Source organism: Eptesicus fuscus, chromosome 18 (assembly GCF_027574615.1).
Source record: "Eptesicus fuscus isolate TK198812 chromosome 18, DD_ASM_mEF_20220401, whole genome shotgun sequence".
Lineage (NCBI taxonomy): Eukaryota > Metazoa > Chordata > Mammalia > Chiroptera > Vespertilionidae > Eptesicus > Eptesicus fuscus.
The window spans coordinates 32372067-32434560 of record NC_072490.1 but is presented as its reverse complement, the minus strand read 5'-3'; the positions used below and the strand labels follow the sequence as shown (position 1 = coordinate 32434560).

General features: G+C 46.2%; 2 pseudogenes; both read right to left on the bottom strand.

Annotated features, from left to right (window-relative positions):
* Positions 1–4259: 4259 nt before the first annotated feature.
* LOC114228395 (60S ribosomal protein L31-like) lies at positions 4260–4628 on the bottom strand (annotated as a pseudogene).
* Positions 4629–21563: 16935 nt separating this feature from the next.
* On the bottom strand, positions 21564–22102 carry LOC103299634 (glutathione peroxidase 1-like; annotated as a pseudogene).
* Positions 22103–62494: the final 40392 nt, after the last annotated feature.

The window sequence follows — 62494 nt, the reverse complement described above, 5'->3', positions numbered from 1 at the left end:
TGTTTTTTCAGTTTTGCCCATGCTAGGCACCCAGGGCTTTCTGCCCTGGTGACCTTTCGTACCTGGCCGATCATCCTTCTCTGCCCATGTCTGTCTCACTGCCTACCACACAACCACTCCCAAGGATGGATGAAGTTAAGGGAATAAATCTCATTTTAGGTCGTCAGCATAAAGCTGATGAATATTCTACTGAGATCTTCCCATAAGACCTTCCCTAAACTCCCAGCCTGTAAAAACCCTCAAAATGAAGGAGCATTCCTGTGCCTTTTCCTTCCTCCTCTTCTTCACTCTCAGGTGTGCATCTCCTAAACGCTAAGGGAACCCATGAGACTGGCAACAGGGGAGCAATGGGCAGATGCAGCTCGTCCAGGGCTGACCCCCTGAACTTTTCTTTGACTTCTCAGTGAGCCCAAACAGCTCCATCTAGTCTCTCTCCCATTGCTTCTTCTATCCTAAGCCCTTCCTTGTTTCACTGTCCCCAGCTTTAATAAATATACTCTCAAAATCTCCTGGACTCAAGGTGTGAAATCTTTCCAACACCAAATCAAGAACCCACACACTGCAGGCTGGCCAGAGGCAGACCCACTCCAGGCCGGGTCCCCTTTCTGGTGACAAGACAACGACGCTATCAATGTGCTCAAGCCTGGGCCCAAGGGATGGCCAAGGGACCGTTGTTTGCATAGGATGTGATGGAGCTTGGAAGCATGGGCTAGGGCTTATGTGTGTGGGGATGAGAAGAGAAGGGGTGGCCAGGGATAGATGGCCAGGGATGGCTTCTTCTATCTGGCCATATTAGGCATAGGATTCTAAATTTAAACCTGGCTAGACAGGTAGTTATGAAGGTATATTTGTCATGTCATGTCAGCATGACACAGACAACCAGTGGGCCTGTGCTGCCGGTCACTACGGAGCCAATTCAGCAGAGACAGGGTTGAATCATATATGAGCATTTATTCCAATACAGCTGGCAGTATGGGAGAGCAGCAGGTCATCCACAAAAATCTACTCTGCAGCCCCCCCCATAAACCAGCTGCTTATGTAGGGTAAGACAAACATTACATGGGAAGGAGGGATTACAGGCGTGGGGAAGGAGGCTATGCAAGCTGGGGTGGGACTCTGTTGTTTTGGCAACAAGGTTGTTAATCTTTCCATGATAATAGGCAATTCTTGAATGAACATGGACCGCATTCGAAGGTTGACTCCCAGCCAGGTTAGAATGTCCCAGGGAGAGGGGGGTGGAACTCCTAGCCAGGTTAGAATGTCCTTTCTTTAACCAGCACAAGGCAATCACGGTTGATAGGGCATGATGAATTTTGATCAGCTCTAGCAAGATACGAACACTGCCATCCTCATACCATATGTTCGCAGAATACTTCTAAATTCAGATAAACAAGTAAAATGATTTTCATGGTTAATCCCTGGATTCCTTTCCTGGAAAGCACCCGTGGTAGCAGAAGCTGTGGTTTTCTCCTCTTCTTTTCCATGCCTGCCCTCTGATGGTCAATCAAGAGAAATACAGTCAGATTCTTTGTCAGATTCTGACAGAGGGGGGTCACAAACTCAGCCACCTGCTGGGCCCAACAGGAAATGTAGAAGAATGAAGCCAGCAGGATGTGAGAATGGGGAGTAGTGGGGTGTGTTGGCCTCTTCTGAAAGGGAATGACCACTCACTCAGGGTCGAAGGCTGCTTCTATAGGACTGTGAGTCTAGAACAGAGGTCATAACCTGGCAGCCTATGTAGCTAGATGTCCTTTGTGTGGCCTTCACAGTGTTGGTGCATACAGTGTCTCAAAATAGTTTCATTCATTAAAATGTTGTTATTTCCAGCTCTTTGACAAATATCTGAATATTTGGCAACTCCATGTTTACACTGCCACATGGCAACAATCTGGCAATATAATGGCTGTTAGAGGACTTTTGAAAATGACGGATGACATTCAAGAGCAAGTTATGGTTTTTTCAGTCAGAGAAAGAATTATCTCCATGACATCCCCAACAGATGTGGCCATATGTTTTATACTTTAGAAATTCCAGAAATAGGAAGTACATTAATTTTACTTGCTTTTATTTTTTTATTAATTTTATTTGCTTTTAATTATTTATTATGTAATATTTCATACGAACAAAATCACACAAATACACACATATTATAAGGTATGTGAAATAATAAATGATCTTTTCTCCACCACCCATCATAAAAAATTGGACATTGCCAGAGCTTTCGAAAGCTACCTGTGTCCTTTTCCCATTGAATCCTCTCTCTACTCTTTGAGGCTAAATACCATTTTGTTTTCTTTATCATTCATTTGCTAAACTCTTAGTTATTCTGAGAATTATTCTAATTATTTATTGTCCCTTTGAGATTTCTATGTACACAATCATTTCATTTGAGAAAATTAACTTTTTTTTCTTTCCAATCATTATAGCTCTTATTTCTTTTTCTTGTTATACTGATTAGGTTCTCGAACTAATGTTGTTGAGAAGTGATAACAGTAGGGAAATCCTTATTGTTATTATTATTTATGTTAATCCTCACCTGAGGATATTTTTCCATTGATTTTTAGAGAGAGTGGAAAGGAGGGAGAGAGACACACAGAGAGAAACATTGATGTGAGAGCAACACATAGACTGGTTGCCTTCTACAAGCAGTCAGGGATTGAGCCTACAACCCAGATACGTGCCTTTGAACAGAAATCAAACCTGAGACCCTTTGGTTCTCGGGCCAACGCTGTAACCACTGAGCCAAACCAACCAGGGCTGTTGTCTTGTTTTTAACACCATAAGACAAGGTACATTTAGAGAAGTCTAGCTTCTGTACTATTCCAGACCATCTTTTTTTCTTCCTTCCCCCTACCCCCCTTTTTTCCTTTTATTTTATTATATGACCATTTACTGTTAGGTTTTGGTTTATCTGTTCATTGCTGCAATGACTTCTGACACTAGCTACCCAGAGTTAGGCCAGACTTCATAGGTTAAGAGTACTGTGCTCCAAAAAAAAAAGAAAAAAAAAAAAAAAGAGTACAGTGCTCCACAGACTGACCCCCACTCCAAACACGAGCCATAGGCTAGGGTGTTTCCAGGGCTACCCTCACTTCTGAATAACTGGCTACAGATTTGAGGGTTTTAACATTAAATACTAGGGGCCCAGTGCACGCATTCGTGCACCTTGAAAGGAACTGTGGGCAGCGAGGCTGTGGTGCGCACAGGGGCGGGTCTCAGCCCATCATCTGCCCCCTGGCAAGCCCCTCCTGTCGTGGTCCCCCGGTCCCCTGTCTGCAGGCAGCCCTGCTTCCGCCACTGCTGCTTCCATGCGCTGACGGTGCTGGCCCCGCTCACACCTGCTGCTGGCAGTGGGTGCGAGTAGCGGCTGCTGCCCCGATTGCCCCTCAGGAGCAGGAGGAAGTGGAGAAGTCCTGAGGGGCGATTGAGGCCAGCAGCCGCCGCTTGCACCCGCTGACGGCGCCGAGAGATTGGGGCCGGCGCCAGGTGCCGGCAGTAGGTGCGAGTAGGGCTGGCACTGGCAGCAGGTGTGAGCACCCAGGGGGACCGTGGTGCACAGGAGCAAAGAATTTTCAATAAACACCAGAGGCTCGCCCTGATGACAGCTACTGGTGCCCTGCCTTGGTCTGGTGCCCCCACTCACCTGCTCCACCATCCCGCCGCGGCCGATGCTCACTATGTGCTGCACTCTGCTGCCTGCTGTGGGTGCCTGCCATGTTCCACGCACACCCCCTGGTGGTCAGCACACGTCAGTGACCAGTTGTTCGGTTGTTCGGTTGTTCAGTTGTTTAGTTGTTCTGCCGTTTGGTCTATTTGCATATTAGGGTTTTATATACATAGATACTTTGAATTCCTAGGATAAACTCAATTTAGTAATGAATATATTATCTTTTTCATAAATTGCTAGATTCAGGTTGCCAATATTTAGTTTATGATTTTTGTATGTATGTGAGTGAGTGTGATAGGTCCTTGATTATCTTATCTATCTATGCTTTTGATACCAATTACAATGATTTCAAAGAATTAAAGTGGGGAGTTTAAAATCTCTTTTCTTGAAAGTTTGGTAGAACTCACCTTTACTTTAAAAATTTTTAAGATATAATTTTATTGATTTCAGAGAGGAAAGGAGAGGGAGAGAGCGATAAAAACATTAATGATGAGAGGGAATCATTGATGGGCTGCCTCCTACACATTCCAACCAACTGAGCCACACTGGCCAGGACTCTTTCTTGCAGTTTTATAACTTTGACAATCAGCAGTTAGTTCTCATCCACATTAACTGTCGATTTTTGGAAGTGGTGAAAGGTACATAGGTGACAACACATAGAGCTTGTTTAGTGAATCTTCATCCTCATTACGTTTTCTGGACAACTGCACCCAGATACACTATGGACATTCCTATTCCTTTGGCCCAGACAGCTTTGTTCAACCTGGTGTCTATGCGCACATCTGGAGTTCCCATCTCCTTCCTGGCAAATTTCTGGATCTCTTTGAGTGCCTGAGGGGCCACGTTTCTTGAAACCCGCTTCATGAATGTGCTTGTGAACGTCGGTGGTGTATTCTCTGGTCACTACCTCGTTGATGGCAGAACGGCCCCTCTTCTCGCCACCCTTCTTTGCAGGAGCCATTACTCTGGGCCCAAGTTGGAAAAGGTCTTTCTCTCTTTTTAAATCTTTCCCCCTTTGAATCATTTGAGAGTAAGTTTCAGATATCATGCCCCTTCCAACCTCAGTACTTAGTATTTGTTTCTAAAGAATAAGGGCCCTCTCTTACATAACCAGAGGGAATTTAATAATTCAAGAAATTTAATATTTATCTGTTAGACTGTTTGGCACAGTTCACATTCCACTTTTGCTAGTTGTCCCAATAATGTCTTCTATAGCATGATTTTTTCTGGCCCATAACTGAATTCAGGCTGTATTTAGTTGTTATTGCTCTTAGATTTCCTTTAATCTGAAATAGTCCCTTAGAGATTCCTTGGTCTTTCATGACATTTATATTTTGGAGATTATAGGATAGTTATTTTGTAGATGTCTCTCATGTTGAATTTGTCCTATGTTTCCTTATGGCTAGGCTTGAGTTAGGCACTTTAAAAAAATATATATTTTTATTGACTTCAGAGAGGAAGGGAGAGGGAGAGAGAGAGACAGACACATCAATGATGAGAGAGAATCATTGCTCAGCTGCCTCCTGCATAACCCCCCACTGGGGATTGAACCTGAAACCCAGGCATGTGCCCTGACCAGGTATTGAAACATGACCTCCTGGTTCATAGGTCGATGCTCAAGCACTGAGCCATGCCAGCCAGGCCTGTTTCAAGTTATGCACTTTTCTTGTAGGAGTACTACAAAGTATTGTTTGCATCTCAGTGTGTAACGTCATGCATCAACAGATGATGATTTGTGATGTTAATTATTAGATTAAGGTGATATCCAACAGTTTTCTCCACTGTAAAGTTACTATTTTACCTTTTTTTACTTTAAAAATTTTTTCTTTTATTTTATTACTAGAGGCCTGGTGCATGAAAATTCATGCACTGGATGGGGGAGTCCCTCAGCCTGGCCTGTCCTCTCTCACAGTACGGGAGCCCTCAGGGGTGGGAGGCGACCGGGTGATCAGGGGAATGCGAGGCCCCATCACACCTCTGCTGCTGCCACTGCTGGCAGCGCAAGCCTCAGCCGGCCCTGGTTACCTGAGCCTCGGGTGGTGCTTGGCGGCTGGGAAGTCATCATCCAATGCTTGCCTGTGCCTCAGGATGGGTCTGGGTGGCTGGGCAGTCGCCATCTGAGGCTTGCCTGCACCTCGAGTGTCAGCTGGGCAGCCGCCATCCGAGGCTTGCATGCACCCCAGGCTGGCCCTGGGTGGCTGGGGGGCTGAGGAGACTGGGGGACTCTGGAGGCAGGCGCACGGAGTGGCTGGGTCCACTCCGGCGGGCCTGGCCTTGCTGCGTGCCTGATACCCTGACGGGGCTGAGGGGACTGGATGCCGCCATCTTGTGGTTGTGGGTACTGCCATATTTGAGGGCGTGGCAGTCAATTAGCATAGTCCCTCCTTATTGGCTGTGGGCACCACCATATTTGAGGGCGGGGCAGTCAATTACCATATTCCCTCCTTATTGGCTGTGGGTGCTGCCGTCTTTGCGATGGTGTGAGGGTCAATTAGCATATTCCCTCTTTACTAGATAGGATTTTAAGAAGGAATCCTGAGCCCTGTGTGGGAGTTGATGAGACGTGCACAGAAGCCAGAGTCAGGCACCTTTACCTGGGCCTTTTGGGGATCACAGCCTGATGTCCTTCCTGAGTGTTTCTGAAGAGGCCTCCTGTCACCTGAGCCACTCTGCCAGGAAGTCCCAGGGCCCCCAGATCATCCCTTCAGCCTTCCCTCTGGTGGGAACAGAACTGCCTTCCCTTCCTTCTGCTCCCCTTTCTGCCTTATCTGGCCTGTATCACATGGACTTCCTGTCTGTGCGGGCAGATGCCACGGCAGCAGCTTCTAACCTGGACTCCACAGGTCCCCAGAGGCTCCCAGGATGGGCTTTGGGGACCCTGGAGCCATACCCTGCACCAGTCCCTTTGCCCTGAGTGCCACTGATGCACAGCTCCTACATAGTACCTGCCCGAAGGAATGCCCCTGCTCTTTGATGCTCCATGACATGAACTCTGTTAAAATTCCTCCAACTGTCTTCCCCACACAATGGCAGGCTTGCTCCGACCAGCCAAGCAACCCCAGGGAGAGGTATCTGAGGAGAGATGTGCAATGGGTGGGTCTGGACATGCTGGTGAAAGCCACATATGCATCCCGCTGTTGTCTACTTCCCGAAAAGTTTTGGCCTCCTGTGAGAGTTCCTGCTTCCTCCATTCTAATGTGAGCCAGACTTGGTCAGTACAGTGGACTATGGAGCCTGGATAATTGCTACTGACTGATGAGACCTTAGGAACAGTGGAGTGATGTAGCCTCACCCAGGATGAGGGCAAAACCTCTGAATCCAGTGGGTTGTTTGTTGTTTTTACATTCAATATTATCCAATATTTTCTTTATTTTACAATACTCTTCTTTGGATGTTCTTAGCTAGTCTGAAGAAAAGTCAGTACAGGGAGGAAAACCTTAGAATCAGAGCTGAGATTTCCCCAACCCTCCAGCCCCATGGATAAACTCTGAAAATTTCAACTGGGGAAATTTCAGTGTTTGGGCCCACACTCCCTCCGCTATAAAGGACTCACTGTATCAAGAAGGAAGTTAAAGGAATTTTAACACTAAATGTTTATTGAACTGACTTACATGTGAAAAGCGCACCACTTAATTCTGTAGCTTCTTTGAACTCTGGTTTATTCTAAGAAGGAAAATATTAGAGCCAACAGTACTTGCCCTATTTATTTTGTAGACCTTGGAACCACAGTTCTGGTTTTTAACACATTTGTTAGGCAAGTGGGACTGATAAACTTGTTAAAGCATTCAGCTATTAACAGTGTAAAACCAATACAGAGTGGTATCTTATCAACATCACCAATTCCTTTCACCACTGTTCTGAAGCTGGAACGAAGACTGGAGACCTGGGTTTCTGTTGCAGGGACAGAAGCAGTTCACTGTAGAGAGAGATAATCCACAGCCTAACACTTGGGAACCCATGTGTAGTGACGGTATCAACAGTAAATCCTGAAAAAATATTTTGACTGAAAATCTGTGAATTTATGCGAGCATAAAATTCCCTGGTCCCATGACAATATTTTAAACTGTTGTGCATGTCTAAGAAAACGGTTCTAGCCTGGCATTTCTGGCAATAATGCTTTTGTTCTCCACTCAGCCTTACCAGTCAAACATGCTCCTGTGTACAAAACCTTGCATAGTTATCAGGAAATATAGAGGTGACAAATATTGATGGATTAGACTTGACTTAGGGTGGTGAACACAATGTACAGATGCTGTGTTATAGAATTGTGCACTTGACATCCATATAATTTTGTTAACCAGTGTCACCCCAATAAATTCAATAAAAAGAAAAATGAGTAAATGAACTATCTTCTGTATTGTCTTGATTACCTAATCTAATCAAGACAATACAGAGGATAGTGAATCCATCTCTGCTCATTTTTAAAAGCTAAAATAAACAGTATTCTAAAAACAAAGACACCAAAATTAATTCAAAATGAAGCAGGTGTATACAGAGCAATGGCAATAAGACACTGGAAGAGTTGTCAAGAAATAAATCCATTAAAAGACATTGTACCCAGAGTGATTCATGGGCAATTTCTTTCATATTTATAAAGAAGATATAGTTTTAATGGTATTTAAATTGATCAAGAGGGTAAAAAAAGAGATGAAAATCTAATATTTTCAATACTTTTTTAATATTTTATTTTCCTTTTGTATTGGATTTTTTAAATATATAAGAATCCATGCTTTTTTTTTTTTAACGACATTGCTAAATTTAACATTTCCATTTAATTTTTTTTGTGTGAATATAAGGTATTTTTTTCTTTATTGATTAACATATTACATATGTGTCTTCATACCTTCCTTGTCCCCCATCCCCCGCTCATGGCCTCACCCCCCTGGTGTCTGTGTCCATTGGTAATGCTTGTATGCATGCATACAAGTCCTTTGGTTGATCTCTCCCCCTTACCCCCACCCTCTCCTACCTTCCCTCTGAGGTTTGACGGTCTGATTGATGCTTCTCTGTCTCTGGATCTGGTTCTGGTTTTGTTCATCAGTTTATGTTGTTCATTATATTCCACAAATGAGTGAGATCATGTGATATTTATCTTTCTCTGACTGACTTATTTCGCTTAGCATAATGCTCTCCAGGTCCATCCAGGCTGCTGCAAATGGTAGGTGTTCCTTCCTTTTTACAGCAGCATAGTATTCCATTGTGTAGATGTACTGTACATTTAATTTTTAATGTACAGGAATCGTCTTTTTCTGGATCTTTTCTCTTCCATGCAAAAAAAAACTTTAATTGAGGGCTAACTTACTTAAAGTAACATGAACAAATAAAATTTTGATGCATTTTTGCATATGTAATCGCACATAACCACTACCTATCTCAAAATATAAAATATATCCACTATTTCAAAGGATTCCCTTGTGCTTCCCCCCAAGCTTCTTACCCCAAAAGGAAAGCACTGTTCTAACCTCTATCACCATAGATCAGGTTTGCTTGTTTTAAACTTCATATGAATGTCAATACAGCCATGCATTTCTTCACAGGAATACTTGTGAGAAATGTGTTGTTAGGCAATTTCGTCTTTGGGTGAACATTATGGAGTATTCTTTCACAAACTGAGATAGCATAGGCTACTATTTGCGCACGAGGCTATAGACTATTGATCATAAGCTACAAACATGTACAGCATGTTACTATACAAAACATGAGATTAAATCAGACACAAGGTAAAGTGATATAATCAATAGAGTTGGTAAAGTTGTATGAGGCTGCTCCTGGTGAAACACTCCATACTGTTTTACAGCAAACGTTTTTTTCTTATATAGGTAGAAGGAGCACACTCTAAAACAATGATAAAAAGTATAGTATGGTAAATACATAAACCAGTAATGTAGTAATTTATTATCATTATCCAATACTATGTACTGTTCATAATTTTATGTGTTATACTTTTATATATGTGCTGTATTTCTATAATAGGCAGCACATATATACTTTTTTAAAAGGATAGTTTATTGATTTTTAGAGAGAGAGAAAAGGAGAGGAAGAGAGAGAAACATGCATGTGAGAGAGAAACATCCATCAGCTGCCTCCTGCATGCCCCCTATTGGGAATTGAGCCCTCTCGGGGAATTGAACCCGTGACCTTTTGGTACATGGGAGGACACTCAACCAACTGAGCCACACCAGCCAGGGTTGTAATTTTGTTTGCTATAGTTTTATATGACTGGCAGTACAGTAGGTTTGTTTATACCAGCATTTCCACAAACACAGGAATAATGTGTTTTCCAATGACATTGTAACAGCTATGACATCATTACATGATAGGAAATTTTTAACTCCTTTATAATCTTACTAGAGACCTGGTGCACGGATTTGTACACTGGTGGGGTCCCTTGGCCTGGCCTGCACCCTCTCACAATCTGGGACCCCTTGGGGGATGTCGGATTGCCAGTTTCGGCCTGATTCCCGCAGGCCAGACCGAGGGACCCCGCCGGTACACGAATCCATACACTGGGCCTCTAGTATGCATATAAAACCTTTGGTTAATCTCTTCCCACCCTCTCCCCTCTCCGTCCCTCTGAGATTCATTAGTCTGTTCCATGATTCCATGCCTGTGGTTTCCGCTCCTGCATTGAGCGTCTGCCCCCTGGTGGTCAGTGTGCTTCATAGCTACTGGTTGAATGGTCGAATGGTAGAATGGTTGCTTAGGCTTTTATATATATAGATGGGAGCATATTCATATATGTGGTCTCTCATTGACCAAAATGTTGTTATGCAGGGCCTGACTGTATATATGATGTACTCCTTTGTGTCTGCCTTTTTTCACTTAACATAATGTCTGTGAGATTCAACCATGAATCCGTAATGTAGATAGATATAGCCATAGTATGCTGTTTCTTATTGCTGTGTAGTATTCCATTGTGTGAACATACCTTAGTTTATTTATTTTTTAATTGAATGACATTTGGATTGTTTCTAATTTGGAACTATTATGAATAAAGCCACCATGCACATTCTTGTAAAATCTTTTGGTGGATATGGCACTTGTTTCCCTTGGTTTATGCCAGTCAAAATTAAGTAAACAGCTCCATGAATTGTTGCCAAGTGCACACACCTATTCGGCTCCCCAGCAGCCTCTGTCCTGTACTCTTCTGCCAGTACCCGCCCCAAAGGTAGCTACTGTTCTCACTTCTGTTACCACAGAGTGGTTTTCTCTGTGCTTCAATTTTATATACGTGGAATCACATATTATGTATGAGGAGGAGGTGGAAGAGGTGGAGAGGAGAAGGTGGAAGTAGAGGATGGTGATGATGAGGTGGAAGTGGAGGAGTAAGAATTGAACGAGGTGGGTGGAGAAAGAGGAGGAGGAGGAGGAGGTTGAGGAGGATGAGGATGAGGAGGAGCAGCAGGTGGAGGAGGTGGCCATACGTCACATGCTAGTTTTCCACCACCCTAACATAATACCTGTTGATTTCTCTTTACACAGTTGGTATCTTTTATTCCTGTCAACAACGGTGAGTTAGATATTTACTTTACGGATGTTAAAAACAAAGCTAAGAGAAGTAAAGTGATTTTCCACATAATAAGTGGCAGAGCTGGGATTTGAACCCACGGCTCTCATATGATGTTCTTTTCTTTGAATTTTGAATGAAACTCTAATAATGTTCTTTCTATAATAAGTGTTACACTAATTTGGTCAAGGAAGTTCCCTGTGCCTGTTACTGTTTTTAAAAGATACCGTATTCATTCCCTCTTTTGAACATTGATAGAACCGGCTGCATTGAAGAAATCTTGCCAGCAGATGGCGACCCAAAACCAGTAACTCAGGATACCCATCAAGGCTTTCTGCAGGAGGTCGTGGACTCACTGCTGTGTCCTTGCCTGGGTCTGCCTTCATCTTGTGATTTCTGGGTTTCTGTATTCTCAGCCTCTGCTACCTGGAGGCTCACCTTAATTTCCTAAGGCTCTCAGGACAAAGTCCTCCCTTTTTAGACCCTTCTGGTCTGGTGAGTTTGAGTCCCTGCTTCTGTTGTCCTTTGTCTCACTCCCTGTCTGCTAATCTTCTCAAAGAGCACTGTGCACTCCCACACTCCATGCCCTTGTCCTTGCTGTTCACGCTGACGACCCACCCTAGAGGACCCCTTCTCCCTCCCCCAGTCTGGTTAATGCCTTCTCATTCTTGGGGACTCAGCTCAAGGATCACCTACAGGAGGCCCATTCTGCCCAGCACCGCCGCGCCCCCCCCCACCCCCGCAACATGCCCAGGTTGGTGGAGCCCCTTCTCTGTGCACCCATCTGGCACAGCACTGGTGGCCCTGGGTCCTACTCCTTTTGGCATGGCTGCCTTCCTCCCGGACAGTCCCCTTGAAGGTGAGCACTATGTCTTATTCATATTCCTAGTGCCAGGCATGGAGGAGGTGCAGGAAAAAAACACACATCAAAACTGTTGAGTGAATGAATGAACAAATGAGTGTTTACAGAGAGGGCAGTGATCAGATCTGGGGAAATTCTGCCCAAGGGCCTCTGTGGATCCCTGGAGGGCCGAGCCTTTTGTAGACATGGACAGGAATCACAGGGAGGGTGGCTCTTCCTGGCCTGCAGGGAAGGGTATTTGATGCATTTCTTGCATCATCTCAACAGCCTCTTTGAATCTCCTTAAATACCTCTGAGGAAGGATGCATTTTCTCAAGATGTAAAAAAGAGTAATTTAAATAAGTGGAAGGAAAATGCATTTTAATTGCATTATTATACTAATTTATGTCTCCAGCTCCCCTTGAAAAAGTGCTTTTTCACAGTGTGGAAGCACATTAGGGTTGGAAGTTGAGACTAATTGTTTCAGATGGCTGCTGAGAGGAAATGGGCTTTGTTTCTACAGCTCTCAAAGCAGGTGGATAAACAGGTCTGTTTTATTCTCTCTTCAAGGCCAGACAGGGTTTCATGAGCCTCAGGGACCACAGCTGCAGTGTCTGTGCTCCAAGCACAGCATCTGGCATATAGTAGGCGCACAGGAAGAATTTGCTCCGTGGATACATGAATGGATAATAGAAAGAGGTGGGACTGAGTAAGATTTAAGATGGTTGGGTCACTTCTGCAATGACATGCTGTGCCATCTGTTGTAGGGAGAGGAGGAAATGACTGAACATCTGCTGGACTCCTCTGGGCTGCTAGGTATGAGATGACACGTTTTCTTGCTTAATCTTCACAACCACCTAGTGAGGTAAGGCCAGTTTTCAGAAGAGCAAGTTGAGCTGCCCAAGGTTTCAATGTGCAGAAGGCCAGAGTCAGTATGAAGAATGGCTTCCAACACTTGGGCTCTTTCCTCCTCCCCAGCGAGGCTCTTTTAAGCAATAACTGCCACACATTGCAGACCTACTATGTGCAGGCAATAAACTAGGCACTCTCTATATTATCTCAGTATCTGGCACAGAGAGGGTGTCAGGTAAATGGAAGTATTTACTGTTAATAAGAATCCTCACAAAATCCTCTTGAAGAAGGTGTTGTTAACTTCCACGGTGTAAGCCAGTGCTTGCTAGACTTGAACAGAACACAGATTCTGGTTCAGTAGTTCCGGGGCATGACCTGAGATTCTGCATGTCTGACAAGCTTCATCATGCTGGTTGCACATTGAGAGGGGAATGTAGGGAATAGAGCTGAGGCTCAGAGCGGGCAGCTAACTTGCTGAGGAAACCCAGTGGGATGCAGGAGAAAGCTCTCATCTTCTCCTGCATCTTAGTTTCCGAGACAGGTGTCCACAGCCCTGAGGGTACACCTCCAGGGCCGTGCTGTCCACACGGTCAGGGCACTCTGCGTGGGAGGCAGGCACAGTTCTAGGCCAGAGCTGTCTATCTGCAGAACTGCTTCTGTTTTTGTCTAGTTGTCTTCTATTATGTCACCATTTTTTGGTTTGCTTTCTGGTAACAGCTTTATTGAGACATAATTGACACACCACATCATTTACCTATTTATAGTGTAGGAGCCAATAGTTCTTACAGAGTTCTTCAACCACCACCTCTATCATTTTTAGAACATTTCACCACCCTGAAAAGAAACCCTGCATCCTGAAGCTGTTACCTTCCAACTCCTCTAGCTCTAGGGCAGTGGTCGGCAAACTCATTAGTCAACAGAGACAAATATCAATAGTACAACGATTGAAATTTCTTTTGAGAGCCAAATTTTTTAAACTTAAACTTCTTCTAACGCCACTTCTTCAAAATAGACTCGCCCAGGCCTTGGTATTTTGTGGAAGAGCCACACTCAAAGGGCCAAAGAGCTGCATGTGGCTCGTGAGCCGCAGTTTGCCGACCACGGCTCTAGGGAACCAGTAGTGTACTTTCAATCTCTACTGATGTACACATTCTGGACATTTTCTATAAATAGAATGATATAATATGTGATCTATTGTGACTGGCTTCTTGCACTTAGCATAAAGTTTTCAAGTTTCACCCATGTTGTAGCACCAGTACGTCATTCCTTTTAATGACTGAGTAATATTCCATTATATGGATCTATCAAATTTATCCATTCACCTGTTAATGGACATTTGGGTTGTTTTCACTTTTTAGCTATTATGAGTAATTATACTATGAATATTTGCATTCAAGTTTTTTTGTGTGGACATGTTTTCATTCTTTTGGGCATAATATACCTAGGAGTGAAGTTTGTGTGTGAAATGATAACTGTATGTTTAACTTTTTGACGAACTTCCACACTGTTTTCCAAAGTGGCTATCCCATTTACATTCCCACCAATAATGAATGAGGGTTCTGATTTGTCCACACCCTTGTCAACACTTACTATGATTTTGTTAATTGTAATCATCCTAGTGGGTGTGAAGTGGACATCACAGTATCTCAACTATTGAAATGTAAAAATTGCTTTTTATAATAGCTGTCATCAGGCTGTACTATCTTGACCTCCCCTTCTTTGCAGGTGTCATTAGCTGTCCCCTCATCAACATCTGAACTAGATTATACAACTTTTCAGCTACTTCTACATATTAGAAGTATCTCACTTCAGTATTAAAGACTCAATCCTGTTCACTTAAAAAATGCAAATTCATGTCTGATTCTAAACTCCCCTTCCCTCTCAGAGCTGTGTCATCAGCCATCATACTGAGGGAAGGATAGTAAGAAGCTAGGAAAAATCCTTGGCAAATGGAATGGGGAAACTGAGACAATAGCTGATTCAAACTGGCCTCATCCAGCACCCTGACTCACCTGCCTCCTTTTCCCTTGCACAGCCACTTCCTTAAGCATTAAGCCCTCAGGACAATGAGGTTCTGATCAGCATCAAATAATCTTAGGATCAAAGCCTCAGGTCTGTTGACCACAGAGACAAAGTTTTGGTCAAACTAGAGATAACATCTAGGCCTCACTTGTGTTTCAGATCCAGCCCCAGAAAAGCAGCAAAACCAGATAAGTGACACCATGGCTGACATCTGGACCAGTGTAATGACCAATGACCCACTACCCTAGCACCAACCAATCAGTAGAGACCTCGACCCTGAGCCTATATGTTCATTTTGATGCATCAGCCTGTGAAAGGACACACTTGGAAAACTGATGAATATTCTATTGAGATCCTCTCCTGAGACCTCCCCTAAAATTCCCACCTTTAGAAAACAGATAAAAACCCTTAAGACAAAGGACCCAGTGCTCACTCTCCCTGGAGCATGCCCCTGCCTTCTTTCTTCAGGCATGTATCTGCTTGCTTTCTCCTAATCTCTAAGGGTTCAGATGAAATTTGCAACCAGGGAGCAGTAGGCAGTGGCAACTCATCCTGGGCTAACTTCTTTTCAAGGGCCCTTCTTTTGCCTCTATAACTTATTTTCTGAGTCTATGCAGCATAGCTGGCTCACTTCTTCTGACTGTGACTTTCTAAAAGGCCAAGGCAGCTCTCTGAACAACCTGCTTGAATCTTATCTTCAAGTGTACTTAAGCTTTGTGTGCTAAATAAACTTTCCCTTGCACTAGAGTTCTTGGCTCTGAATTATTTTTTGGCAGATCTCAAGAACCAAGGTCCAACGTTGCCTCTAACAATAACCCCCTCTTCTTTTCTGTTCTAATCTGGCTTCTCTGGTGGGGCATGAGAGGGCACCTGTCTCCTCACTTGGCAGGAAGACTGCAGGCCTCTCTGTTGGTCAATGCTGGTTTGTCCATCAACACAACTGCTGTTAGGACTTCTGCAGTGAACACCCAAATGCAGGCTTTCTTGGGGGTGCATCACTGAGACCTTTTGAGGGCCTGATGGGTCTCTTCACTGTACAACTCCCTGGTGTTGGAGACCTGGCTCCACCTGATGGTTTCTGCCACCAACCCTGAGACCCTGCCCAGGCAGCCCACCTCATAGCCCCTTCCTGTAGAGGTCTGCAGCTTTGGTCACTCCTAATGGAGTCTCCTCCCTTGGTCTTGAAGGGGTTCAGAGCAGGCCTCCCCAAAATGTGCTACTTTGGCATGTGGATTATTTTGAGCTGAAAGCAATTGAGACCCTGCATGCCCAGATTAAATTTATTTATTTATTTTTTTAGTTTGTTAATCTTCACCTGAGGGCATTTTTTCCATTGATTTCTAGAGAAAGTGGAAGGGAGAGAGGGAGGGAGGTAGGGAGAGAAGAGAGAGAGAGAGAGAGAGAGAGAGAGAGAGAGAGATTGGTTGCCTCCTGCTTGAGCCCTGAGCCCTGACCGGGGACTGGGATCAAACCTGAAATCTAGGTTTGTGCCCTTGACCAGGATTCGAACCCGAGACCCTTTGGTCCACAGGCTGACGCTCTAATCACTTAACGACACCGGCCAGGCCAGATTAAACTTTTACCTCTCCCTTAAAGATTTTAAATTAGAGGCCTTGCCCATAATAAGAGTAATTACAAGAAATAACTTTTTATGACCTACCTATAGGGCAGGGAAAACTTCTAATTACTGAACATCTGCTCTTCTTATCATCCTGTGAATAACCTTCCTCCCTTCTGAAACCTCAGGTGCCTTCCCTCACATTTAGCTCAGCATGTCATGCACAGTGGTGGGCAGAAGTAGGTTTACAGTTGTTTGAATGGAAAATAATACAGTAATTAATAAATAATAATAAAAGAACATGCTGTGTTTCATGTACATGCAGCTGTAAACCTACTTTTGCCAACCCCTATATAACTCATTTTACCTTTCTGTCTCTGAACCTCTCATGTATATGGTCTCCATCCATGTATGTGGGGTTCCCATAAGCATGTATATAATTAAACTTGGTTGTTTTCTCTTGTTAATTTGTCCCACGTAGATTTAACAATTAGACCAGCTGAAAGAAGTTAGCAAGGTAGAGTGAAATCCTTTCTCTTCCCCTGTCTCAGCGCAGGAGATAAACTCAAAAGCTGGGGACGGACTGGCCTCTCTCTGTAATCACTGTGTATGTCCCAAAGCTGAGGACCCCACACGTTGCATTCATTTCTCTTCTTCCACTGACTGGGGGTGGGTGGGAGTGGCAAGGGTGAGGTGAGTAGTGGAACTCTGGAACTGAAGGCCCGGTGAGGAATGCTGCCCCCACTGCTGAGACTTCCTGAACTGAGAACATGGGGAAATTTATTGTCTTTCCCATCTCAGTTTTGGGTTTCAATGGTGAAACCAAGAGAAAAGAAAGAATCCCACCTTACCTCATTACTTCCCCTTTCGTGGGTCAGGGAGGAGGCCTTCCAGTGCACCTGGGTGGGTGAGGAAGCTCTGTTTTCAGGAGACTCAGGCTAGGCCAGTGGTTGGCAAACCACAGCTCACGAGCCACATGCGGCTCTTTGGCCCCTTGAATGTGGCTCTTCCACAAAATACCACGGCCTGGGCGAGTCTATTTTGAAGAAGTTGCGTTAGAAGAAATTTAAGTTTAAGAAATTTGGCTCTCAAAAGAAATTTCAATCATTGTACTGTTGCTATTTGGCTCTGTTGACTAATGAGTTTGCTGACCACTGGTCTAGGCAAACAAAAGTAATCAGTGACCTCCATGGTTGCAACTTTGAATGACATTCAAATGGAAATGCATGAAAAGCATTTCTTAATAGGGCGTCATGAGTATGGAAGCAGACACAGAATGTTGGTACCGGTGATTGAGAGAGCCCTCCCCATCAGCCCCACAACGACTCATCTGGTACCTTCTCAGAACTTGCACACCCCGCCTGGACAGGATCAGTTTGCATTTGCTGCTTCCTATACCATTTCTTAGGGCCTGAGCATGGTGGTTAAGAGCAAATCCCTACCCTTCCTTTATTTGCCCTGGGACCTGGAGAGAGTTGCTGAATATTTCTAAGCTGTGGGGTCCTTGTCTGTAAAAGGAGAATATGAATAGTGCTGACCTCATAGGCTTGTGGGGACTAGAAAAAGACCATGCATGTATGTTGTACCAAAACGCCATATAAACAACAGACATTTATTTCTCACAGGTTTTGGAGCTGAAAGCCCAAGATCAGGGTGTTGGCAGATTTGGTGTCTGGTGAGGGCCTGCTTGCTGGTTTATAAATGGCTGCCTTCTCACGTGCCCTCCCGTTGTCGAGTGGGGGAAGGAGCTCTCTGGGATCCTTTTCACAAAGGCACTGATCCCATTCCTGAGGGCTCCCTTCTCACGATCTGATAACCCCCGAAGGCCCCAACTCCCAATAACTTCGCGTTGTGGGTTAAGGTTTAACATTTGAATTTTGGAAGGATACAACATTCAGTAGCAATCTACCTTATGTGGAATTTATACAAATGAAGTGTTGAATTCTTTCTCACCTAACTTCATCACAATTTTCAATTAATGAATAATTTAAATCACTGCCTTCTCTAATTGCAGAATAAACACTTACTTCCTGGTGTAGAGGAAGCCAGTCAGCAGTTGGGGAGAGAGGCTGTGTGGAGAGGTGTGATGGGTACCCTCAGAAGCTTCTTGCCCTGGCAACCTGTCTTCCTCTCCCACCATCACACAGAGTCAGCCTTCCACCCACGACCTCCGCCCGACCACACAGACCACACCAGAAGGGGTGGAGATGCAGGAAGAGATCTCATGTTTAAAGCTGCCTGGTTTAGCGCTACGTTAAAACATTCAAATACAGCTCGAATCAGGCGGTATAATAGTAACAGGAAGGAACGCTTTAACAAGCTCTGCATTGTGTTTAGATCTAAAAAGTAGTGGAAGCACTTTTAATTTTGTTTAAATGTACTATAAACTTCTTCAGAAGGAAAGCCACAAATTATAATTGCCCGTTGCAGAAACGAAGACTGCTGGGATTTTATGGTTTGGAAAACCCAGAGAGTCAGGAAAAGAATTTTTAAATGTTCATTTTGAGTTAACATCTCAATTTATGATAAGTCATAAATGCAATTAATGAACTATGAGTATCTCCTACTCTTATCAAATTTTATGGCATTCCACAACTTTCTTAAACAAGTTTCACACTTAGACATCTATGCAAATAACTGGCTGCCATTTAGGTCAGTAAAGATAAGCTCTGAAACATTCAAAAGGGAATCTGGCAGCTAAGTACAGAGCAGGGTGTGGTTATGTCTCCTCTTCCTGAGGACCTTCACCTCTGTTAATCAACCCGCTAAACAAAAGCTCTTTGCTTAGTTAAAAAAACAAACTTGAATATCCAGTTTTCTTATCATTTTACAGAAAGCATCTTAATTTAAAAAGTGCTTTTGGGTCCTAGGAAATGGTTGCATAGTTTCCTCCTCATTAGACATGATTTTCTTATTAGAGGGAGAGAGACGTTCTCATCATTGAATCAGCCTGAGTTTCATCCCAGCAGGCTCTCAACAACCAGCATGTGGCCTGTCGTCTTTTCTGGAATCCAGGAGAGGGCATGAGGTCCAGTTATCAAGGATTCTGGCTGCTTTTCAACTTAGGACTGGAGTTTCAGATGCCTCAGTGACAACATAGACAGTGCCTCCTCCAGCCCCATTGCTGTGTGGTATATTCAGCTGCCCACCTGCCTGTATCACTCAGGATAGCAGGCTTCTTTGTCAATCTTCATTCTATGAGAGGGGAGGGAGTTGATGAATTATGCTCCATTCTGTTGACTGTTCTCCCACCATGGCTTGTGGAGGGAACTGGCATGATAACAGCATCACCTCTGAAGAGCACCAGGGTCAATTGATTGTGTGGGACCAGTTGTTAACAGCAACCCTGCAAGGCAGCCTCACAGCGACAAATGAAAATTTGGGGTTTCTTGTCGACAGGTCAGACATTTCAGTTCTCACCCCACCTGGCCTTCAGAAGTGGGAAGGAAGCCCTCGAGTTGAATAAACTCCAGTGATGTAGTAGACTTGGGGTCTTGCATACCTAAAAACCACTCACAACTTGCTTCTCTCTACTTTAGAGAGTAAAACGTGAACTTTCCAGCTTCCCTTGCAGCTAGGGGTGGTCATGTGATCTAGTGCTAGCCATTAGGATATAGGTAGAATTCCCATTTCAAGTGACAAGACAAAACCCTTTACTCTTTGCTCTTCCTCCTTCTTGCCTGGAGAGGAAGCAGATTTTCTGTGACCACAAGAATGAATCACAAACCCAGGTTGCTGAGCCAGGAACCTGGATCCTTGAGGATATCTCTGAGCAGCATTCTAGCCCTGGACTGCTTAACTTTGGATTTCTTATGGGAGGAAAATACACCTCACTTGTGTAAGGCACTGTTGGTTGGATTTCCTGTTGCTTGCAGTGGAACCCATTCATTTAAAAAATATATATTTTAATTATAGTTGACATACAATGTTATGTTAGTTTCTGGTATACAACATAGTGATTAGACTTTATAGATCTTATACAGTGATCACCATAAGTCTGATAGCCATCTGTGACCATATATAGTTACTATGATATCATTGACTGTTTCCTATGCTGTTCATCATATCCCTGTGACTTATTTGGATTATTCTATAACCAGCAGTTTATGCCTCTTATTCCCCTTTATCTTTTTTGTCTATCCTCCTACCCACTTTGACATGGCAACCATCAGTTTGTTCTCTGCATCTATGAGTTTGTTTCTATTTGTTCATTTGCTTTGTTTCTTAGATGCAGTGAAGCCCATTCTTAGCCACCAAGGAGAGGCCTGAGAGGGCAGGCACTGTGTTGCTTAACAACAAGGGCTTGCAGCTGCTCAAGTGATTGATTGGAAAAAACGAAGGAAACGTGCTGGTGTTTGTAACCTCAGCTGGTGAGGTGGATCAGGCAGTTTCGGGCATTATCTCATCATTCCAAAAGTAGCACTATGACAGAGCATGGCAGGTGCGATCCACTCTGATACCCTTGGAGACTGCAGCCCAGAAATATTCAGGGAGGGATTTTCTAATTATAAAAGTAAAGCAGGCTCTTTGTACAAACAGTGGACAGCACAGCAAAGTCTAAAGAAGAAGTTACTGGAATTCCCCCCTATGCAACATTGTGATGCATTTAAACATGGCCTTTATCCTTTGTGCAAGCACACGTCCACACGCACACTTCTTGACTTTTATTTTTCCTTTCCTCTTTCTTTCTTTCTTTCTTTCTTTCTTTCTTTCTTTCTTTCTTTCTTTCTTTCTTTCTTTCTTTCTTTCTTTCTTTCTTTCTCCTTCCTCCCTCCTTCCTTCCCTCTCTTTCTTTCTTCCTTTCTCTCTTTCTTTCTTTCTTTCTTTCTTTCTTTCTCCCTTCCTTCCTTCCTTCCTTCCTTCCTTCCTTCCTTCCTTCCTTCCTTCCTTCCTTCTTTCTTTCTTTCTTTCTTTCTTCCTTCCTTCCTTCTGCCAGCACTGGACAGTTTATTGTGAAAAGCCATGGTGTGGGAGGGGGAGGCTGGGATGGACAGGACCAGGGCCCATCTGGGGGGATTTAGCTGGATATCAGGCATTCCTCTGTGTAGGTTTAAAGGCAACACCTTCATAGATACCCCCCCCCCCCAGAGGGCCCGGTGGGTTGGGTGGGGGTGCCCTAGGTATTGCTGGGCCCCTTGGTCAGCAGGGCTTCTATGTTGGGCTTGATGTCAATGGTGGGAAAGCAGCGGCTATACCTGCGCACAGGCACACCGTTCGGGCCCACCAGGAACTTCTCGAAGTTCCAGGCCACGTCATTGTGGCACACACACGGGAGACCAGGTGATGAACGTGGGCTCTGTCATGAGCGCAGTGGTGGTGTCACTGGGTGCGGGCAGAGCTTCCCCCAGGAAGACAAAGAGGGGGTGCATCTGCGTGCCATTCAGCTCGCACGTCTCAAAGAGCGTGAAGTTGGTCTCCAACCCGCCACCAGGCCAGACATACTAGTACTTGAGGGAATTCAGGATCTCTTCGTTCGTGGCGTTCTCCTGATGCCCGAACGGTTGCAGGGGAAGCCGAGCACGACCAGGCCCCGCAGCCCGAGGCGCTGCTGCAGCACATTCATCTGGGTGTAGTTGGGACCGTTGTGCCTCAGAGCCAGGCCACGTTCTCAATGAGCAGCACCTGGCCCTGCAGGGAGCCCAGGTTCACGGGCTCCCCGCCGCCCAGCAGGCACAGAGCTGAGTGGCACACATGGTTTGGGGATTGCAGAAGAATAGGGAGCGCTGGGGACAGGAACACCTGTTTTTTTCCCACCGAGGAAGCCGGGGTGGAAGCTGGGATTACGGTGTGCAGGACTAAGAACACACATTTCGTTTAATAGATAGTAGGCTGTGGTGTAACTTCCACTTTTTAAGAAACGAGAAGAGAGAGGACCCGAGGAGGCCAGGGAAGGCCATTCATGGACTGCGGAGAGCGAAGTGCTGCCCTCTGCCCAGGCCCCTTTGTTTCTCACTCACGATTTTCTCTGTGGTGACCTGTCCTTAGGGAAGCACAAGATTGTCTTGTTCTTCAGGATGAGCCAGTGGTCAAGGTCTCCTGACAGGAGTGCTGGAGGGATGGTCAGCACTCAGAGTGGGGACACCTGAGTCCCTTCCTGCTGATTGGGGCCCCAGAAACCTTGGAGGAGAAGGAGGAAGAAAGAGATGAAAGGGGGAGAGAAAAGGAGGAAGGGGAGAAGGGAATAACAATGCTGGAAGAGGCAGAGCATTGTAGTCCCCTGATGGATGGGTTTCTTCCAGCCCCACACCCAGCCCTGCTCTCCTGGGTCGGCATTTCTGGGCCAACAGGGTGTCAGTGAAACACACACAGGGACCAACTTCTCCTGCTTCTTACTGGTTGTGACTTTGGAAAGGTCTTTACATTTCTTGAGACTCTGTTTCCTTTTGTGTTTCATGGATGATGGATAAGGCCATCACAGCAGCTACCTGGCTGCAGGGTGGTGGTAGGAACCGGGCACCTGACCCTCCCGGGGGCTGGGTAGGGATGCCTGATGAGAGGCATTAAAATGTGCCTTTGCTTTACTCAGAATCTGGCAGGGTGGTCTGTGCTTGCCTAGTTCTTCACTCAGAGTGAGCTCATTCTGTCTTCAAACACGATGGGCATAAATCAATTGGGGGAGGGGGATACAGTTGTCTATTGCTGTCATTATGTGCAAATCTGGTGGAGGAGAGAAGCAACACCCGCTCTCCAAATCCTCTCAGTTCCTGCAGCCAGAAGGCAAGAGCCCAAGAGATGGGATTGATGAACAGGAATGAAGTTGGGCTCCAGGAGCTTCCAGACCAGCCTCTTGGAAATCTGCATGATTGTCTCTCTCTCTCTTCATCTCTTGGTGTGGCTCCTTTGGCTCCTTTTTTTGTATATGTGCTTCATTTTCTTCCTGCAAAGTGACTTTCTTCATGGTCTAAAACATGGCAGGCAGCAGCTTTTGAAAGTTATGTTACAGCCTCTGTGACCAGAGGAGGGATGACTTGATTGCTTCCCTGGTCAGAATTCCAAAACTCCCAGGGAAGGGTCTCATTGGATGAACATGAATTAGACGGCCACACCTTGACCAATCACCTGCAATCACGTAAGAACTCTGCACCTCTCATAATTCTAGGATCCATATGGATGGCTAAGGGGGAGGGGATTTAGAATAAGGGGTGCTAGTTGGCATGACGGAAAGGCTGGAGCCTCCAGAAACAGGTGGGCAGTGAGAAGCCCCCAGAAGACCCTGACAAGATGAGCAGAGATGTCTGATAGTCAGTCTTAAGCTGTCTGCTTTGCTGGGATGTCCCACTACTCTGTCTCCCAACCATACTGCGAAGCCCACCACATGTTTTTAATGCCTGTCTTAGTGATTTGGGTGAAATAAAAGGGTCTGATCTTATGTCTGGACTGGTGCCCAGCAGAATGGGGAGAGAAGCTGCAGGTGGTGAGTGGCTTTGCATGAACTCATGGGGAATTTTTAAAAATCTTGAAAAGACTGTAGGATTTTTCCATAGAATGAGGGGAAATCCTTGAGCCAATGTTAGGTAAATATCAGTGGACTGGGGACTTCAGCTGACATTCGTGTTAGTGTGAAAAATGGGGTAGACACTATATCACTAATAAGAATTGATGTAACATACAGGGTTTAGTGTTCAATAAATATGCAGTAAACAATCATTTCTCCTCCCTCACCCATCCCATTCCCAGTTTTCAGGGACATGACTTTGAATGCTTCCCAGGATTTACTTTTATGTGAAAGAAAATATTTTTGAAAGGATAGGGTTTGGAAAACAGACCTAGCTTTTCATCCATTTTTTGACTCTTAACTATCTGACTAGATTCTGCAATTTAACCTCTCAAACACCAGTCTCTGCATCTTTCTAGTGGGAGTGATGATGCCCACGTCAAGGGTGTGGGTGTAACAGCCGAGAGAAGGCATGTGAAGCACCTGTGCCTGATGCCCACTATGGTGATTCCACCCCCTCCTCTGCTTCTTTCTCATTCCCTCAATTTCATTACAAGCAGCGGAGGGCGTTTTATCTTTCTAAGGTACTCTAGTATTTGCAAAGGTTTTTTTCCTCAGACTTAGCCCATATTTTCCACTTGACTCTCATAATAATGATCTTGTGAGGAAGGGTGAACAGAGTCTCATCTCTCCCACTTTAAGGGGGAGCTGACTGAGGTGTGCTTAGCGTAGAGCCTGGCAGGTGTCAGATGCTTCATGTTTGGTGAGTGAATATTGAATGAGAACTACATGTGTAGGTGCTGCATGGCTGCTTAGTACAGAGAGTAACTCAGCACAAGTTACACTGTGGCCACGGTCGACTGGGACCTTAAAAGAAGAATCAGGAAGATCCCTGGAGTTCCCATTATGTACATTTCTAACTATAGGTACAACACTGAGCGGATGCCAGATGCCTACGGAGCCCTTAAGTTCTAATTCTTAAAAGACAAAAGTTTCTCTGCTTTCCTTCAACCAACTTTCTCTGTTGCTAACTTACTAAACATGCTACAGCATGAATTATTATTCCAATCACCCATTTATTCTGTTATGAGCTGAGTATGATTAAATACACTTGCTTTTTGATACAGTAGGTCCTCGGGTTACGTCGGAGATCCGTTCCTACGGCGCGACGTATCGCGATTTTCACCGTACGTCGGAACCCACCTATGTCAGCACCTACGTCACTCACATGGAGCACATACACCGCAGTAATGAAGTGAAACAGTAAAAAAAAAAAAAAAAATGTAAAAGAAAGATAGTAATTCCTGACCTTTACTTGTGGTAAATAAATAATAAAAAAAAACATAAAGCACATATGTACATACGTCGAAATGACGGAACTTTTTTTTAAATAAATAAATGGGAGAGAGCGATGTGACCACGAAATGACGTACGTTGAGTCCGACAGAACCCGAGGACTGTCTGTATTGTTTCAGGAAAAAGGGGCTCCCGAGAGCTTTTAGCTGCTTCTGCCCCACGAGGACACAGTGAGAAACGGCCATCTGTGAACCAGGCTCTCCCCAGCCACCAAGTCTGCGGCCCCTCGACCTCGGACTTCCCAGCCCGTAGAACGGTGAGAAGTAAATGTTGGTTGTTTAAATCTATGGCAGTTTGATACGGCAGCCCACGTAGGCTGAGGCACCAGTCTTGGATAACTGCTTTCTGACTTTTGAAAAAGGATTTCTTGTAGAAATTTAGAATGGCAGATAGGGAAGGGACCTTGGGGGACATGTAGTCTCATGGGTGCACATTTTAAAGGCCGAGAACACTGTGTTCAAATGAGAACTCACCACAGACAGCCAATCTATGGAGCAGATAAATTGAATCTACCTCCAGTTCACCGAAATGTTCATTGACTTGGAATCTCTTCCTAGGTCTCAATCACAGCTTCACGGCTCCCCCTCTGAGGACCTTCTTTAAACATCCTATCTGAACAGCTCCCCAATTTCCTAGGTCACTTCACCCTGTGTGTTTCCTTCATGGCCTTTGTCACAATTTGCAATTATTTATCTGTTTACCTCTTTATTGTCTGCCTCTATCCCTAGATTGTGTGCCCATTTGGACAGGGACCGGATGTGTCTTGGTTACTGAAACCTACCTAAAGCAATGTACACTTGTGGAATTGATAATAATGGACGAGGTCCAGCCAGAAGGTTGGCTTTCTGGCCTTGGTGTGTTATAGCCTTCCTATCAGTGGCTGTAGATGCTACTGTTCTTGGTTGCCCAGCAACTGTTCTTATTTAGTCTAGAAACACACCCAGGTGGGAGTGGGTGAAGCATGTTGACCTGGCTGGGCAGACGATGGTTCTCCCCGGCATGGCCTCAGATGTGACCCAGGAATGAGCATGTGACCCAAGCCTGGTCAACCAGAGTGCTTCCCCAAGGTTCTGCTAACTGAGGCTGGCAACAAAGACTTCTCCCCCTCACTAGTCATGAGGCTGTAAGGATGTTGGCTTGGAGCTGCTGGGGCAGCTGGCCCAAGAGAATGAAGCCGGAGAGGCAGAGGTAAGAGGCAGAGAGTGGGGGAGTCCTGATGGTGCTGGGAGTCCTGGGTCCAGGCATTCAGGCCAGGTACCCTGCCTTTCCTGGCCATGCCTGTCATGTTTTGGTTTTCTTTCACTTGCAATGGCTGAATAATGAGCCTAAGTTTTCTCAACCGTCAAATCTGGTTAATGGTGTTTAACCAGGCTGATTGAGGGAGTTCTTTCGAGGCTCAAAGGAGAGACTGTCTACAGAAATTCTTGGAGATCTTTCTTTGTGATCAGGGGAGTGTGCATTTTCTACTTCCGTTCTCCCCAAGGATGATATCTGGAGTTAGCCTGAGTGCCTGGGCTGGGTGACTTAGGAGGTTATTTTGAGTCCAAAGGCCACAGCTCCTGTCCGAGGCAGCTCCCTGAGCATGCTCTGATCCTGGAATGACCATGGACTGTAAGCTCATTACCCTTGACACACATGCACACGGATATCGCAAATATCGATAAGCAAGCTTCTTCAGGGTGAATGTCAAAACCTTTTATTTTCATTATTTCTTTTGAGCTACATGGAGACTTTCTTCTTCATTACCAGTGTCACAGTGCTTATATGCCACTGGGTTTGACCTAAAACTATTTAAAGTGAAAGCAGCTGCTTTTGCTAAGCAGCCTCACCCCAGGTACCCCGAGAAGTGGGTAATGAATGCCAACGGTTCGACCAGGGCTCTGCTGGTGGAGGGTGCCCTGCCTGCTGCAGCAACCGCCGGCTGCCTAGTCTGCTCCTCACTTCTCCCATCCATCTGTCCCGTCTCCAGCCACCCCTCCCAGCCATTCCGAGCATCTGAGACCTCAGGGTCCACATGAACTGAATTTTTTCTTTCATTGTTACGTGTGTTGAAGCCATCACTGTCACCTCACTTCTTTCCTGTGACTGCTTCCCTCCCAGGGGCTCAGGAGTGCCTGGCGCCTCCCGGCCACCTGGTGATTGTTGCCCAAGTGCCTCACATCTTCTGAGCCCCAGTTCCACACTCTCCCTACATCACCGGTCTCGGCAGCCTCCTGTCATGTTGAACACAGAAGTACAGTGAGAGTCATTCTGCCACTCTCCAGTTTCTCATCCAGCCTCTTTATTTCTCATAGCACCCCGTCCTGCTGGCCTAATTCCAGGCTCTGACCTTCAGATGTATCTTGACCCTTCTGTTTAACTTGCTCTACAGACCCAGGCAGCTGTTCGTTTTAGCGATTTGTTGATTGATTGTTTCATCCAACCCAATAACCAACGACTCTGACAGTCTCTGAGTAAGTGGCAAGGAGACAGAAAATAGAGCTGCTGTCTCTTGGTCTATTGCTTGGACCACTGAGGCAGAACAGCTGCACCCCTACCCCAAGGCCAGATTAAAACTCCCTAAACTGGTTTTTGTGTGTGTGTGTGTGTGTGTGTGTGTGTGTGTGTGCGCACACACTTCTCTCCTCTGGCAAAAATCCATCATTAGCCCTGCCTTGTCCATAGAGTGAAGTCCAACTTTAGACTAGAGCTAACTTATTAAACATTTAGTCTAGAAACACACCCAGGTGGGAGTGGGTGAAGCATGTGCTCTCCAGTGTAGCATCTAATGGCCACATGTAGCGATTGAGCATCTAAAAAGTGTCAGACTGGATTGAGATGTATGATAAGTATACGATAATTATAGAATTTCAAAGAAAAAAAATACGAAATGCCTCATTAGGTTTTTAATTAATTACATGTTGAAATTATCATATGTTGGATATACTGGGTTAAATAAAATATTGTTAACATTAATTTTTAATTTTTTTAATGGGGCTAAAAGAAAATCTAAAATTAATATGTGGCTTGCATTATATTCCTATTTTCAGCACTGGTCTGGACACATTATCTCATATTTTCCTCACAATAGGCTGATATGGTTTGTATTACGAAACTATGTTAGTAATGCCTAGTTTAGTAACTATGTTCAGTTAGTTAGAGAGGTACGAGGGGCCAGATAAATGGATGAGAAGGTCAGCACCATGAACTAAACAGGAGAGCCCCGCGTAAGTCACATTCCTGACTCCTGCCTGCCATTGTCCTGTTGCCTCCCTCCTGCCATTCCCCAGGGGATAAGATATGGAAGAGGGCCAATAAAATCATGAAGACCCTGACTGGACAGACCTGATGCAATGCTGGCGAGCCTGCTTCTGTCTAGTTACCTGGCAGATGCCCTATGAGGGATGGCTGGCAGACGCCTGGTGGCTGTGAGTGGGGCAGCAGTGGCATGTGCCAGTAGTTAACAACCTCTGGTATTGGGAGCATGTCTGATAGGGATCTGGTAAAGGTAACTTTGCAGGAGGCTGGAGTTCCTGTATGAGCAGGCTGGGGGTGATGTGAAGCTGTAGTCATTTCTGTTCCTATGGCTCTATTTGGCCCCAGGGGCCCAGAGCATTTGGTGATTTTGAGTTTTCTGCACTAGGAGCACCCTCAGTTGTTTATCGATACCCAGGGGCTGATGGGAAGGGATCTGTGGCATGGCTCGGTATGTGTGGCTAATTTCCTCTAGAAATCCAAGGAGGAATTCCTGATTTTGGTGAACCACGGTGGCTCCAGGATTTACTCAGGGAGCCTTTCAGGGCTGTTTCCATTTCCTCTGATTTTAGGGCAGCTTCTCAGATTTGACTGATCTGTATTCAAAAACTGCCTATTCAGAACTGATCTTCAAATTTGCCTCTGTTCTCTTTGTTAAGGAGGCTCCCATTCAATCTCTTACACACCCACCTACACACTCCAGACACTTTTGACTCATCTATAGGGCCTAATGGAGAGATGACAATGCTGATTCTAGCCATTCTTCTTTAGTCAGTCTCTGTATTGGAAAAATTTAGAGCAAACAAATCTCTGAGATACTCTGGTCTTATATTTATGTTGTACAGATGGGGGAACTAAGGTTCAGGGAGGGGATGCGACTTGTATCATGGAGAGCTTCTAGCAGTGAAGCTGGGCCCAGGGCCCAGATGGGTGTTTATTGTCTCCCTACGTAGGCACGGCTCATGGAGGGATATCTTGGTGGCCTCTGAGGTACAGTAGTGAGTCCTGTGCCTGCATTCCATTTGACCCTTGTCACGCAGGTAAGCAGCACTGTGATATGGGAAAGGCTCTAACCTGGTTATTAGGAGAGCTGGGCTCCTGACCTTTCTCTTTCCATCTTACCAGGCTGGGTGGTCTTGGGTGCACTGTCTGAATAGCCCTGTACTTTTGCTACAACTCACTGAGGTCTGACATGATGTCTCTTGAGGGTAAAATACAAAAACTCTCCAATGATCCAAAGCCTTCATGCACTAATCAATACATGGTGTCTTACCATGTCTTACCAATACATGGGTGACTATAACAAAATACCATGCAGTGGGTTGCTTAACAACAAACACTTATTTCTCATAGTCTGGAGACCTCTAGATAAGTCCAAGATCAAGGTGCGGGCAGATTTGGTTCCGGATGAGAGCCCTCTTCCTGGCCTGCAGACAGCTGTGTGTCCTCACCTGGTGGAGAGAGTGAGAGCTCTGGTCTCTCTCCATCTTATAGAGGTGCTAATGCCATCATGGGGCTCTACCCGCATAACCTCATTTAAGTCTAATTACCTTGCAAAAGCCCCACCTCCAAATACCATTCCATTGATTAGATTTCAACTTGTGCATTTTGGGGGTCACAGACATTCAGTTTATAACACATGCATTCATAAGGCATTGATTGATTGCTAAGACCCACTGTGTGCTCAGCACTAGGAATAAACAGGTGAAAGACATGCTTCCTCTCCTCAGGGCGTTTCCAGATGAGCAGTTGAGAGCCATGGGTACAGCATCATTCAACTTGGCCAAACGATATGTGAGTTTCTTGAGCTCAGCTGGGGGACAGGGTAGAAGGCATTGTGCCTCTAGTGAGATCCATGGGGCAAGAGACATAGACTCGGAAACCCTCTCCTCTTGCCTGTTGACCAAGGCACCTGAAATGTACTGGCAACGATTTGATGATGTCCAATGTATCTGTCTCTTCTTTGTTGTTTGTGCTTTTGTTGCCTTTTCCAAGAAACCATTGCATTATCTAAGGTCATAAAGATTTATGTCTTTGTTTTTTTTCTAAAACTTTTAATAGCTGTAGCTCTTACATTTAGGTCTGTGATACATTTTAATTTTCGTATATGGTGTGAAGTAAAAGAACTAACTTTGAAATACTTCTTTGATCTGTTTTCCTCTTTAAAAAATTCATTTCAGCTTTTTATCTCTGATAATGTCACTTTTTTTTACTCTCTTTAAATTTAGATTTTTATTTTTAAATTACTTAAGATGCTTAATTCATTCATTTTGATTTTTATGTTCAATTTGTATAATAATTTAACTATTTGAAATTTTTTCTGAGTATTATTTTAGTTCTATCCCATAGGTGCTGGTATGTACTAGTAAATATTTTATACATTTTGTTTTTTAGAAAAATTATAAAAATGTAGTTTTTATTTCTTCTTTGAACTAGGGATTAAGAATAAAAAATTAAAAAAAAATCTTTTTTCTGTTACTGTTTTTAATTTCTCGTTTTATATTGTGACCAGAGTATTGTCTGTTTGTTTCTGTGTTAGAATCTAGTGCTCTCTTTGTGTGTGACCTAAATGATTGTTGGTTTTCATGTTTATTGCAAGGGCATTTCAGGATATAGTTCTCATCATATATCAATCGGGTCTACTGAGTATTTAGGTTATTTAGGTCATTTATATGCTGATTTAATACTTTTATCTACTTGATCTATCATAGATGGAGAGAGGAATTAAAATCTCCCTACCACCAGTCGTTTTTTAAAACCCATTTCTCCTTGAGGGTGCTATAATTACTATTTTTTGACTCTTGCTTCTAATGTCTTTTGTTGCATAGATATTCATAACTATTATGTATTCAATGTAAGTTGCACCCTTTGGCCTTATAAACAGTGCCTTTCTTTGTATCATTTAATGCCTTATGCCCTGAATTTAACCTTGTCTGATACTTACATTATGCATTATACCCTCTGCTTCTTTGTTTGCATTTTCCTGTTTTTACCTTTGCCCTTCCTTTTATTTTCAGCTTTTCTGAATCACTGTGTTTTTTGTGTATCTTTTATATATAACTTAGGGCTTAGTTTTGCTTTGTGATTTATCTGAAATATATTTTTAAATAGATAAGTTAAGCCCACTTATTTGGTCCAGATATATTTGATCTTCGTATGTCCTTTTATTTTATGCTATGGTTCTCTTTTACTGTTTATCAGCATGTTGTTACAAAATTAGTTTTCTTTGCTTTTAAAACAATTGCAGTTTTGATATTCAGGAGGATTTATATTTTTGTTCTCATGACTACCTTTATAATTATAACTTTACATAAAAATTGTTAGTGCTCTATTTCTCTAGACAGGATTAATTAGTTCTTTTGTATGAATAATGATGAAATGGATATGCTTCATTTTCCTACCCTCTCTCTCACCCCACACTTTTACTTAATGTTAGTGTTCCCCACCGTCTTGTTAAAGATGTTTACACGGACTCTTACTTGGTTTGTCAGCTTTGAATCATATCTTTGACTCCCACTGTTACAAATGCAGCAATCTGCAAGCTACTCTACTTTTTATATTGTCTACTCCTTACCCGTTCCATTTTTATTACTTTATACATTGTCCAACTACATAGCATTTACATTCTACCTGTCACCTCAATCTTCAGCTTTGCTTAATGGTTTAATAATTTTTACTTTTTAAGGTGTAATGGACATATAGCATTATATTAATTTCAGATGTATAACAAAATGATTTGTTACTTGTATATGTAGAAAAACGATCACCCCAATAAGTCTAGTTAACACCGGATGTTCCTTAACTTTGCGGTTGTGGTCTATAGTGCCCTTCACCCATCTTTTTGCTGCAGTTCGTCTCCTCTGTTATCTCTCGGTGGATGAATATTTAACCTTTTGTAAATTCCTCCAGAAAGATTCATGAAGCAGTATTACACAAATTTAGAGATTTAACCACTGTTAACTCTGTTTGCTTTTGGAAGGACATTCTTTGCTGGATAGAAAATCCTTAGCCCTCTGTCTTGTAGTTGTTTCACTACATCGTCTTCCTGTTTTGGATTTTGCCCTGGAGAAGTCTGAGGCATGTCTGAATTTCCCCCCTATTTAGGACTTATCTCTTTGCCTGGGTGCCCAGAAGATTCTTTCCCACTTTCCCTTCCTTTATCTCGCCCTCCCTTGTCTTCCCTTCTGCTTTCCCTGCCTCTCCTCCCCCTTCTTTGTCTTCCTGTTTCTCTCTCCAGCCTTGCAGGTTATGTCTCATGGCTGCCATTCTGATTCGGTTTTCCCTGGTTCATGGTATGCCCTGACTGAGGAGAGTCAGGTCTTCCTTTGTTTATTCAGCATCATTGCTCCTTTTTCCTTCCTTAGGACTCTGATTGTGAGTGTGTTGGCTCTCCTTTGCTTGTGGCTAATATTTTCTCTCTAGTCCCCTTGAAGTCTATCTTTATTTCATTTAATCTTGGTTGCATTTCTTTCTTTTTTAAAAATATTTTTTATTGATTTTAGAGAGGAAGGAAGAGGGAGAGAGAGATAGAAACATCAGTGATGAGAGAGAATCATTGATCGGCTGCCTCCTGCACACCCTCCCCTGGAGATCGAGCCCACAACCAGGACATGTGCCCTTAACCGGAATCGAACCCGGGACCCTTCAGTCTGCAGGCCAATGCTCTATCCACTGAGCCAAACCAGCTAGGACGGTTGCATTTCTTGTATCTGCCCTTTATATCCTTTAATGTCTTTTCTGCAGTGTATAATCTGTCATAAACTTTGCAATTTTGTCTTCATTTTTCTGATGGCTTTTAAACTGTTTTGTCAGTTACTTTCTGTAGTTCTGCTAGCTCACAGTTCACATCCTATTTTCTTGCTACAACTTCCCTGAATTCCGGCATTTCTATTTTGTGGTATTCTTTAAAGAGATAGTTGCTTTATTAATTTTTAAAAAGTCATGTGAAATATTTACATACCTTTTCTTTGCTTCATAGCAACATTTTTTTTTGTGTGTGTGTGTGTGGATGATGTTCATCTCTTGGTAAATTTTGCTACTCTTTTCAAACTTTTACCTTACAGTAACTTTGTATAGATGCTATGCCAGTTCACCTTAAAAAATTACTTATTAAATGTGTTGAGTTTTTTAGTACTAGCTATTTACATAAGGTTTCTGATGCAATACTTCACAAATCAAAGCTTTCTGTTTCTTTGCTGTTCGCCCAAAAGACCGATTGCTGGAAATATGGTTTGACTGTGCTGTTCTTTGTGTAGCCTTACCTCTTCTGTTTCTACAAACTCCATGGGGACTCCTCCTGTGATTTCTGCTTTCCTCACTTCCCGCACCCTGCTGCAAATAGGGTATGTAGCTTGCATACTTCATGGTGAGTTGCGTGCCTCTGGGAGTTTTATTTCTGCTGGCACTTTTAAGATGTGCCATCAAGTTCTCTTTCAACTCAATTTTTCTTCTTTCCTCTTTTTTCCCCATGTGGTTTCTGTCTGATTTCAGTTATTTTTGTCCACCCGTAAGCATATTTTGGAGTGTGCAGATTATAATTGGCTTCTAGTTTCAATGAAAATGAAGGTTGTGGATATTTTTCAATTCTCCTTGCTCCTTTCACGTGATTTTTATGAAGAGGATGGACACATAAGCTGAACTATGTTGCCATGTTCATAGAAGAAGCTCCTAAGATGATTTTAAGGTTATTTATCATTAGGGGTTTTTCTTGTTATGAAACACTGAAGAACTGTGGTTTGAGAGTCCTTGGATGACTGCTCCCCACCCCAGACTTAATAATAAAAGTGATTACAGATTAAAAAAAATATTTTACTGATTTTTACAGAGAGGAAGGGAGAGGGATAGAGAGTTAGAAACATCGATGAGAGAGAAAGATCGATCAGCTGCCTCTTGCACACCCCCTACTGGGGATGTGCCCACAACCAAGGTACATGCCCTTGACCGGAATCAAACCTGGGACCCTGGAGTCTGCAGGCCGACGCTCTATCCACTGAGCCAAACCGGTTAGGGCCAATTACAGATTTTTAAAAACACTCATGACTTTGGCTATCTGGAAAGTAAAGGAATAACGCATTATTTTAGGTAAATCTGAGTTAAAACTTTAAGCACTAATCATTTCTACTTGAATCTTTTGGGAAGGACATCTTTCTAAACACTAACGTATTTCTTGCTTTTTTGGGAGCTTGAGGAACCTACTATGTGTGGACGATTGGATACAAGGGGTTATTATGATATTTTGTGCTAAAACATGGTTATTTTATTAAAGGAGCGAAGGTGTTGCCTTCTGTAAGAATAGGCTCTGAAGTTTATGTTTGAGTGTTTTTGTCATACATAGTTTTCCCCCTTTCATCTTGTGAGTACGTTTTTCTTTATGGGGTCCTTTCTTGCTGCTGCTATATATAGTATTTGCCTATCCCCTTTGAATCTGATGGAGGTTCATGATTCAGACAACAAAGATGGCTGGAATTACATATGAAGTAAAAGTAAGTATACGTTGGGCATGATCCGAGGGACTCTCCCATGAACAGTGTGACACTCACTGCCCAGACTGCTTCAGTTGCCTGGGAATCTGTTGTTCCTTGGATCTCAGCAGCCCCATCCCTCTTTGAGGCACTCCACCTAGAAGAAGAGAATTCATGAGGGACCACCTCATCAAATGGCGGGTGGAAAAGAGATGAATGCACTACCGCCAGACGGGCAGGTGCTGTAGGCTCCACAGAGAAAGTCAGTTTACCAGATTACACCAGCTGGGTTGTGCGTGTAGACACTAGTTAGGTCAAAGTCAGCTTGCTGACATTTAGCAGGGACATAACACAAAAGGGAAAGGAAGTTGAATAGTTACATTTCTGACACATGAGGTGTTTTCCTAGTTTTGATCACATATACGCTTAATGATATTATTGTGATGAACATTGTCACTCGAGTTTAAAATTCCATCATGTTGTCTCCTCCCCCTGGAGATATTATGGAAAGGCCCAAAGAAAACACTTGCCATAGCATTCTACTGCCTTGCAGAGAGGGGCGTTTTGTGATCTCAGTGCCCAGTTGTCCCAGCATCTGGGGGAGGCGTGGGCATTTGGTATTGCTATGCAGGCCAAGTACACAGAGGAGGTTCTAACATTGTTAAGTGCAAGCTGCAAGATTCTAAGATTAATTGTGCTTCACTCTCCAGTGAGATTAGTGTATTATAAATCATAGAGGCATATCCCATCAATCTGGAGTCTGGATCCAGGGAACATGATAACCCCTGACTCAGCAGAAACGTACCTGCCATCCATTACGGCTTCTCTCCTGGAATAAACCGTGTGCTCCTCAGAAAGGACCAGGGCAACACACAACATTTAAAAGACATCTGTGAGATAAGGTCCCATCTCTTACAATAGGGAAACCATTTTTATGCTCCTTGGTTTTATTCTATAATAACTTTAACCAGGACAGGTTTAAAAAACCATTTTCTGGGTACTTAATTTTGTTTAGCCCTGGGGTAAGTTCTCTGAGGGAGTCAAAAGCAAGAAAATATATGATCCCTACCCTTGATAAGCTATGGTTTAGTTGGGGACAAAAGCCACATTAATTCTAATTATGTGATGTTGATGCTAATTGCTTTTGTTTATCTACTACTTACTATGTGCATACTGATAGAATATACTAAGAAATTACTCAGAACATATTTCGAAATAAACAATTAGAGGTCAGAGGAAAGAGAAATGTATTGGCTGGATCAGTCTGGACGTTCCCTCTAGAAGCTAGGGCTGTGCTGGGTCTTGTTGGTGGGAAGGCTTTAGTGAGGTGAGACAGGCTGCATTTCCAGTGTGAGGACAGAGCTTGCAGGAGAGAAATGAGGTTAGATAGGCAGGAGAGGACCCTGGAGGTGCATGCAGGTGGCCAGCAGAACCATAAGACATGCAAGGGCATCTTGCCCTGCACCTCGGCTTTCAGAGCCAATTCCATTCCACTTTGGGCACCCTGCCTAGAGGAAGAGAATTCCCATAGGAACATCTCATCAGAATGGCAAGTGGAAAAGTGAAGGCAGTACAGCCAGCCAGGCAGGTGCTGTGGCTGCATGGAGGGCATTTGACCAGATTATGCCAGCTTGTGTGTATAGGCACTGAGGGAGCCAAAGTTAGTTTGCTGACATTTGGCAAGAATATAAAATAATCTTTCCTCTCCTTCTTCCTCTCTCCTCTCTTCTTTCTCCCTTCACCTTTGTCCTTCCCTCCTTCCTTTATTATTATGAAACTAGAGGCCTGGTGCATGAATTCGTGCATGGGTGGGGTCCCTCGGCTTGGCCTGTGATGAGGGCTAATGGGGGCTGGCCGGCCGCAGGAGGTTGGCTGGCGCAGGAGGTTGGCTGGCGCAGGAGGTTGTCTGTGGGAGCGCACTGACCACCAGGGGGCAGCTCCCGCATTGAGCATCTGCCCCTGGTGGTCAGTGCACATCATAGCTACCAGCCAGTTGTCTGGTCATCCAGTCGTCTGGTCGTAACAGTCGCTTAGGCTTTTTTTTTTTTTTTTTTTGCTTTTATATATATAGATATTTCAAGCTTAACACCCCCCTCCTTTCAATTCATCCTCTTCCTCGATGCTAAGCTCAGTTCCCTTAGCTACAACTTCATGGCCACACAGTGCTCATTCAACTTCATTCATCTATTCATTCAACAAGTATTCATTGGGAATTCCATATGTATCTTCAGAAATATACAATCTTATAAGGAAGACAATGAAGAAACAATTACAACATGATGTGATAAGTACCTTGGGATGAGAACATAGAATACTGTGGGAGCAGATAGCAAGAGCACTTAATCTTATTGAGGGGAGGAGAGGGTCAGAAAAGCTGAGACCTAAAGGTGTGACTGGAGATGTTCAAACCCTCCCTAGGGCTGTTGAGAGGTACTTCATCTGACCTGGGAAGCCACCAGGCACTTAGGGTGCTGGGTTGCCTTTGGCTGCCATCATACAGAGGATATCAATTTATCTATTCAACCAACAATGATTTTTTTGATCAGGTCTGTGGTCTAAACATTGTTCCAGGCTCTGTAAACCAAACAGCTGTAAACCAAATGAGCAAATCACCTGATCTCACAGAGCATACATTCTATAGGGATGAGTGGACAATGAATAAATAAATAAAAATAGATAATATATTAGGTGTGAATGAAAAAATGAAAGTAAGATGTTTGAGTGTGTGTGATTTTTAAATAGGGTGGTGTGGGCCTCTCCATTAAGGTGATACTTGAGTGAGACCTGATGAATTAAAGGAATTTGTCATGTGGCTTTCTGGGAGGCAGGCTGAGGGGGCAGCATTTTAGGCAGAAGGAACAACTACAGCAAAGTCTCCCTGGAGGACATATGCTAGGAGTGTTTGGGGAACTACAGAAAGGTCAGGAGCCTAGAGCTCTAGGAAGAGAGAAGTGATGGGTGAGGTTGTAGAGGTACCTGTGGGCTTGATAAAGTCAGACTTGTCTCACACAAGATTTGCATTTAAGAGGATCTCTTTGTCTGTGGTGTGGAGGTCAGACAGCAATCGGGCAAGAGTGGGAGCCGAGAGACAGATTAGGAGACTCTTGCAATGGTCCAGGCAACGTAGCTTGTCATGTTGAGAGAGGGAGAGGTGGTTGGATTCTGAGGATACTTAAAAGATAGAACGGCCAGGTTTGCTGATGATTAGATGGGGGTGTGAGAGGAGAAAGGGATCAATGATGACTCAAAGGATTTTGTTAAACCAGATTTGCCACTGACGGAGTTGGAAAGACTGAAAGAAGAACAGTTTCTGAGAAGCAAAGATAGAAGTTTGTTATGTCTGGCAGTCATCCACCTGGAGATTTTATATAGGCAGATTATTACATAATAAGTAAGGATTGCAAGGGAGAGTTTGGGGAGTTGTCATTTAAAGCCACGAGATAGGTTGAGTTCACCAATTGGGTAAGCCTGCAGAGAAAAGAAATGGGGTCTGACCCTTTGGGGAGCTCTATTTAGAGGTTGGGGAGATAAGAAAGATCTGGCCAAGGAGATGGAGCAGCTGGTGAGTTAGAGACGAGAAGTGTGTGCTGCCCTGTAATCCAAGTAAAAGGGTGGTTTCAAAGGGAATAGCCATCTCTGTTAGGTGCTGCTGAGAGGCCAATGGAGATGAGGCCTAGAGGTCATGGAGGACCCACCACAGCAGGTGTGATGGAGTTGTGGGGCCAAGACCTGACAGAATGGGCTTAAGAGAGGATGAGCGGAGGAAAGTGGAGATAGCAATGAGAGTCACCTCTTCTACAGAGTTTTGCTGCAAAAGGCTGTGGGTGGGGCAGGTAAGTGAAGCTACAGCTGGTGGAGGAAGTGGGGTCAAGGGAGGATATTTCCAAGTGGGTGAGGAGCAGCGTGTTTGTGTGCTCGTGGGAATGATCCAGTAGACAAGGGAAATGATGATGAAGGGCAGAGTGATAACTGCAGGAGTGATGTCCTTGAGCAGGTGAGAGAGCATGGGATCCAGTAACCGAGTGGACAGGAGCGGGGCAGCTCATTCCTGCAAAAGGTGGGAAGGTGGGTGGGAGCCTGGGGAGTGGGTGCTGCAGAAATTCTTTTCTGATGTTTTCTACTTTTTTAGTGAGATGAGACGCTGGGTTTTAAGATGGGCATAAGGATGGGGAGGAGGTGTAGGAGGTGTGAGGAAAGAGGAGGATGTGTGAGGTGGCTGACTAGGAGAGTGGGGGAGCATGGACTGGGATATGAGCCATGACTGTGGGGCAGCACTAAGGGCCCCCTTTATAGAAGTGGTCATGGATTTAAAAATAGCCCCGTCAGAAGGGTTCAGGGAAACGTTTAACCAGGTAAATCAGATCTTGGGCTTATTAAATCCTTGCATTTCTGAAGTAGGATTCTCAAGATGGTACTAACGCCCATTGCTGTCAGCCTCATGGAGGCTGGGCTATGCACTCCATAGGTGACCTGCAGCCGGGGCCTTATAAGCAGGCACAGGCTCGGGGGACTTCATCTGGGCAGGCAAGACCTCAAATGATGGCCACTTGTGGTCATTGCAGAATTCATCCTCTCCTTTATTATTTTTTGGAGGCATGCTGGAAGATTATAGGAAAGCCATTCAAGCATTGGAAGTTTGTTAAGAGCAACACATAGGATTTGGGGCAGAGATGAGTCAACTGATACACTGAAGCTCATTAGTGCACAAGGAGATGACCAGGCAAAGGGGAAGAGAAGGAGTTCCAGGCAGAGGGACTGCAAGGTCAAAGGCTTGATGGAAGCGGGGGGGAGGGGGGTGGAAGTGGGGGTGGTGGAGAAGGGGGTGGCCACAGAGGAAAATAGGCAAGGGGGAAATAGAAGGTGTTTGGAAATGCTGGATTCTAGGTGCTCCAGGCAGCTGTCCTCCACCCTGCCATGCTCACTTCAGCCTCTAGGCCTTTCATCATGCCGGTTTCTCTGCCAGGAATGCCCTCCATCTCTCGGGGTCACTGGGTTGCACAACTCCAGGAGGTGCCTTCAACACTGGATTTTATGTTTCCTTCTTGAGTCAGCTCAAGCCCTGTTCTTCCATGACAGCCCCTGCTACGGCTCCAAGCCGCGCTTAACTTTCCCTTTTCTGAATTCCTCTTAAATCTAGAGGGTAGGATTGTAAGATTTAGCTAACAAAAATATAGGATGCCAGTTAAACATTACACGGGACACACTTATACTACAAAGTTATTGTTTATATGAATTTTCAAGTTTAACTAGGTTGTCCACATTTAATCTGGCCACCCAGCTCGATAGGGAAACACAGGCAAGCATCCATTCAACCAACCTTCATAGAGAAGGAATGTGGGAGGCCCTCTACTGGGCACAGGAAACAGGAGCACCAGGCCTGGACCCCGCCCTCAGGGCCCCAAGGTACCAAACATATTTAGGCCGTCAGCCAAGTCGGGTCATGGAAAGTACATCACAAAATGCTCAGCTTGATGAACTCCAGAATATTTCAGTCATCTCTAGAGAAAAGCTATTTCAATTTCAGTATACATGGACATTTTGTGACTTATTTTCACTGAGCACTATAATTTTTAATTTTAATGATATTTGGGGACAGGAGTATCGTTATCTTCTCATTGCTTTGAACATTTAAAAGTCTTCATTAAGTCTCGTCTGCCTATGAGGAGTTTGTCATTTATTACTATCTTCCTCCTCCTCATAGCGTTGATCAGAGCAGCAGCTGCTAGGCAGAGGCGGGGCCGCCTGGTTGGGAGCCTGGGTCTCTGCTCTGCCATGTACTGTGGGATCTTGATAAGTGACTTCATCTCTCCGTGCCACAGTTTCCCCAATTCTATAATGAAGTATCTACTTTGGTTTCACACTTTTTGGTAAAATTCTCCCCTTTCTCCAGTGCAGGCTAGGGCTGTGGCCCTGCCTTCTTAGACTGAGGAGGGTGTGTGTGGTCTGGTTTAGGGACCAGTGTATCTCCTCAGGGGTTTGGGGGTAGGGAAGAGAGATGGTAAGGTGAAGGCTCCCTCTTTAGCCTCCTTCATGTTGGCCACGGGAAGTGTTGCAGACCCCACCCTGCTCCAGGCTGGCTCCAGCCATCGCTGAGGGCCTTTGCTGGTTGTCTCCGTGATGGTGCTGTGTGGGGGTTTAGGCCCAGTGCTCGAGGTGGCCCCTCCACCTCCAGGGAACCTGCTAGAGGGGCAGCCCTACCTCCCTTTGGGTCCTAGAGGCATATCCCAGTGACCCTTTCTGCAGGCTGGGCATCCTGGCCCTTGAACCATCTCTCTTATTCCCATGGAACTAGCCTCTGAGTCTGGTGCTGGGTCCTGGCTGTGGAGATGATTTCGGGGAGTGGCCGTGCCCACTTCTCCCACTCATACAGAAGTCCCTTTGTGGGGGTACAAGGCTTGGGTCTTGGCTCCAGGCTAGCAGGCATCCCATAGCAGCCTTCCAGGGCTAGGTGTGAAGTGGGCTGAGGGTCCTCCTAAAGCTCTCTCCACCTGTCCCACTCCATCCCTGCAAGCCAGTCTCTTCCCTCCTGTCTCCAGGTACCGCCACTGTGGATATTTCTCTCTTTTCGGCATCCAGCGTGACTAGAGAGCGGTCCAGTTCCTGAGTAGGGGCGGCTGGGGATTGAGAAAATGAAAGAAAAAGACAGGCACAGAGATGGAAGGAAAAAGCTGGGACCGGGTGGGACCGCCGCCCTCTTCTGATGGAGGGACAGTGACCCAGAGCCGATGCAGTGTGTTTATTTTATACCCCCAAATACCAGGAAGTTTTCCTATTCGTTCCTGGTGCTTGGCTGGATTTACATAATAAAACCCACTCCCCGGCACCTGGGCAGAGATGAAGGTCAAGCTGACAACACTTCTGCCTTTTGGCAGAATGTGTTTCCAGGGCGTGGCTTTGCCTACCACCCTCCATTCAGCTGACAATTTAAAGAAATGCCCATGTGCCTTCCCAGGGGCTCTCTACACACCACTCTTTATATATATAGATCAATAAAATATATATATATATATATATATATATTATTGATTTTTTACAGAGAGGAAAGGAAGAGGAAGAGGGATAGAGAATTAGAAACATCGATGAGAGAGAAACATTGACCAGCTGCCTTCTGCACACTCCCCATTGGGGATGTGCCCGCAACCAAGGTACATGCCCTTGACCGGAACCGAACCTGGGACCCTTCAGTCTGCAGGTCGATGCTCTATCCACTGGGCCAAACCGGTTAAGGCTACACACCACTCTTAGAATTCAGTCAACACATCTGGCTTAAGGCTCATGATTCTCTTTATTGCTCCTCCTTCCCTTCCCCCCAGGTGAACCAGTCTCAGGGAAAAGAGGGGAAGGAAGAGTTGAGTCTCACAATACAATCCTTGCTGTGTTGGTGCTGATGACCTCCTCTTGCAGGGGTCCACAGTGGGAGGGGGGGGGTATTTGAACATAAATCTCTCAGACTAATTTATTGCGTAGCACGATGGAGTCCTGCTCCCCGCTTCTCCCCCCAGAACAGAACTCTGACTGCGGGGCGGGGGTCTCACGGAGGGATGCATTCCCGGCATCCCCTTGTGTTCTGGGCTGTCCGCTGTGCTCCTTCTACAGGATCTGGCATCATGCTTGTCACCATTGTCCCTCAACAGCAAACTCTCAAACATTCACTTGGGAGATGGCAAACCCGAGCCCCATTAAAAAGCAGGCAGGTCTTCGTATTTGTGAAAGTTTGCAATTAATATTTCATGGAGAGAGGATTAATAAAACATCATGCAATTAGCTGCTTCCCTTCAGCAATCACATCTCATTAAGGGTGGTAGGAGGCAGGCGACAGGTCCTGAGCCAGCAGCTGGCCTGGTGCTGACTTACGGGACAGGCCTGCTGGTTTACGGGGTGGGGGAGAATTTTCTCTGTAATAAATGGGGCTGGCTCTCAGCAGGATAGCTTTCTGCAGCCACACCTTTATCTGTATCTCCAGAGTTTCCCCTTTATTTACCCATTTATGTCTTCTGTGAGCTGGGTGCCATGCTGCATGATGGGGACAGAGCAGTGGTCAGTACCCTCACTTCCAAAGCCCCTGTGGGCTCCTAGCAATGACTTCTGTCTTTCCTTCAGGCCCCTTATCATCTGGCTCCCCCTCACATTCCTTCTGCTACTGGTCACCCACTGGGCTCCATCTCCTGCTGTGAATACACCAATAGGTTTCTTCCCACTTTGTGCCTTTGATCTCCTCCTGTGGTTGGCCCCCTTCCCAAAGCAGTGCAAAGGGAACCCCCTCTCCTCCCTGCTTCATGAAGAACAACATGGAAAAGGCAGTGTTGAGGGTCATTAGAACCCTATGTCAACACCTCCTTCTTGCCTGGGCTGAAAGGAATGACATGGACTTAGTCTTGCTCGCCTGAGCCTTTCTGTTTCCTGTTCTGTTTCCTTCTCTCTGGGGTGGAATGGTTAGGAGAGGGAAATAGGCTTGAATGTGAATCTCAGGCCCCAGGCGGGCTAGCAGGTGGCTTTCTTGAAGCCTCGGGTTCCCATCCTGTGAAAAGGGCAGAACAGCACCTACCGCCCGGTGTGGCAGAAGGACTCACGAACCACACTCCGTGACAGGGATGCTGTCATTGTTAAATTTGGGTAGAGCGCATGGGCATCTGATCCAGAGGTCCTGGGCTGAGTGGCCAGACCTGCCAGCCCCTCGGGGACAGGTCTTTCCTCCCTGATGAAGGGCACCAGCACTTAGCTGCATGGCATATTGTCATCTTTATTGTTTATTTATTTTTCTAAAGATTTTAAAATTGATTTTTAGCCCTAGCCGGTTTGGCTCAGTGGATAGAGAGTCAGCCTGTGGACCGAAGGGTCCCGGTTTCAATTCTGGTCAAGGGCACATGCCTGGATAGCAGGCTTGGTCCCCAGTAGGGGGCATGCAGGAGGCAGCTGATCGATGATTCTCTCTCATCATTGATATTTCTATCTCTCCCTCTCCCTTCCTCTCTGAAATTAATAAAAAATATATTTAAAAAAATTGATTTTTAGAGAGAGAGGAAGGAAGGGAGAGGGAGAGAGAGAAACATCGATCTGAGAGTGAAATATCTATTGGCTGCCTCCTGCACACCCCTACCCAGGATTGCGCTTGCTAACCAGCATGTGCCCTGTCCCAGAATCAAACCAGGACAATGCCCAACCAATTGAGCCACCAGCCAGGGCCATATTGTCATCTTTAAGCGATGGCTCTGCTTGGCTGACACAGCCTCCGCTGCCAGCCCGATGCCCCTGTGAGAGGCTGTGGCTGTGTTCTGGCATCAGCATGTTGACATGGTCCTGCGGCCCCAGAGACAGCAGCTGACGGTGCCTTCTGATTCCCATCAGACTGCATTAGCTCCCATCCTCCTGAGAAGTCTGTGATCTCGATGAAGCCCAATTAGACATGTGGGCTGGGATGTCACACCTGGCAGCCTGAGGGTCCATTCACGTGTCAGGCCACCTTCCCCGAGCCCTTCAGGGCTGGAGGCAAGAAAACAGGGCCTCAGTGACAGAGTCTTCAGAGCTAAAGTGACAGAGGAGGAGATGCCCTTGTCGGCTTTGTTTGATCAACTGGTAGAGGAAGTTTGGATCACTCTAAAGTGAATGGATTAGGAAGCGGAATTTTCTGGACAAGGTGATTGCTTCCACTCACTAGCCTACCTCACCTCTGGAAATGAGGGGCGGGGGAAGGAGGGGGAGAGAGAGATAGAGATAGAGAGAGAGAGAGAGAGAGAGAGAGAGAGAGAGAGAGAGAGAGAGAGAGAGAAGGTTGATTTCATTTGGACTAGATTGTGATAGTCTCACATGAAGATGGAGAGAGTTTGGGCTATATGCCCCCACCCCAGCCCAGTGCAGTTGGAATCATGTGACAGTTTTAATCAAAGACATGATGAAATTAGAGAAGTTTGTGGGAAAGGTCATTATAGTGGATGCTGATGGTACCCTGTCCAAATCTCTTTTTCCTTCTGGTGCCATCTCCCAGCTTCTGAGAGTTTGCTGCTGTCCCCGTTCCTAAGCACAGTCCTTGGCTCGGGTGTGTGCCACATCCCTCCACCAGGTGGTCACCTCCATGGCTTCGTTGCTCTGCTGGGTTCTGTTCTGCGGAGAACTCCTTGTGTAATTTTCATGTGAATAGGGAATAAAAAGATGTTTGTTGATTAATTGCTGGGTTGGCTCTTAAAACTTTCTCAGAACCTTGGTGAATCCTCCCTGCTTGGGCAGAGGCTATCACTTATAATATCATGACCTGTAGACATTCATTTCCATGTCATTATTTTATTTATATTTCTTATCGACCTTATTGCAAAACACTTCATTTAAGATAAATCACATTCATTTAAAGTGTGCAATTCAATGAGTTTTATCAGTTATTTACATTCATAAAACCACTGTCACAATCAGGTCAAAAAACGTTTTTATCACCTTTTTGCCTTATTGCATTCCATCCCCCCTTGCCCCTGGCCCCATGTGACCACTGATCTATTTTTGGCCACGTATAGAATAGTTTGTATGTTACAAAAATGGAATAATATAGTATGATTTCTTTTGTGTTTGGCCTCTTTCACTGAGCATAATGTTTTAAAACTTATCCATGTTGTTGAGTCTATTAACAAGCTATTCTTTTTAAAAATTAACCTTTTTGAGAAATTGTAGATTCACCTGCATTGTAAGAAATAATACAGAGAGATCCTGTGTACCCTTTACCCAGTTCCCCCCAGTGGCAACAGCTTGCCAAAATACAGTATGCTGTCACAAACCGGATATTGACATTGAGAGTCCGTCATCACGAGGTGGGAATCCCCTTTGTTGCCCTTTTCTAGCTACATTCCCTTTCCTCACACCCGCCTCCTTTTGAAAGCCCTGGAAACAACTAATCTGTTCTTCAAGTCTATACTTTTGTCATTCCTAGAATGTTATATTAATGGAACCATTTATATAACAGTATATAACCTTTTGGGAGTGCATTTAAAAAAAAAGACTTAATTTTTAGAGCAGTTTTAGGTTCACAGCAAAATTGAGTGGAAGGTAAGAGATTTCATATATACCATCTACTCGCACACATGAATAGCCTCCCTCATTATTAACATCCTCACCAGAGTGGTACATTTGTTACAATCAATGAACTTACATTGACACATGATTATCACTCAAAGTCCATAGTTTATGTTGGAGCTCACTCTTGGTGTTGTACATTACTGGGTTTGAGCAAGCCTATAATGACAAGGGTTCACCATTATAGTATTATGCAAGGTGGTTTCACTCTTCTAAAAATCCCCTGTCCTCTGATGAGTCATCTCTACCTCCCCTCTACCCCTTGGCAACCACTGATATTTTTACTGTCTCCATAGATTTGCCTTTTCCAGAATGTCATATAGTTGGAATCATACAGATTGGCTTCTCCCCACCCCCACTTAGTAATATTCATTTAAGTTTCCTCCATGTCTTTTTATGACTTGATATCTCATTTCTTTTAGACCTGAATAATATTCCATTGTCTGGATGCACCGCCGTATATTTATCCATTCACCCACTGAAGGACATTTTGATTGCTTCCAAGTTTTGGCAATTATGAATAAAGCTGTTACAAACTATGTGCAGGTTTTTATGTGGACATCAGTTTTCTTTTTTTTTTTTTTTTTTTTTTTTTAAATTTCTTTATTGATTAAGGTGTCACATATTTGTCCTCATCCCCCCATTCCCATTCCACCCCTCTCCCCACGCAGGCCCCAATCCCCTGTTGAACTTAACCGTTGGATAGGCTTATATGCATGCATGCAGATCCTTTGGTTGAACTCTCCCCCTCCCCCCACCCTCCCCCTCCCCTCCCCTATCCTCCCTCTGAGGCCCGATAGTCCGATTGATGCCTCCTTACTTCTGGTTCTGTTCTTGTTCTTCAGTCTATGTTGTTCATCATTTCCTCTAGATGAACAAGATCAAATGTCACTAGATATATACTAATAAGAACTGAATGTGAGACGAGCAATAATATTTATGCTGACAGGCAAATGAATCAATCTGTAGCGAGCTTCCCCCTGGACCAACAGTTCTTTTGAGACCCAATTTCGATGACCAGTAGTTCCTTATGTGTACATGTCAGCACTGACCCCTCAGCTCTGGATGGTGGACAAATGGTGGTAATGGAGGTCCGACTCCCTCTGGTTTGGTCTCGGCCGAACCCAGGGGCACGGCGTCACCTGGACTAAGGGGCACGTGGCCTCACCCATACCCAAGGGGCGCGTGGTCTCACCCGGGCCTGGGACCCAGCCTCACCCGGATGGATCCAGGGGCGCACGGCCTCACCCGGACCCAGGATCTGGCTTCACCAGTACCCAGGGACGCTTGGCCTCTCCCAGACCCAGGGGCACGTGGCCTCACCTGGGCTTAGTTTCACAAGGCCTCACCTGGATCCAGGGACACATGGTCTCTCCCGGACCCAGGGACGCTTGGCCTCTCCCAGACCCAGGGGCACGTGGCCTCACCCGGGCCTAGGTTCACGAGGCCTCACCCGGATCCAGGGACACATGGTCTCACCCAGACCCAGGAACGTTTGGCCTCTCCCAGACCCAGGGCCACTTGGGCTCACCCGGGCCTAGGTGCACGAGGCCTCATCCGGATCCAGGGACACATGGTCTCACCCGGACCCAGGGACGCTTGGCCTCTCCCAGACCCAGGGCCACTTGGGCTCACCCGGGCCTAGGTGCACGAGGCCTCATCCGGATCCAGGGACGCATGGTCTCACCCGGACCCAGGGACGCTTGGCCTCTCCCAGACCCAGGGCCACTTGGGCTCACCCGGGCCTAGGTGCACGAGGCCTCACCCGGATCCAGGGACACATGGTCTCACCCGGACCCAGGGATGCTTGGCCTCTCCCAGACCCAGGGCCACTTGGGCTCACCCGGGCCTAGGTGCACGAGGCCTCACCCGGATCCAGGGACACATGGTCTCACCCGGACCCAGGGACGCTTGGCCTCTCCCAGACCCAGGGCCACTTGGGCTCACCCGGGCCTAGGTGCACGAGGCCTCACCCGGATCCAGGGACGCATGGTCTCACCCAGACCCAGGAACGTTTGGCCACTCCCAGACCCAGGGCCACTTGGGCTCACCCGGGCCTAGGTGCACGAGGCCTCACCCGGATCCAGGGACGCATGGTCTCACCCGGACCCAGGGACGCTTGGCCTCTCCCAGACCCAGGGCCACTTGGGCTCACCCGGGCCTAGGTGCACGAGGCCTCACCCGGATCCAGGGACACATGGTCTCACCCGGACCCAGGGACGCTTGGCCTCTCCCAGACCCAGGGCCACTTGGGCTCACCCGGGCCTAGGTGCACGAGGCCTCACCCGGATCCAGGGACACATGGTCTCACCCAGACCCTGGGATGCTTGGCCTCTCCCAGACCCAGGGCCACTTGGGCTCACCCGGGCCTAGGTGCACGAGGCCTCACCCGGATCCAGGGACACATGGTCTCACCCGGACCCAGGGACGCTTGGCCTCTCCCCGACCCAGGGCCACTTGGGCTCACCCGGGCCTAGGTGCACGAGGCCTCACCCGGATCCAGGGACGCATGGTATCACCCGGACCCAGGGACGCTTGGCCTCTCCCAGACCCAGGGCCACTTGGGCTCACCCGGGCCTAGGTGCACGAGGCCTCACCCGGATCCAGGGACACATGGTCTCACCCGGACCCAGGGACGCTTGGCCTCTCCCAGACCCAGGGCCACTTGGGCTCAACCGGGCCTAGGTGCACGAGGCCTCACCCGGATCCAGGGACACATGGTCTCACCCGGACCCAGGGATGCTTGGCCTCTCCCAGACCCAGGGCCACTTGGGCTCACCCGGGCCTAGGTGCACGAGGCCTCACCCGGATCCAGGGACACATGGTCTCACCCGGACCCAGGGACGCTTGGCCTCTCCCCGACCCAGGGCCACTTGGGCTCACCCGGGCCTAGGTGCACGAGGCCTCACCCGGATCCAGGGACGCATGGTCTCACCCAGACCCAGGAACGTTTGGCCACTCCCAGACCCAGGGCCACTTGGGCTCACCCGGGCCTAGGTGCACGAGGCCTCACCCGGATCCAGGGACGCATGGTCTCACCCGGACCCAGGGACGCTTGGCCTCTCCCAGACCCAGGACCACTTGGGCTCACCCGGGCCTAGGTGCACGAGGCCTCACCCGGATCCAGGGACACATGGTCTCACCCGGACCCAGGGACGCTTGGCCTCTCCCCGACCCAGGGCCACTTGGGCTCACCCGGGCCTAGGTGCACGAGGCCTCATCCGGATCCAGGGACGCATGGTCTCACCCGGACCCAGGGACGCTTGGCCTCTCCCAGACCCAGGGCCACTTGGGCTCACCCGGGCCTAGGTGCACGAGGCCTCACCCGGATCCAGGGACGCATGGTCTCACCCGGACCCAGGGACGCTTGGCCACTCCCAGACCCAGGGCCACTTGGGCTCACCCGGGCCTAGGTGCACGAGGCCTCATCCGGATCCAGGGACGCATGGTCTCGCCCGGACCCAGGGACGCTTGGCCTCTCCCAGACCCAGGGGCACGTGGCCTCACCCGGGCCTAGGTGCACGAGGCCTCACCCGGATCCAGGGACACATGGTCTCACCCGGACCCAGGGACGCTTGGCCTCTCCCAGACCCAGGGCCACTTGGGCTCACCCGGGCCTAGGTGCACGCGGCCTCACCCGGATCCAGGGACACATGGTCTCGCCTGGACCCAGGGGTGTGTGGGCTCTCCCAGACCCAGGGGCGCTTGGCCTCGCCCGGGCACGGGATCCAGCGTCATCCGGGTCCAGGGGCACTTGGCCTCACCCGGACCCGGAGTCCGGCCTCACCTGGACCCAGGGGCATGTGGCCTCACCTAGACCCAGGGACGTGAGGTCTCACTTATACCCAGAGGCGTGTGACCACACCCGAGCCCACAGGCGCGCAACCCCGCCCGCACCCGGGTCTCAGCGGGGCCCCGTCTTCCCGATCCCAATTCCTGCCGGTCAATCCCCCCTCAGCAATTCCCCTGGCCATCCTTCCAGAGCTCCAGTATGGCTGCTGCAGAACTCGTCGGGCGGCGGCTCGGCGAAGCTCCGGTGCACCCGGTGCATGGCGGTGGGCCAGTCTGGCGTCGCTGCGTTGGCCCTTGGGTCTGCATCGGTGGCCGGTCGCTGAGCATGCGCACCTTGCCGCTTCCGGGGCGTTGAGATTCTTGACGGACTCAGAGGTCAGCAAGCGCGGAGTCTCCCACCCCATGTCTCATAGGGGCTCGTCTGTCCGTGCTTGGCTGCCAGTGGAGCCGTCCCCTCAGCCGGAGACCGCCGGGGGAACTGCGCCGAGCACGTTCCAGACCGCTGTTGTATCGCCTGAGCCATAGTTCTTTTGTGTCGCCTGAGCTGTAGTTCTTAAAGTGTGGTCTTTGGGTCACCGGCATCAGCATCATCCCACATACCCCTCTTTTATTCTAGTTGTAGAGCATCTACTCAGCCAGCCCTATGGTGGTCTTGGATAGTGTCTGCTCTGCTCTCTTGTCGTAGTCTCAAAGTTGTTGTGGTAGGCAACAATCAGGCTTCCGCCCTATGCCTCCATCTTGGTCCTCCTTTGTATATTTAAGTCTTGATTGTTGTTGGTGTCACTGGGGGGGCTCTCTTTGTCTATAAAGGAAGAGTTGCTGTGCAGGAGACACGTTTATGGGCCGGGTCTTGGTGCAGCAAAGCTTTGGCGCTCACTGAATATTCCCGTTGAATGTGTCCCTTATGCACGTGGTTGAAATCTGGTGTCATCTCCCACAGACCACTAGATGCCCTCGTTTCTGGGTCTCCAATGGGGTGTAGATCAGCTACTGCCTTAGGCACTCAGCAAGGATTACAGCAAAAACTGTAGTTTCTTCCTCCTGTCTGAGTGGCCCTGGAGCAGTCCGACTAGAACAGCAGATCATCTGGTCCGCTGCCAGAGGGCAATCCACCCACATGCATAAGCCGTTGCTTGGGGCGCAGGTGTGCCTGCAAGACTTGCGGGGCAGGTCTTCAAAACGTGCGGGGCGGGTCCCAGGGCGGGGCGGGGTCTCAGGGCGCCAACAGGCCATGGTGCAGCGAGCCGCGATGGCTGTGAGTCTGGTCCTTCTGCCTTCCACGTATCTAAGTCCCTTCGTTCCGCACTCCAGCGCAGCAAACACTGATTGCTGGGCGCACCTCTGCAAGAGTCCCGCCTCTCCCCGCAGGCATCTGGGTCTCCCGGGGTTCGCCAGAAGATGGGTTTCAGGGTGATGGAGAGCTAATCTCCCTTAGGTTTGGAACAAAAGCCCCTTTCCCCCGCCACCAGCCAGACCCACGCACCTCCACACCTCATCCCCTCCGATTTCGCTGGGTGCGAGGCAACAGAACAGCCTTTAACCTCCGCCGCCATCTTTTTCAAACTTCCCGATTTGTACTTCTTAATCCCTTCATTTCAGTCAACTCTACTGAAGTCTAGCGCCGCCGGGAGGTGCACGGAAAGGGCGCCCAGGCCTCCGTCCGGTGCGCGGTGCGCGCGTCCCGCGGAACCAGGCGCACGAGGGCCGCGCGGCTGGGACGGGCGCTGGGCGGCCGCCGAGCTCCAGGCACCGCCATCGCTGTGTTCCGGACGTCGCCGCCGCGGCATCCCCCCAATTTATACTTCTTAATCCCTTGAATTCAGTCAACTCTACTGAAGTCTAGCGCCGCCGGGAGGTGCACGGAGAGGGCGCCCGGGCCTCCGTCCGGTGTGCGGGGCGCGCGGCCCGCAGCACCAGGCGAGCGGGGGCTGCGCGGCAGGGACGGGTGCTGGGAGGCTGCCGGGCTCCGGGCGCCGCCGCGGCGGCGGCGTCCCCCGCGTCCCGGGCCGGGCGGCCGGCGGGGGCGGCGGGGTTGCGAAAGTTAGTGAGTTTCCCAGGGGTTCGCCCGGAATGGGGTTCAGGGCAATCGGAGCCGGTGCTCAGCGCACTCCGGAGCCTTTATCTCCTTCCTGCCAGTGAACTCCGGCCAGGTCATCAGCCGCCCCCTCCTCTCCGGTTCCATCCTCCCCGCAGGCGCATGTGCTCGTGTCTCCGCCCGTTTCTCCATACCTCAGGCTTTTACGGCTTCCCCGACTGTCCCCGTGGCCTTCTCCTTCTCCCCAGCTGTGGGCATTTCAGTCCACCAACTTTCCTGTGGTTCTGGACGATGTCCGTTCTGACCTCTAGTTGTATTTTTGAAATTGTTGTGCCCGGCTGCAGGTTAGGTGTTTAACCTATGCCGCCATCTTGGTTTCTCCTGGACATCAGTTTTCAACTCTTCTGTGTAAATACTAAGGAGTGCAATTGCTGCATCGTATGGTAAGAGTATGTTTCATTTTGTGAGGAATGTCAGATTGGCAGAAGCATCACAGTGAGAGAAGACATTCATATCCAAATACATAGCTAGTCTAGTGAGAGCATATTGTTGCCCCCTCCATGATGAAATGGGTGCAATGAAATCAACTTACCACTAGGTGGCTGGCTTGTCCCCTAGGGAATTGTGCCATACAAAGGGCTCAGGGTTGGGCCCACTGTTGGCAAATAAGACCCTTGGTAGTAGCAGTAGCTAATTCAGCCTTGGTGCTGAGCCTGTGTGTAGTCACCACCCCTGCCAACATGCCCACTTTGTACACTATTTATTGAGCAAACATTAGGGCAACTGATGTCCATGGAACATTTCATCTTGTCCATGCTACGAAGAGTCTCCTCTACAGTGGTTGTCCTTGCAACATAAGTATCTTTCTCTTCTGGTCCCATTCATACAGAGGTTCAGTCTCATATCTTTAAAAAAAAAACTTAGTAAGGTTTTGGTCATTGTTTCCTTAAATATTTTTTTTCCCACACCAACCTCTTTCTCTTCTAATTCTGGCGCTCCAATGTTACAAGGTTAGACCTCTGATATTGTCTCATAGGTTCCCGGGGCTGTATTCATTTTTTAATCTTTGATTTTCTTTGTTGTTTAGATCAGATAATTTCTGCTGATCTATTTTTAAGTTTGCTGACTCTTTCCCTCTATCATCTCCATTCTGCTTTTGATCTCATTTGGTGACCTTTAAATTTCACATACTCATATTTTCTTTTTCAGCTCTAAAATTTCTGTTTTAAAAAAAGCTTTTATTTTTCTGCTGAGAATGTCCCCTTTTCTGTTCATTTCAAGAGTTTTACCTGTACCTCGTGGAGCATGTTTACAAATAGCTCCTTTAAAGTATTTGATGATTCCATCATCTCAGAATTGGCATCTGTTGATGGTACTTTCTCTTGAGAATTCGTCACATTGTCCTGCTTCTTTGTAAGTTGAGTGCTTTTTCATTATAATAAATTTGGAAATTTGGAACACTGTGTCGTGAATCTTTGGGTACTGTTACATTCTCTGCAAAATGTTGATCCTATTATTTTAGCAGGTAATCAATCTGGTTTGGTTCAAACTGCAAGTTTATCTCTTGCCAACACATGGGCAGCGATTTCAATGTTAATCTGGTTTTTAAAGCCTTTGTTATGGTGCTTTGGGCCTGTTCCAGGCACGTGCCTCCCTGGGACATAGGCAGTGGATGATACTGTATTTCAGATTTCAAGGTCTTGGCTATGTGCTTTTTCCCTTTAATTTTTTAAGAAAATTGATATTTAGAGAGAGAGGAAGGGAGAGGGAGACAGAGAAACATTGATGTGAGTGAAACATCAATCAGCTGCTTCCTATACCCCTCCACCCCCCTGCTGGGAATCAAGTCAGCAACCCAGGCATGTGCCCCGATCAGTAATCAAACCAGCAACCTTTTGGTGTTCAGGATGTCGCCCAACCAACTGAGATACACTGGCCAGGGCCTTGGCTATGCGCTTTGGGTTGGTCTTATGCACAAAGAGCTTAGAGGTGGTCCTGGGACTTGTGACAGAATAAAGGATCCCTTTCTCCAGCTCTCCCCTCTCTAAGATTTCTTCCATACTCTTTTAACTCCCAGCAGCCCTTTCCCACATCATGTGCTTGGTTTTTTCCCTCTGTGTTTTAGGACCCTTGTCTACTGTGTAGTTCTGCAGTGACACAATTCTTTGGTCAAAGTCAGAAGAAAAAGGTAAAACTAGGAATCTCACTTACTGATATGCATCACTCTTTAAGTGTTGGCTTCCTTCTCTAATCTACTCACTTTTGTTAACTTTTCAGAGGCTGCAAGTAGTTGCTTTTTGCATTTTACCTAAATTTTTAGTTGTAACCAGTGGGCGAGAGGGTTAAGGTGGACTTCATTAATTTTGGCTGTCACTGGAATTTCCAGACAACTGTGTTTTTAGAGGTATTTCCAGGGCATTGGAGTGTGCTGCCTGAGAATTGCATGGCTTTATTCATGCTTTTGCACTGATGAACAGAACATGCTGGTGAGTGGGACCTTGAGTAGAGTATGCCACAGAGAAATAGAAGGGCTTGATTTCCACAAAAAGGCCTAGAAGTGACATTCTTGATCATTTATAAGGAAATTTCTTCTTTTTTAAAAATAAATTTTTTTTATTGATTTCAGAGAGGAAGGGAGAGGGAGAGAGAGATAGAAACATCAATGATGTGAGAGAATGACTGCCTGCCTCCTGCACGCCCCACGCTGGGAATAGAGCCTGCCACCCAGGCACGTGCTCTGACTGGGAATCAAACCATGACCTCCTGGGTTCATAGGTCGACGCTCAACCACTGAGCCATGCCGGCCGGGCTCTGTTTCTTTTTGGAACATGCCATGCATGTCCTTACACACTCAGGTACTTTTGGAAAGATGAGATTCTTGCCTAAATCATGATGTCTGCTGAGGTGTAAGTGACAGTTGGTGCCTGCAGTAGCTGAAGGCTGTGCTAGTATTATACGGGCCCTTTAGTTGGGTCTTTAAATTGGGCCCGAAACTTCTGGGATGGCCATATATGATTTTTCCTTCTTGTAAGAACACAGATCATTAATAATTTTAGACTCCTGTCTTTAACTAAGGGAGGCCCAAACCACTGCACCCTGGCTTGGGATGTTTGCAGGGTATCCACACTGGGGGAGGGAGAGCATCGTGCTCATTCTCCTGTGTAAAGCTCCTGTATTTAGAAATCCCACTTATTTAACCTTTTGATACGTCTGTAGTTTATAGCAAAAGGAATTTGTACTTGGTTTGTACAGCCCTACAGAAAATAATAAATGAATGAAAGAGAAATGGGGTTCCTTTGACTCCCAATTAGTGTGAAAGGAAGTTGCAGTTGGAGTTTGCCTTGAACCTACAATTTTTGCCCAGGAAAAGGAATACAAAGGGTCATGACATTGAAGTTCTCCTTTTCCTGGACAACTTGCTTGGGCCTGTGAATTTTAGCTCGAAGTTGCAGGCAATCCCTTTGTTACTGGCTCCAGTCACCGAGGAAGAGAGGTTAGAGCTGGGGGTCAAGGACTTCTAGAGAAGGGAGGGGAATGGTTGGGTGAAATACAGGCTATAGCAAGATACTGCTTGGATTTTGCATTTGACAGAATTAAAAGACGTGTGAGACCTGTTAGCCAGTATCGGTCACCTTGGGTTTTGAAAACTTTCATTTTATCCTAATTAAAAATAACTGAAGTATCACTTAGTCCAGGGAGAGGGGCAGCCCCAGGGTTGGTGGATGCTGAAGCATTAGACATGTCTAACCCTCACAAACTTTTCTTTCTCCCCCTGGGGTCCCTCCAGAGGCAACACTTTCTGGTTGATAATCCTTCTCACTGAGGCTTCAAGCTTCAAGAAGAGCCATAATGAGTGTTTGGAGGAGGAAGTTAAGAAAAGCTGCATTTATGCCTTTTTTTGGACTAAGCAGCTCACTAATTAGGGTCCCAGGGCAGCCTGGCTCAAGCCATTTGGCACAATCTCACTGGTGGATTAAATCAGCCCTTTCCTACAAGAGCCAGGGTGCCCACCAGGGGGCCAGTACTGGGAGGGGCTTCTTGAGGTGGTCTGGGTGGAAGTGATCAGAAACCAGTGTCTGAGTCAAAGCCCAAATCAACAGCGAGACATGGCACAGGGGGAAGGATGTAAAAGGGGGCCTGAATGACAATCAGGAGTCAGGCTGGGCATGGAAGAAATGGGAGTGGTTCTGGAACACAGTGCTGTGGTCTGGGTGGTGGCTGCTGGCATGGGGCACTTGAAGTTTACGTTTGTTGGTTAGGGTGCAGTGGGGTGGGGGGTGGAGGGGGCACTGATGTAGTTAGGCTTGTTAGGTGGCCCTAAATGTATAGGATCTGGTCAGACACTATAAAGGGGCCTCTCATTGTTTATTTCCCTTTCCCTTTGTCACAGTTGTGGCTATAGAATCAGTTGTAAATAAACCACACTTACAATTTGCTTATTTTCCACTTCTATAGTACTAGAGGCCCGGTACACGAAATTCATGCACAGGGGTGTGTGTCCCTCAGCCCAGCCTGCACCCTCTCCAGTCTGGGCTCCCTCTCACAATTCAGGACTGCTGGCTCCCAACTGCTCGCCTGCCTGCCTTCTGATTGCCCCTAACTGCTTCTGCCTGCCAGCCTGATTGATGCCTAACCACTTCCCTGCCAGCCTGATGGATGCCTAACTGCTCCCCTGCCAGCCTGTTTGCCCCTAACTGCCCTACCCTGCAGGCCTAGTCACCCCTAACTGCCCTCCCCTGCAGGCCTGGTCCTCCCCAACTGCTCTCCCCTGCAGGCCTGGTCGCCTCCAACTTCCCTCCTCTGCCGGCCTGGTCACCCCTAACTGTCTTCCCCTGCAGGCTTGATCGCCCCCAACTGCCCTCCCTTGCAGGCCTGGTCCCTCCCAACTGCCCTCCCCTGCTGGCCTGATTGCCCACAACTGCCCTCCCCTGCAGGCCTGGTCCCTCCCATGCTGGCCATCTTGTGGCGGCCATCTTGTGTCCACATGGGGGCAGCCATCTTGTGTTTTGGAGTGATGGTCAATTTGCATATTACTCTTTTATTAGATAGGATTATTTTAAAACATGTTATTATAAACATAAAATGTACTGAATGGTTAAAAAAACAACAACTTGGAGAACATGAAAACAAAGGGAGAAGAAAAGCAAAAAACACCAGTAATCAGACCATCCAGAGGTAACTAGCACTGGTATTTTGGTGAATTTTCTTTATGCTCTTTTGGTTGTAAATAAGAATTCTTGACCTTGTATTTTCAACCACGTGATCTGGCCAGGTGAACCACATTGGCCAGGCGAGCCACACCATCCAGAGCAGGGGCCACATGCTGAGGTGTTGGTTGGAGAAACCTGTTGGCACATTGTCCTCAGTAGATGCTCCCTGTTAGTGGTCCGACATTATTTTGTCGACATCTTTGCCATGTTTCACCTTTTGTTACATCTGATGCCATTTAGGACAGAAGCCCCGGGGAAGTAAAGCCCCGGAAGTTCCAATGAAGGGAGGAGGGTGGCTCTGCTTCTAGTGCAAGCTTAGGGAGGCTTGTTTTCAAGTCAGTGTCATTACAGCCATTCAGTCGGGGAGCATAATTCTCCAAGCGTCTTCTGCACTAAGACCTTCTTATGGTGATGGGTGCAAAGAAATAGCCACGAGACGTGCACATCAGAGGATAACGAGAACCCCACACCATGACACGTCCAGTGAACTGTTTAATTGGAAAGGATTTTATTGGAGATGGCGTCCGCCCTCCTGACTCTCCAGCTATGATGGGAAGTTACGGAGTGTCGATCATCATCAACGCTGCCCACAACATGGCAGGATAAAATCATATAAATGCAAATTGTGCTGTAATTAAAGAGGAATAGGCAAGAAGGAAAAACATTTAGCTGAGCATGGCCTTCAGAAGCCTCTGTTGCCTTTGAGAGTCCAGCAGGCTCTGAGGGTTTGCTTTGAAGTCATCAACGCTGTTGATGGAGGCAGGAGGTTAATGAGGAGATGCAACCATGGTTCGAGGGAGCCGGCACATCGCCGTTTCAGACTGCAAGTCGCACAGGGGGTGTCAGTATGATGGGGATCTGACCTCTCATACCATGGACCCTAACATTATTTTCTAATACTTTTCTACTACACAAGTGCCATTAATTGGCATGTCTGCCCCCTCTCCTGGGCTTTGGCTCCATGAGGACTATGTCCCAGGCCTTATTCATAACACATAGTGCAGCATCTAATCCATAGTGGATGCCCAGTAAATGCAGATGTGGTTCAGTTAAATTGAGCATCAAAGAATCTCAGGCAGCCATGGGGAACACAGCCATCAGCCTGCCCACGTGGGCGGTAGGCCTCAGAAGACCTTTATTCCCTCCCCCACTTAACTCCAAATCTTTTCAGACTTCCTGGATCAAACCTGAAACCCCTCTATTCCTTTTATCCCTTTAGCTTCCTGCTCTCACTTGTTAAAGAGCAAAAACCCTACCCTGGTGTTTGCCAGTTACTCACCTCTCAGTGGGGGTCTTCATGCCTCCCCTCTCCTGGCCACATCATACATTCTGACTGATTAGGAGACTAAGGGACAGACACCAACAACCAAGTCAAGTCAAAACTGGCTCTCATTTATGTTGCCAGGTGATCACTTACCTGGTTGGTTGGTCCAGGGCCTCAGAGTAGAAACTCTGGGCTCAAAACTCCAGCTCTGCCATTTGCTAGTGCGTGGCATTGGGAAAATCACTTAATCTCAGCGTCTCCGTTTCTTTGTCGGTAAACTAGAGACGCTTACACTTATCCCCACCTCACAGGGCTGTTGAAGGGCTTCAGTAAGCTCACTCATGTGGAGTATTTAAAACAGTGCCTCGCATAGCGAGTGTTCTGTAAGGGTTTGCTCTTATTGTTATTGGTGCTCAGAGCGGGCAGCGGAGTGGGTGCCTGCTCTCTGCTCTGAGTCTCTGCCAGCACTCCTGGGCAACCATTTCAAAGCGGGAAGGGATGGCACTCTCCTGATGAGTTCCTGGGGCAGAAATGTTGGGTCACTGGTAGTATCCAATTGACATTCTCCTGCTTTCTTCAACACTAGACAAAGGGGCATGGCTTGCATGGACCTGGCCAATATTTACATGTTCCTTTCCTGTGTTGCATTTGCCTTGTTAGTGTCCCGGGAATCAGCACACAGATCTCTGATGAGTTTTACTTAAGTGTTGTAAAAAGCAGCCAGAGCCTGTTATCCCCACCCGTTTTCGAGTTAGAAGGAGAGACCATGCCATGGTGATAGCTCAGGGTCCCATGGAAGATTGGATTGAGGGTTTCCTGTAGCAATGGTTTTCTTGAGACAGGAAAGGGAGTGAGAGACGGGTCTTGGTCAGGGGTGGGGAGGCAGGGATGGTGAGGCCTGTTCCCACCAACTTCATACGAAACTGGTGGTGGGAGAGAAAAAGGATCTAAGAGATGCAGGTCATGTTTCACAGGCTATGTGAAACCAAGGCCAGTGGCCCTTCAGGCCTGGACCCCACCTCTGTCTCCATCAGGTTTCTGGCTACTTAACCACATGTGTGCCCGGAACATAGGGTCCCCTGAACATACTAGTAGAAGCACATTCCTATGCCTCTGTACCTTTGCCAGTGCTGTGAGTTTGACCAGAGATGCCTTTGCCTCCTTTGCCGGATAACTTCTGTAATTCTTTTATTTATTTATTTATTTATTTATTTATTTATTTATTTACTTACTTACTTACTTTAGGGAGAGAGGAAGGGAGAGGTAGAGAGAGAGAAACATTGATCCATTGCCTTCTGCATGCACCCCAGGGATCAAGCCTGCAACCTGGGCATGTGCCCTGACCAGAAATCGAAGTGGGACTTTTTGGTGCACAGGATGACACCCAACCAACTGAGCCACACTGGCCAGGGCTGCAGTAATTTTGAGATTCGGCTCATGCACTGCTTCTTCTGGGAATCTCTCCCTGTGAGCTGAGTGTCCCTCCTTTGTCCCCCCAGAATGCCCACGCTTAGCTCTATAGATGAAGGGAAAACATTTGTTTTAACAAATAGGAGATGGCTGTCCTTAGTGGTAGTTGTACAGTGCACATGGGTAGAGCTTATCCAGTGCCTCCAAGACTTCCTAATAAGAGTCACCTGGGGCCCTTGGTAAAATACAGATTTCTAGGCCCTACCACAGAGATGATTTAGTGTGTCTGGGGTTAGGTCTGGGAATCTGTGATTTAATCTGTGCTGCAGGGGATTCTTACACTCTGGTAAGTCTTGGGAACAATTGCAGAATAGCTAAGAGATTAGGCTCTCGTTAGATTTGGGTTTGAATGCATACTCTTTCACCTACTAGCTATATAATGACATTGGGTAAGTTACTTCACCTGACTAAACCTCATTTTTCTCATCAGCTAAACAGGTATTATCATAGCACCCACCTCAAAGTTTAAGTGGGTAGGTAATGATTAGCACATCCCCTGCCACATAATATATTCTACAAATAACTAGTTTAATCCTGAGAACCACTCGAAGGGGTAGGTGTTATTATGTTTATACTGAGTTTGCAGATGAGAAAACTGACACACAGACAGGATAAGAAGCCAGCCAAGATCACGTGGCCAGTCAGTGGCAGAGGTAGGCTCCACATCCACATAGTTTCTGCTGCAGTGGCCCAGGGCAGACTTGGGCCACCAGCATTGGAAAGGGCTGGAGTGAGGGTGCATGCTTTGCACATGTGTTGCATGTAGAAAAACTTTCAACTTTCATATATGTTTGAAAGCCTTTATAATAAAAAGTTGGTAAAAGAAATTAAGGTGAAATAAAACATTTTCAGATAAAAGCTGCGAGAATTTGCTTCCAGCAGACCTATGCTACACAAAATGCTAAGGAAGTTTTTTTGGGTGGCATGGAGATGATATCAGATGGAAATTTGAATCTATAAGAAGGATAGAAGACCAATAGAAATGGAGAATAGAAAATGCTGTTTTTATTTATTTTCTATATTCCTTAAAGTCAATTGACTTTGTTTAAAGCAAAAATAATGACAATGTATTGTGGAATTTAAAATATAAGTAGAAGTGAAATATACAATAGTACAAGGGTAGGAAAGGGTGTAAAGAGAATTATACTTTGTTTGTTCATTATAAAGAAAGTGTTGTAATATTAATTCCAGATAGACTGTATAAGGATGCATATTTTAATTATGAGAGCAATCACAAAACATAAATATAAAAGTTATAGTTACATAGCCAATGGAGGAGATAGAATAGAACTATGAAATGCTTGATTAAGTCAAATGAAAGGAGGAACAAAGGAAAAGAGAACAGAGGAGATAAGTAGAAAATAAGAATTACATTAACTGTAAATGGATTAAACATGCTGTTTAAAAGGCAAAGATTCTAAAACTGGATAAAAAAGCAAGGCTCAAACCCAGAGTACAAGGGTTTAAGAGATACACACTTAAATACTATGTAAATACTAAGCATTAAAAAACAACCCTGATGTAGCTATATTAATCTCACATAAGGAGCATTACCAGAGATCAAAGGATCATTTCATAGTGAGGGGCTGCATTTTTGTTTAAACATCTCTGTAAAGGATTTTGAGCTTCAGTCAGGTTGGGGAACTATTTGCCTAACTCAGCTGTTTTGTTTTTGAGTTCTTTACTTTTTATTTCTTTTTTTTTTTTTTCATCCTGTCATCTATCTTCTTCCTCTTCAATATTATTCATTTGCCATAAAGTACTTTGTCCATTTTTATTTCTTGAAAAACTGGTTTGCAGAAATAAAATTTAAATAATTGCCCATAGTTTCACCCTCCAAACAACACAACTGCTTTCTTTTTATCTTGTCTCTGTGTGGTCCTGGTGCATATGCATATACAGTTTTTATAGCTGAAGTTACAGCATGGATACAATTTTGTGCTCTTGTGGTTCACTTATATCAGTAAAGCACCTTGTTTATGTTGTATGTAATGACGGCAAACTTTACTAACCTTGGCACTATTGACATTTTGCACCTGATCATAATTTATTGTGGGAAGTTTTCCTGTGTATTATAGGATACTTAATAGCACTTCTGATCTCTACGCACTAGATTCCGGTAGACTCCAACCCCCCAGTGTGACAATAAAAAATGCCTGCAGGCATTGGCAAATGCTCCCTGGGAGGCAAAGTCCTCCCTGATTGAGAACCTGGAAATCATTTTTATAGGCTGCCTAGCAATATATACATTTAGTTGAAGACTCTTTGTCAAATTATTTTCTATTCCTGGACATCTAACATTTTGCCATTCTACATTGCACTGCAGGAGGCATGCTGATGGCCATTTCTTCTCGACTGCTTTAGAGTAAATTGCTGGGAGTGGGGTGTGTGGGTTCAAGGGCATTTGATCACCCCTCATTTTGGGGCCTTTGGGAAGAGGGATCCTCAGAGTGATTGTAAGCGAGGGCATCCCACGGTTTCATGCCCTGCCAGTATAAATCATCCGAATCACTTAGGACCCATCTGTGTCACTGAGAAAAGTACTAGGTGACTTACACATTTTGGTGCAGAGTAGACAAATTAGTTATCTGAGCTATAAATTACTGCAATGATCCATAAATTAGATCTGTATTATATAAATCAAAAGACATGGATGCACGATGGGAATTTAAGAATACTAATTTGTAAAACGCATTATGATGGATTGGGCCACGCAATAAAGGAAAACAGTGGCACAT